The sequence below is a fragment of the Saccostrea cucullata genome, unplaced genomic scaffold, assembly GCF_032062105.1.
Source record: "Saccostrea cucullata isolate Sc308-1 unplaced genomic scaffold, CSIRO_AGI_Scuc_v1 ctg2889, whole genome shotgun sequence".
Classification (NCBI taxonomy): Eukaryota; Metazoa; Mollusca; class Bivalvia; order Ostreida; family Ostreidae; genus Saccostrea; species Saccostrea cuccullata.
The window spans coordinates 1-56,341 of NW_026922272.1; the positions used below are offsets into that span (position 1 = coordinate 1).

Consider the following 56,341-nt stretch of genomic DNA (forward strand, 5'->3'; position numbering starts at 1 on the left):
TCTTTTTGAAAAATTTATCGATGTGTAAACTCTTTGACATTTTACTCACTCGCTTCGCACTTTTATTTAGTTTGTGAGTAAAATGTCAAGAGTTTACACATCGATAAATTTTTCAAAAAGAACGTTTAATTCTTATAATTCCAATATCGAATTTTTAAATATATTTAAATTATTTCTCTTTGAGGCCTCCATACAATCCGTTATTTCTGGACGGCGTAGGAATACATTTTACCGTAAAGGAACGTAATCGAGATGAATTTCGATAGAGTTCAACTAAAATTGTCAAAACAATCGATAAATAAACTTAAAACAACTAATCGAATGTTGTTTAAGTCAACAAATATCGTAATTACGAGTTTACTTCAGAATAGTTCGTCTTTGACCATGGCCATGTTGACATAAACAACAACTCTCATAGGGAAAGTTGCAGACCCACGACGCCTTCAATTTGCACTTGTTTATTCAAATATTGAGGAACAATATAGAAAAATAAATATGAATTTGATGCTAATAGGGCAAGAGTTTGAGGTACGTTTCTTTTCCCTGTCAAAACGATACAGACTGAGCTTATTTCTACGTATGAACGTTGAGACATTCACACTCGTGATCGGACAGTGACATAAACATTTTCACGGCGTCCATCAGTTAGGCAGTCTAGTATGTTGCCAGTTTTGTTTAAGCCCTAATTGAATTTAAAGTTTCTTGTATTCATTATTTAGCCAGAAAAGACCCAGAAATAACTGCTTTCATTGTTTATACGATAACCTAGTAGTGTCATCAAGAAAGTAGTTCTGATTGAAAGAATTTATCGATATGTAAAAATTTTCTGGAACGTGTTCTCGTCCAATCAAAACACAGGAAATCAATAGACAAAATGAAGATTGGAATTATACAGTTATAAAAACGCTTGCCTTTAGTAGTGTTATATAAAGGAAAACATTTGCAAATGTAAATATTCGCTGGTAATTGACTTTTTTATAGCAGCACTTTGTAATTGTTTCCGTCTTTCTTTCTTCATTTATTGCTATTAATCCAGTTTTACTTTTAAAATAAAAATCTAAAATCTCAGTTAGCGCCTTCTGTCTGCCTCCCATTACACATGTGTTAAAACTTTTAAATACAACACTGGATTTACGCCAGTCTAAATATAGATTTTATCGTCAGTGCTATTTCCTATAACGCGTTAAAATGGCAGTGGTTACCTGTTGTTGGTTTTTTAGGGCGCTTGCGCCCGTTAACCAATGTCAGGGTACCAGTCTAATATGGTCCCATGCATGGCGTTTATAGGTCAAAATTGCAGTTGTTTTCCGCAATAAATAACGCTTGCGCCCGTTAACCACATTTGTAACTACTCGGACATTTTCCGAGAGAGAAATAACATTTCGTTTTTATCGTTCACGGAAATGGTCGAGTAGTTACGATTGCCGTTAACCAATTAGTCTGGTCCCCTTCCCACAATTCCGTTCGCGCACTCTCTACATGAGTGGGGTCTGTCAGCCTACACCCGCGACTGTACTCGGCACTGCTGGTACCGGACATCCACGACTGTACCTGTTCACTAATAGTCAGAGCAAAAATTTCCGGATTGATACGCCATCAACGCAGAGTATATGTTATGTAGTTAATATACAAATTATTTTGAATGAAAAATAGGTAATGTATATACTTAATATAGTATATTTCTGATTTTAATCAAAGGCGGGTCCAGGGCCGGCGCGCCGGACATCCCCCCCCCGTTCTGTTTGAATTTTTTGTATGTAAAACTTATATATATGTCTTTTATCCTAAAATCAAGGAAAACACCTCTTATTTGTAAAGTTTGTCAGCTTCATGGGGTTCCTCCCCCGGACCCCCACCAGGGCCTTGCTCTAGAACTAATTGGTGCTTCAGTGCAGCGCCCAGATCACTTACCTTTCTACCTTTTATTGCCCCCCCCCCCCCCGGGGGGAACCGCTACGAAATTGCTGAATTCCCCACTGTGAATTAAATATTCTTTAAGAAAGGCTATGATCGCCAAATGATTAGTAATAAATGACTGAGTGAAGTACATAATTTATATCGAGGAAATTAAGTATAAACTTGCCTTTACCTATCTATTGTATGGATCGCTGATATCTCTAAAAAGTAACATCTAGGCCACACTTTATATCTAGGACTGTACTTGTATCTGTGATTTTTGAAACAGCAACTGCGACTGACATGTGCCGTGCAAACACATTTTTTTCAACAACCGAAATTGATTAACAGCATTCACTATTAAAACCCTGCAAGGGATGTGGTCCTTATAATTCACTGATAGTCTTTGACTTTTAAAACTTCATACGGAGACTTTCCAAGTCATACCAATTTCAAATAGATAATAATGTGTTTTTGAGGAGGGTCTGTGTTTTTTAGGGGGTTGTTCTAAAGTCACATTTACTCTGCAAATTCTAAGGGGTTGGGGGGGGGGGGGGGGGGGCTCAAGATCCGCGCATTTCAAAATATTAATGTTTATAAGATACCGAGACAAACGAGGTCAGCAGTTTTGACTGAAGGATCTTTTTACAGATGTAAAATTATAGCTTTAAGGATTTCAATCCCTAATGGTACCAAATTCTCTACCCTTAAATGTCCGTCAAGTACACAATACTCTGATATTATATTAAAGCATATTGTAGTGGAAAAGGATTGCCCTCGAGAAATTTTCAAAAAGTTGATTAATTTAGCAGCAGTTCATTAACAAAGATTGCATTGAAGTCTATGAGAAAAAGCGTTTTTTCAAAATAAAAATTCAAATAATTTGAATATCAATAAATCCTGTGGTGGAAAGATGCATTGTAATATTAAAAATGGAATGATAATTGAAAACAATTTTCTTTAACCAGCTAAATTTTTTTTTAATTGATTTTTTTTATTAATTAAAAAAGGAGAGATAACTCTGACCAAAATTCAAGGTCATAAATTAGGACACATCCCACTAAACATACTTATAGTAATAAATGGGAATTATGTCTAAATAAACTGAGTATTCAATGCCTACATATCTGTTATGTCTTCAATTTCATTGAATTTCTTCCTATTAGGGATTGAAGACCTTAAATCTGTGATCAGAGATCAATATGAACTAGATATATCATTTCGGGGGAGGGGGGGGGGGGGTGGGGGCATGATTTGAATATCCTATACGTGCTCAATGCTAATGATGAATCATAAACCACGCAAGTAGTGTCAACTAAAACATATAAAATGATTGATAGAATCTTGTGTAACTTAAATCTTGTATATATGTAGGTAGAATAAGGCTCATACATGCGTTTTCAATGTTTTTTTAAAATAAGCATCTCAAATGCACCCCGGGAAAAGCCTCCAATGAATTGAAATGAAACTCCTGTCAAAACTATTATTTAGTTATAAATTTACAAAATACACGATATTTACTAGGCAACAGGTTGCAAAGTTGTAAAGATAAGTTAGAAATAATTTCTTTAAAAAATACATGGACCTACCATTGACCTCTTGCTCGGTCGCTAGGTCGATTACCGGTATGATTGCAGATACCTGAAATATACAGGTATGGTAGCAAAATTATTAAAGTTCATATTATTGGAAATGCGGTGCTTTATAATGACTGTACCTGTGTAGTATACACACTATATTCTACATCACTGACTGTAACTGTGACTTATACTGAGTAAACAACATCCCTGACTGTACATGTGCCTTATAAACAACATCTCTGACTGTACCTGTGCCTTATAAACAACATCTCTGACTGTACCTGGGACTTATAAACTACATCCCTGACTGTACCTGTGCCTTATAAACAACATCCCTGACTGTACCTGTGCCTTAAAAACAACATCTCTGACTGTACCTGTGACTTATAAACAACATCCCTCATTGTACCTGTGTCTTATAAACAACATCCCTGACTGTACCTGTGTAGTATACACACTTCATACTACATCCCTGACTGTACCTGTGACTTATAAACAACATCTCTGACTGTACCTTATAAACAACATCCTCGACTGTACCTGTGTCTTACTAACAACATCCCTGACTGTACATGTGTCTTATAAACAACATCCCTGACTGTACCAATGACTTATAAACAACATCCTCGACTGTACCTGTGTCTTATAAACAACATCCCTGACTGAACCTGTGTCTTATAAACATCATCCCTGACTGTACCCGTGTCTTATAAACAACATCCCTGACTGTACCTATGACTTATAAACAACATCCTCGACTGTACCTGTGTCTTATAAACAACATCCCTTACTGTACCTGTGACTTATAAACAACATCCCCGACTGTACCTCTGTCTTATAAACTACATCCCTCACTGTACCTGTGACTTATTAACAACATCCCTGACTGTACCTGTGTCTTATAAACTACATCCCTGACTGTACCTGTGTAGTATACACACTTTATACTACATTTCTGACTGTACCTGTGACTTATAAGCAACATCTCTGACTGTACCTGTGACTTATAAACAACATCCCTGGCTGTACCTGTGTCTTATAAACAACATCCCTGACTGTACCTGTGTCTTATAAACAACATCCCCGACTGTACCTGTGTCTTATAAACTACATCCCTGACTGTACCTGTGTAGTATACACACTTTATACTACATCCCTGACTGTACCTGTGGCTTATAAACAACATCTCTGACTGTACCTGTGACTTATAAACAACATCCCTGACTGTACCTGTGTCTTATTAACAACATCCCTGACTGTACCTGTGTCTTATAAACAACATCCCTGACTGCACCTGTGTTTTATAAACTACATCCCTGACTGTACCTGTGACTTATAAACAACATCATCGACTGTACCTGTGTCTTATAAACAACATCCCTGACTGTACCTGTGTCTTATAAACAACATCCCCGACTGTACCTGTGTCCTATAAACTACATCCCTGACTGTACCTGTGACTTATAAACAACATCCCCGACTGTACCTGTGTCTTATAAACTACATCCCTGACTGTACCTGTGACTTATAAACAACATCCCTGACTGTACCTGTGTAGTATACACACTTAATACTACATTCCTGACTGTACCTGTGACTTATAAACAACATCCCCGACTGTACCTGTGTCTTATAAACTACATCCCTGACTGTACCTGTGACTTATAAACAACATCCCCGACTGTACCTGTGTCTTATAAACAACATCCCTGACTGTACCTGTGACTTATAAACAACATCCCTGACTGTACCTGTGTCCTATAAACTACATCCCTGACTGTGCCTGTGACTTATAAACAACATCCCCGACTGTACCTGTGTCTTATAAACTACATCCCTGACTGTACCTGTGACTTATAAACAACATCCCTGACTGTACCTGTGTAGTATACACACTTTATACTACATTCCTGACTGTACCTGTGACTTATAAACAACATCCCCGACTGTACCTGTGTCTTATAAACAACATCCCTGACTGTACCTGTGTCTTATAAACAACATCCCCGACTGTACCTGTGTCTTATAAACTACATCCCTGACTGTACCTGTGTAGTATACACACTTTATACTACATCCCTGACTGTACCTGTGACTTATAAACAGCATCCCCGACTGTACCTGTGTCTTATAAACAACATCCCCGACTGTACCTGTGTCCTATAAACTACATTTCTGACTGTACCTGTGACTTATAAACAACATCCCCGACTGTACCTGTGTCTTATAAACTACATCCCTGACTGTACCTGTGACTTATAAACAACATCCCTGACTGTACCTGTGTAGTATACACACTTAATACTACATTCCTGACTGTTCCTGTGACTTATAAACAACATCCCCGACTGTACCTGTGTCTTATAAACTACATCCCTGACTGTACCTGTGACTTATAAACAACATCCTCGACTGTACCTGTGTCTTATAAAGAACATCCCTGACTGTACCTGTGACTTATAAACAACATCCCCGACTGTACCTGTGTCTTATAAACAACATCCCTGACTGTACCTGTGTCCGTGTTTGCCCTGCTCTTATTTTGTATATTTGTTTAATGGACGTTGAGATTGAATACTGTTCGTTATTTCCATATCCTTCTTATAAGACACAGGTACAGTCAGGGATGTTATTTATAAGACACAGGTACAGTCGAGGATGTTGTTTATAAGGCCCAGGTACAGTCAGGGATGTAGTATAAAGTGTGTATACAACACAGGTACAGTCAGATATGTTGTTTATAAGACACAGGTACAGTCGAGGATGTTGTTTATAAGGCCCAAGTACAGTCAGGGATGTAGTTTAAAGTGTGTATACAACACAGGTACAGTCAGAGATGTTGTTTATAAGGCCCAAGTACAGTCAGGGATGTAGTTTAAAGTGTGTATACAACACAGGTACAGTCAGTGATGTTGTTTATAAGGCCCAAGTACAGTCAGGGATGTATTTTAAAGTGTGTATACAACACAGGTACAGTCAGGGATGTTGTTTAAAAGGCTCAAGTACAGTCAGGGATGTATTTTCAAGTGTGTATACAACACAGGTACAGTCAGAGATGTTGTTTATAAGGCACAGGTACAGTCAGGGATTTTATTTATAAGACACAGGTACAGTCAGGAATGTTGTTTATAAGTCACAGGTACAGTCAGGGATGTTGTTTATAAGGCCCAAGTACAGTCAGGGATGTAGTTTAAAGTGTGTATACAACACAGGTACAGTCATGGATGTTGTTTATAGTGACAGGTACAGTCAGGGATGTTGTTTATAAGTCACAGGTACAGTCAGGGATGTTGTTTATAAGGCCCAGATACAGTCAGGGATGTAGTATAAAGTGTGTATACTACACAGGTACAGTCAGGGATGTTGCATATAAGACACAGGTACAGTCAGGGATGTTGTTTATAAACCACAGGTACAGTCAGGGATGTTGTTTATAAGGCCCAGGTACAGTCAGGGATGTAGTATAAAGTGTGTATACTACACAGGTACAGTCAGGGATGTTGTTTATAAGACACAGGTACAGTCAGTGATGTAATATAAAGTGTGTATACTACACAGGTACAGTCAGGGATGTTGTTTATAAGTCATAGGTACAGTCAGGGATGTTGTTTATAAGACACAGGTACAGTCAGGGATGTAGTATAAAGTGTGTATACTACACACTCAGGTACAGTCGGGGATGTTGTTTATAAGACACAGGTACAGTCAGGAATATTGTTTATAAGTGACAGGTACAGTCAGGTATGTAGTATAAAGTGTGTATACCACACAGGTACAGTCAGGGATGTTGTTTATATGACACAGGTACAGTCAGGGATGTTGTTTATAAGGCCCAGGTACAGTCAGGGATGTAGTATAAAGTGTGTATACTACACAGGTACAGTCAGGGATGTTGTTTATAAGTCACAGGTACAGTCAGGGATGTTGTTTATAAGACCCAGGTACAGTCAGGGATGTAGTATAAAGTGTGTATACTACACAGGTACAGTCAGGGATGTTGTTTATAAGACACAGGTACAGTCAGGGATGTTGTTTATAAGACACAGGTACAGTCGGGGTTGTTGTTTATAAGACACAGGTACAGTCAGGGACGTTATTTATAAGTGACAGGTACTGTCAGGGATGTAGTATAAAGTGTGTATACTACACAGGTACAGTTAGGGATGTTGTTTATAAGACACAGGTACAGTCAGGGATGTTGTTTATAAGACACAGGTACAGTCAGATATGTTGTTTATAAGACACAGGTACAGTCAGGGATGTAGTATAAAGTGTGTATACTACACAGGTACAGTCAGGGATGTTGTTTATAAGACACAGGTACAGTCAGGGATGTAGTATAAAGTGTGTATACTACACAGGTACAGTCAGGGATGTTGTTTATAAGTCATAGGTACAGTCAGGGGTGTTGTTTATAAGACACAGGTACAGTCAGGGATGTAGTATAAAGTGTGTATACTACACAGGTACAGTCGAGGATGTTGTTTATAAGACACAGGTACAGTCAGGAATGTTGTTTATAAGTGACAGGTACAGTCAGGTATGTAGTATAAAGTGTGTATACTACACAGGTACAGTCAGGGATGTTTTATACGACACAGGTACAGTCAGGGATGTTGTTTATAAGACACAGGTACAGTCGGGGATGTTGTTTATAAGACACAGGTACAGTCAGGGATGTTGTTTATAAGACACAGGTACAGTCAGGGATGTTGTTTATAAGTCACAGGTACAGTCAGAGATGTTGTTTATAAGACACAGGTACAGTCAGGGATGTAGTATTAAGTGTGTATACTACACAGGTACAGTCAGGGATGTTGTTTATAAGTCATAGGTACAGTCAGGGATGTTGTTTATAAGTGACAGGTACAGTCAGGCATGTAGTATAAAGTGTGTATACTACACAGGTACAGTCAGGGATGTTGTTTATAAGTCACAGGTACAGTCAGGGATGTTGTTTATAAGTGACAGGTACAGTCAGGTATGTAGTATAAAGTGTGTATACTACACAGGTACAGTCAGGGATGTTGTTTATAAATGACAGGTACAGTCAGGGATGTAGTATTTAGTGTGTATACTACACAGGTACAGTCAGGGATGTTGTTTATAAGTCACAGGTACAGTCAGAGATGTTGTTTATAAGTCACAGGTTCAGTCAGGGATGTTGTTTATAAGGTACAGGTGCGATCAGGGATGTAAAATAATTTGTCTATACAAGACAGGTTGACAGTCAGGCATGAATGAGAATTGAGAAACTGTAGGGTTGTCAGGACAGGTACAGTAGTGGAAGTTTCATCACAAGCAATATTAATTTAATAACGATTTCGAAAGTTATAAATATAATTATTTATATAGCACTGCATTTCCTTAAATATGTACAATGGTTTTTCTACGTACCATATACCATGTATTTTCAATCACAACGCGGTTATATATCCTCCAGTCAGGATGTCAATCATTTGTGGTTCCATGCATATTATATATATAATTTTTTTCTCTTTTTAAATTTTTTTTTCTGATTTTCTAGTAACCTATTTTACAACTTGCTACCTGTGTTTAGTAAACTCTGTGTACTTAGTTAGCACATATAAATGAAGATTTTTGACAGGAATTCTTTTTCACTACATTAGACTTCCCGTGTGGCACTTGAAATGTTTGTTAATTATTAACACTTTTAATTAATTAAAACGCATAGATCAGTAAATTCCATCCGCATATACATGATTCGGTTTATAAATGATTCATCATTCCAGCACTGAGAATAAAAGTAGGATAATCATGCCGCCAGCGCTACCACCATCACTCCTTAAAAAAAATTATATACCCAGCTCATATTGATCTCTCATCATATATTTAAAAGCTTTGATTAATACATCTGTAAATTTTTGGATCCTTCCCTCAACACTGTTGACAGCGTTTGTCTAATACATGTATAAACATTAGCGTTTAATCGCGTTTTGATTGAATTCAATCTACATCTATACCGTAGAAAGTCCTCAGAAATTCTTCTCATATTACTAATAATGAGACACACAAAGTATGTAATCTATCATTATTACTGTGCAGCCAGGTGTTGTTAATCAATCGCGGGCATTCGCGGCTAGTTATCATGACGCTTTGGCGATCACAGACCTCCACAACGTAGATCTAATTGAAACCAGAATTTGTTTTCTTTCTTCCATATTAACACATTGATTATTTTCATTCAAAAAGCATCCGTAATATTAAAGAGATATAATTTAAATGTTGGTTTATCCGGAAATTTTTGCTCTGACTATTAGTGAACAGGTACAGTCGTGGATGTCCGGTATGTTACAACGCACTTTGAAAAATTACGCACTTTGAAAAAATTTTTCAAAGTGCGTTAATTTTTGGGACCAGGTTAACGCACTTTGAAAAATTTTTTCAAAGTGCGTTGAATTTGGGACCAAATCAACGCACTTTGAAAAAATTTTTCAAAGTGCGTTAAAACTGTACATCATAATTTTACACCATGTAAACATTTTACGCACATTGAAAAAATTTTCATGAAACAAAAGGAATTAGACTTTTATTTTAAAAATAGACAACAGTATTATCCCCTCGCAACGTATGATGGGATATAGTGATGTGATTATGTGTGTTATTGCAGCCCGGAGGACCGGGCTGCTCTGTACATATAAGTTTAAGTGTTGGTATATGGGGATTGGGGTGGGAGTAGTTATTCAGAATTAAAGGTTTTCTAAACATTGAAAAGATTGTTCATCAGAATGTTCTTTCCATTTATAAATTACGAAATACATAATATATTTACTTCTAGAAAGTGAATCTGTAAAAATATATCTGTTTTCCATTTTTAATACATAAAGTTGCTTTTCATTTACTATTGAAAAACGACAGGTCCCTTTTTTTAGAACATCGAATTTTACTTCTCGCATAAAAACGTAATCTGCACAGTTCGTGTTTTATATTCTAAAATTGAAAAATAATACATTTTTTAATATAAATGATGTTTGTGTCCAACTTCAATTTATTTTCATGCAGCCAACATTTACTTGAGGAATTGATGAAGTTTAAAATAGTATCGTTTTTGTTTGATTTTTATCCGACATTAAGTTTTCAAAATATTCGCGACTTCGTCTCCATCAATTAGACGCATGTTTTTCCACACATATCGAAGCGGTATGATGATCAAAACTTTTTCATTGTTTACTTTATATATTTCCCGGGCGACAATTGATGGTTACATCAATGTTTTCTTGTTACTTTATGTGTATGTTAGTTTTTTCTGTGTGGAATATTGACGTAATTTGTATCGGGATCGATGTTAAATGATTTACTGAACATGCTTTTTTGGGAAGGAATGCTCCGCTTTGCGGTGCCCTTACTTTGATGTGTTTCTTTCTAAAAACTGATGGATTGAAGAAAACCAAGAAACGGAAAACGAAGAAAAGACTGGCTGAATTAAGGTGTATCAGCTCAACTCTTTATCATTCCCACCCAGATATATCTATTTCTATAACTCGTAACTTTAAGTGTCAATGATATTTGAAAAAAAGAGCATTCTAAATACAGTATAAGCACTGTACAAGGAAGTCTGTAGTAAATCGAAATTTTGTTCTTTTAAATCTCAAAGTCTATTTATGTTCATTTTCAGGAAAATCAGAATACTAATTACTAGCTGTAAATTCCATATTTTTCGCGAGTGTTTTTTATCGCGAACTGGCTCTCAAACGTCAAATCGCTAGAATTATAATTCGCGAATGAACGGTTAATGAACAGATTTTACATAGATTTAAGCACCAGAAAAATAAAAGCGAGTAATATTTTTTCGCGAGTGATACTTCTCGCAAAATTACGCAGAAATTAATTTCCCGCTTATAATAAGGAATCCACAGTACCTGTCTGCTTTTCGATGTTAATTTGATACCATATCTGATAATCTCTCTGTTAAACTCCAGGTATTTAAAAACACAAGTTTTGCCAAAATTATAGAGTTATTTCTCTTTGGTATCCCAAATAAGTAAGGTTTTATGAAAATTCATATAAATATCTATAAATTTTTTTTAGAATCATTCCAATATACTATAGTAACGTTTTGAGAATTGACTAAGAGATAGGCGGAAGAACAATGCTATCGTTCGTAGTTCTTTACGACATTGAATGTTGACCTTTTGACCCCAAATTCAAAAGGGTCTTCCTAAGGCCACAGGGATTCTGTTATGTTAAATTTCATTGCAAAAGCTCAAGGGTTGCCGAGATATCGTGTGGAAACGAAAGCGTTACAGAAAGACGGATGGACGGACAGCTAGACGGACGGACTGACAGATAGACCCAAATAAATATCTCCCACTTTTCAAGCGGGGGACAAAAAGTATCAAATCAGGTTCAAATGATAATTTATCATACCTAAGATTTGTAGGAATATTGACTAAGCCATGCAGAATTTTTTTTTCAAAGTGCGTTAATATGGTCGATATTAACGCACTTTGAAAAAAAAATTATTTTTTCAAAGTGCGTTAACCTGGTCCCAAAATTTAACGCACTTTGAAAAAAATTTTCAAAGTGCGTAATTTTTTCAAAGTGCGTTGCCACACCGGTACCAGCAGTGCCGAGTACAGTCGCGGATGTAGGCTGACAGACACTGATGCTCTACATTGTAGATCAAGAATTTCTGTCTGTATGAGTGCTTAAAATGAAGAATATTATTCTATTTTCTAATTAATACTTATGTGTCTGGATGCAAAGATTGATTGCCTTTGAAGTTTCCTTCTTCTACATAATTTAATATTGTAAATCAACTGAAAAACAATGACAACATTCATTGAAAAATCAACGTGATTTGTGAAATAAATATATATATTTTAATATCCAGTCCTAAACTATTCCAAATTAGACATTCAAATCTGTTCAAATATATAAATAGTCATAATTTGGCTAAAAATGGCCTCAGTATAAGTATAATAAAATAAAAAAAAAATGGGATAATTATCCAACATAGCACGACATTAACGCTTGGGGTTAATTAATTAATTACAAGCTACCTAACAGGTAATCGGGGGGAAGGGAAGCCATTCTGTATACCATCCATATCTTATCTGTAGATAAAGGGGCGAAACCACTTGGCGCGATACCACTCGTCGCGAACACGTAATCGGCGCGAAACCACCCTACACCCTCTCTTTCCAACAATGGCAGCCGAAGAAAGCGGTGTTGCAAATCGTACCCATGATTGCAGTCAAATTCTGCAATCCTTAAAATTCCCTCAAAGTTTTCGAAGGGTCTTGTTTGGGTTGATAAAACTTGGCGGCCTTTGTAATGCTATAAAAAGTAATTCGTTTACAGATGCAGAGAGTGATTATGAATTAATCATGGACGTGAACATTCCTTTAAGGCCTTTGGCCATAAACTTTTCCCGTATTTTCGAACCTGGAATACTATTTTTGAAGGACGTCGTCGGAGGAAAGATGGAGGGGAAAATGGATCACGAAAAAAAGGCCCTACAGAAACTGGAAGATTACGTGAAGAAAATGGGTATATTTTATATCGATTGTTTTCTATCAATTTGTGACAGATCGGCCAAAAAGTAATGACACACTGGCCCAGGTAAAAGACACCTCGGCCCAAAGAAAATTTTCGCTTGTATCTATTTATCTATTCATATGTGCATATGTAAATGCAACTTCTTTAATTTTCATGTAACCATAATCTGATAATCTGATAATGTACAGACTGTGGACAAAAGTATCGGAACGATTTACTTTAGTTTACATATCAGTGCAAATGTTCGCGTTATTTATAGCTGGCATTTTCGGTGTAGACACGATTTAATGCTACACCTTGGGTATTTTTAGATTGATGACAACTTCCTGTTTACATTAACTACGTCATTATTTATCGTCTGCAATAAAGTAAGTAAAATCTGGCCCCAAAAATCATGGCCGAGAATCGTCATTATGCATCAGATGGTCTTAAAAAATCCGTTGTTTTATTAGTTCAAAATGGAAATTCTTTTCGAAAAGTTGCAGATATGCTTAAAATGTCTAAAACAACTGTGCACCGAATTTACAGAAATTTTTGTGAACGAGGAACTGTAAAAACTGCCCTGAAAACAGGTAGGAAAAAAAGTTTGAGCGATCGTGACGGGAGAAAAATTTTGCGACAAGTGAAACGTAACAGGAAAACTCCGCTGGCTGATTTGACAGAAACATTCAACAACAATGAAAACAGAAATGTGTCCAAAAAGACAGTGTGGCGTTTTTTAAAGGATCAAAAATATAATCGCTGTGTCTGTAAGAAAAAAATAAGAATATCCCCTGTAAACAGACAGCGGAGAGTAGCGTGGTGTCGTGCAAAATCAACATGGACAGACGATGACTGGAAAAAGGTAATTTTTTCAGACGAGAGTCAAGTTGTTATTGGCAGTGACAATAAAGTTTACATCTGGAGAAAAAGTGATGAGGCATTTAGACCAGAATGCATTTCACCAATTAAAAACAAAAAACTTTCCGTAATGGTTTGGGGTTGCATAACTTATCATGGCGTCGGGACATTAACACGTGTGGAGGGAAACATAAATTCAGATAAATATATTCAAATTATAGATAACAATCTATGGCCAGTGATAGCAAGACACTTTCCGGACAATAATTATATTTTTCAAGATGATAATGCACCAGTTCATCGCTCTAGGGCAACGAAAGCTTTTATGGAAAACAACCGCATCAATACAATGGAGTGGCCAGCGCAAAGCCCCGATATTAACATCATAGAAAATTTATGGTTAAAGATTAAAAGAAGAATAGAACATTCCATGCATGAAATTACTTCTGTGGAACAATTATATAATAAAATATTTTCGATTTGGACAAGTTTTGATTGCGTAACAATTCAAAATTTATATCGCTCTCTCCCCTCAAGAATCGCCGCGGTACGCAGATCCAAAGGATATATCACCAAATATTAAGGTAAGTTTTAATAAATAAGCTTTATTTTTGTCAGGTAAATGCAAAATTGTCTCTTCTTTCAAATTATGTAATTTATTTTTTTAGCTGTTACGTAATATGGTTATTTTGAGCATCCAATCAAACGCGAGTATTTTCCAAATATTATACGACGTCGTAAATCGTTCCGATACTTTTGTCCACAGTCTGTATACTGAAATCACAGGCACTTGTTTCTGTAATAAATTTTTGACAAATAGTATAATAATAACACAAGGTATCTAACTCCGATTTACACCGAGTACCCCCCTCCCTCAGAATCGCGCTCATTTACAATTTCAGAGGAAATGCACGGGTTAACTGTTTATACCTATGTCATCTACGATAATTTATCTACACAACCATATATGGCTTGCTTTTCCTTGTTTTCTTTAATCTCCGTAAACAGCGTCAATAATCCATATAAATACGAAAATCCAATTAATTTTCTCAACGTTTTTCTCTTGATTCAAATTACCGGCCATGTTTACATTCGGAACTCTCTAGATTGTTCCAAGTAAATGCACTATGCGAGTTATCACCCGTGTTTCTTTCTGCTATATTACGAATACACGGAACGAATTCTATTGTTAAACCGGGTCCGTAGGACAATATCATTTTAACGATAGAACATTCTATCTAAAGTATTCGTAACAAGGTTAGCTTTTTAGGTCACCTGAGTAAACTCAGGTGACCTATTGCTATCCGTTTTCGTCCGTCGTCGTCCGCCGTGCGTCATGTGTCAACATTTGAACATTTTCAACTTCTTCTCTGCAACCACTATACCAATTTCAACCAAATTTGGCACAAAGTATCTATGGGTGAAGGGGAACAAAAATTGTGAATTTCATGATCCCTGCCCCCCTGAGGGGTGGGGCCAAAACTACTAAAATTAATGCAATCTTTAAAAATATTCTTCTTTACTCCTGGACATCAAGCAGTCAAACTGTTTGCATGATTGTAATCAGCAATGAGTCCTCTACCAAAATTGTGAAATTCAGGGCCATTCAAAAATTACGCGGACTGTGCTATTATTTACTCTTAAAGACGTCATAGAGTTATGAAATTTCACAGAAATATGTATCTCAAAGATTCCAATAAATTTTGGGCAAAATTCCTGTATTTTAAAAACATTCTACTAAAATTATCGGTATATTGATATCGCTGATGGAGAGGTACGGAGCACGACAAAAAATCTGAAGCAAAAGCATTTGGAATTCAAAATTTAACTCATTTATTTTATATAATTCGCAATATTTTTCGATAATTTTCTCAAATGTATCTTTAAATTGTTCTATTATTGTGTATTTGGATTTCTGGCGTGATATTTGAAGTATTAACAGAAATAAAGTGATTTTCCTCTGATGCGATTCCCGTGAAAACGACTGTGAAAATGACGTTTCGTGAAATGACGGCGCACCACACTTTAGTTAAATTATGTGTAATGCTCGAGATATCGCCAACATAGATCCAAAATATGAATAATAAAACATGTAGTAAACTAGGGTATTCCTGACATTCGTCCACAAATAGCAAATAGGAATTTTAGACCATTAGACCTCTGAAAAATGGCTATACGGGAGGACGGGAACAAGATTATCGACGAAAACTTGATCCGGACTGTAACGAACGTGATTGAGAGTCACCAATATCACACTACATTTCATAAATACCTGCAGTTTTTTGGTTTTAAAACAAAAAAAGAATATTCTTTACTTGTTTATTAGATTAAAAGCTTGACAAGAAATGGTGTTTGGATGTTGAGTAGATAAGATAACTCAAACCGTACAGGTACTCTTGGGAAAATGTTGAAAAAATGAAAGCTCAATCACATATTTTTTTATGATGTCTGTGACGTCGAAGATATTGCTGCTCCGTGACTTAATGATATGTCCTGAATAATCACTAAAAATTGATACCAATTTACAACATTTTGATATGAAATTTTGTGGACCATATAAGTAAAGATTCTTTTATATTATGTGCGACATTTTGCCCGATTATGTCGTCAAATATTTTTTCTGTGCTGCAAGTCCGCGTAATTTTTGAACGGCCCTCGTAGTGCTAGGGCGGGGCTAAATAAGTATATAGTAAAAATGCATTATTTCTTTGAAAATCTTCTTCTGTGCTCCTGGGTATTAAATAAACCAACTAAGTACATAGTTATGATGAGCAAGAGTGCCTCTACCAAGATTGTGAATTTTATGGCCCCAGGGTCAGGGGTTCTGGTGTTAGGGTGGGGCTCTATTGATTATATATATAGTGAAAATACATGATTTCTTTGAAAATCTTCTTCTCTGCCCCTGGGTATTAAATAAACTAACTAAGTGCATGGTTATGATGAGCAAGAGTTCCTTTACCAAAGTTGTGAATTTTATGGCCCCAGGGTTCTGGTGTAAAGGGGAGGGGGGCTCTATTGATTATATAGTGAAAATACATGATTTCTTTGAAAATCTTCTTCTCTGCTCCTAGGTATTAAATAAACTAACTAAGTATGCATAGTTATGATGAGCAAGAGTGCCTCAACCAAAATTATGAATTTTATGGCCCCAGGGTCAAGGGTTCTGGTGTTGGGGGGGGGGGGCTTTATTGATGATATAGTGAAAATACATGAATTCTTTGAAAATTTTATCCTCTGCTCCTAGGTATTAAATAAACTAACTAAAAGCATAGTTATGATGAGCAAGAGTGCCCCAGGGTCAGGGGTTCTAGTGATAGGGCGGGGTTTAATTGATTATATAGTGAAAATACTTTAAATCTTTGAAAATTTTCTTCTCTGTCTCTGGGTATGAAGCAGGCAGATGAACTACCTATATAGTGATGATGAGCAAAGGCCCTAATCTTCCAGAATTGTGAATTTCAAGGCCCCAAGGTCAGGGGGGGGGGCTTTACTTATATACTGAAAATGGATTAATTGTTCGAAATCTGCTCCTTTGTATTTATAAAACATTTATTTATTTTTTGATAGGCAATTTTAAGGGAGCCTTTTTAAAATTTGTGCAATTTGTGGACCTAGGGTCAGGTGTTTATGTCACAGTGTTGATTATTGCTGAATATTATTGATTAGTTGGAATGCATTTTTGTTCCCCTACCTTGTGTATGGGTATTCAGTATTCAGTAAAAGTTTAAGTCGCCTTAACATTTGCAATTCCTTTATTAAGAATCATTAAAAATCTATTAAGAAACGTGGAAGAATCGTCAGTATTGTATAAATCTGGTTTTATTACTGATGAAATAAGCGAAACAGCAGGACACTTGCACTTGTTTCGCTGCCAATGACCAAGTCATCGAATACTCTGTCGGAACTCCTAGATTTTACGCTTCTGTGTATGTAAAAGTCATTTGTTACAAGACTCAAAACAGCTGGACAGCTATCGATGTCGTACAAAAGATGTTGGAGAAGATTTTAGATCTTTTTATTGTCAAATAATTCATTCATGCTGTGAATACAGATGTATTTTTACTGTTATATTGTGGAGTTATTAACTGTCTAAGAAATTACACGTCTAATAGTTCAATCGGCATGCAGTACTGTACATGCAGCAGTGCATAAAAACTTTTTTTAGAAAAAGAATTTAAGATTGAAAATAAATTTTGAAGTGAAAATAAAAAAAAGATTTACAATGAAAAGAGCCTGAAAATCTAAAATAATAAGAGAGAATATTAGTGTTCATAGTGTATACTATGCAAGAAATGAAAAAAAAAATTGATAAACAAGTTTATCAATAAGAGACTTACACAGTGATATTGTTGAATTTTTGGGGTCAGATAATTTTATACTTTGTAATTGGAAAAATATCTTTAAAAAATTGATTTAAAGAATTTTTTTCCTCTTTTTTATTATTTTTAGTATGATGTGAATACAGAAAGATAATATTGGAATGTATATAAAGTATCTATTAATAAGTTATAAACAATGAAATAATTTTATTCTAAAAAGTTTAATGATGATTAAAGTGTGTGACTCGCACCAAGAAGTCTCCCTAAAATCCAAAACTTCTCCCTAAATTTCTCTGAGGGAGAAGTGAAGTCTCCCTAAATTTTTGGTCTAGGTTGGTCCCTGAGGAAATGTCCCATTAAAAAGTCTGTTTGGCGCATTGAATTTTGAAATGTCACATTGACACTGACTTAGAGTGCGCCATTGTCACATTTACTCCCTAGCTTATCCCAATCACTGTTTGAGTGTTGATATTGCTGTTATATGTCTTACTGCGTGACAATCGCTAGTCACATAGTCCGGAATTTCCTCGATCACATGGGCAACTTTGCTTACCAATACAGCGCGAGACTGAATATGCCGAAGCGCGTGTATGTTTCTAGGTGCAGCTTACTAATGTTTAAATGAAATGTCTATTTTTGAAACCAAAATGCTGGTTTTTGTCGAAACTACATAACAAGATACTCTGCACTCATAGTTGTATACATTTTTGTAAAAACATATCCTGGTTCCCCGAACCAGTTTACGAATGCATTTGGCGCGAACTAATAAAATAGTAGTACAGTTTCACTTTCATTTGCAAATGTGTTTTGTTTGGGTTTTTTTTTTTGCGATTAGGTTTGATGGACTTTTATCTTTTAATTAATATTTTACTCTGGATGGAAATTGGGAAATTTACACCTTTCTTTTGGGAAAAAAGGTACCTTTTTTGCATTGGGAACGGGGCCATTGAACGGCCCCAATTTTAGAGAATCGAGAGCCCTGGTCTATGTCATTAATTTTCTTTGAGAACGACAAAGAACAATACAGTCTATAAATAGATCGAGGTCAGTGTACGTGAAAAGCACGCCCTCTGGTTGGAGAATTGTGCAAATCTTTTTCCCAGAATTCCGATTAACGCAAGCGCACTTGCAGTTTCATCCTAACGTAACTAGTCAGCCCGGGGGCTGACTAAAAAAAACAAAATGGCGGCGATGTAAACAAAATTAGGTCACCTTAGTTTCATCAAATTTTTAACTTAATTAAATTTGCAACAACCTTAATATTTCGTAAGACAGCCTTTTGACTTGATTACTGATTTTTACTGATTTAATTCTTCTTGGAAATGACTGGTATAGCCTCTGAATGAATTGAAGCGGGATGTTTTCCCAGGCCTGTCGAACGGCTACTGCAAGGTCATCATTGGTCCTCAAGTTATGAACATTTATATTAAGTTCATGTTTCATTTTTTTCCAGCAATTTTCGATAATATTTAAGTCAGGACTTTGGGCTGGCCATTCAAGTGTTGTTATTCCCTCTCTAGTCACGAAATCTTACACTACTCTTGCTCTGTGCACAGGCGCATTGTCGTCTTGAAATATATACCGATTGTTAGGGAAATGCCTGGCTACAACAGGCCATAAATTGCTATCGATGATTTCAATATATTTTTCGGCATTAATATTACCATCAACAACACATAAAGTACCTACACCGTAAGCTGTTATACATCCCCACACCATCAAATCAAGGCGCCGTCCAGGAGGGGGTGCAACACAAGGGGGGTCCCATTCTTCGCCGTCCTTCCGCCACACATACACGCGTTTTTCTCCATCAATCATCACCTTACATTCATCACTAAATATTAGAGCTGGGTATCGCGGCTGAAAAATCGTATCGCGATATATTGCAATATTCCCTTGCAGAATATTCCTGAGATGTCCTAAGAAATCCTAAGACAATCTTAAGATTTATTCCTCGGATATCTTGAAAAAATCCTAGGATTATTCCTAAGATGTCCTGAGATGTTTTTGGAACAGGAATTCCTGGGATTTCCTTGGACAGTCCCAATTCAGGGGTTCTAGAAAAATCCCAGGAATCAAAACACCAAGACTTCCCAGGATATCCCAGGAAAATCCCAACACTTAAAATGTCCTAGGAAATCAGGAATTCCTAGGATTTCCTAGGATATCCTAGCCTCCTAGGACATCTTTTTTTTTTATAAATCATACATAGCAACAAAGCAGAATTATAAGATCTCTGAAAAAAATTTAATGAATGTATGCATTATAAAAATTCATGGCCACACAGAAAAAATAATACATAAAATAATTTTTAAAAAATGCTGATGGTATCTGATACAACAAATTCTTTACAATTTTACTGCTGTAACATTATAGTGCAGTTATGATTCAACATCATGATTTACACACAAGAGGGGAAACAGATTGTCTTATTTTCAAACTATGTTAATACATTCTGAAGCAGCTCTCATAGAATATTTATGATATACATGTACAATGACAAATATTAATAATAATAAAAAAATATTTAAATCAACAACCTAGTGTAGAGAGTAGGGGTGAGGCCCTCAGGGTTCGTCACTTCTGAAGAATTCTGTACAATAAAAGATTCAGATACCAAACAGAACTAATTCATAACACACACCCCCCTAAAAAAACAAAAACAGTATGCACCTGGTGGCAACAAAGTTTGAAAAAAAAAACCAAAAACATATAGGTCAAAGTCACAAGGTCATTAACCTTGATGTAATTTGAAAGAACTTAATTAGTGGAGTATGGATACTCAATATATAATCTCTACCTCTTATGGTTCAAAAGTAAAAGATTCAATAAGGCTATATTTTAGCATAACGATGACAGTCAAGGTCATTGGTCTTGGTCTCATTTGAAAGTGCAGTAAGCATACCAAATATGAAGTATCTATATCTCTCATGATTCAAAAGTTATGGCAAAAGGTAAATTGGCAATAGACAGATAAACAGACAGGCAAAAACAATATGTGCCCCCGAAAGAGGCCTTGACCTCTGACCATTTCACTTCAAAATATATAAGGGTAATATTTAATTTATAAACAATATTAAATTTTTATTGATGATTAATCATGTTCTGCAGTGGGATCGTCAAAATGAGTTATATAAAATGTCATTGCAATATCTGATGGCTTTTTGGAAATGTTAAGAGAACGAAGTGTTACAGACAGACAGATTGACAAACAGAAAGATAAACAGACCCAAATTAATATCCCCCCTGCACCTCGTCAATCCAATATAAGTCGCCCAGCTTTAGTTGATCACTGATGTATCTTCTTTAGCTGTACATTTTTCTTCTTCATCACCAGTGGCCTAGTTGCAGATCGTGAAGCCTTGTTTGCTTTTTCTTCACTCGACTTTTCACTTGACTTTGCTAAAATAAAATTTTACTTAATGTATTCCATTGTTTAGTCTAAATATGTAATTATTTCTAAGGGATGAAAATTAAACTTGTAAAATTTAGTAGCCAAAGATGCTACATGTACCAAGCTTTCAGATTCTACCAGTCCATAAAAATATGTGTTTGCCCAAGTAAGATGAACCATTCTTCTCAAAAGATTTATTTTATTCACACTTGCATAAGGAATAAGGTATGTTAATCAATTGCATACATGACGTGATTTACAAATGATGTAATAATAATCTTACTGAATAGCCTTTTTGTAGAAAATAAAATTTTAATTCGCAATAGTTAACCGCTTTACCACAGCTGTCGTATGAAGTCAATTTACTTGGCATTAAAATACTGTGAATTAAACTCTCCGTGTGAACAGAACATTAAAATCATACATTAACATTATTTGAACAGCTTACCTTTCTCGGCAATATTCTCCTTGTTGTAATTTGCTTCTTTTCCCTTAGTCCGAGTTAAACAGTCTGCAAAGTTATCAATAAAATTTTTTATAAGATGTGTATATATTTGTTCTTTTGTAATCTAGCTGAAATTAATTTTAATGATGGCTGTCATTGATATTTCTTGCTGATTTTTTCATTTTTCTGTTCTAAATTTTGCGAATATTATCTTATGAGTTCTACGACATCTGCGTCAGTTTTCCCAACTTAATATAAGTTACAGAGATTGAAATGTACCATAAACTTTCATAGACGACTTTCACATTTACAAAAGTTATTCCCCTTTGCGGGGTCAATCCAGGGTCAACCGGCGTAAGACACTGTTTCCCCTCTATTACCTGAATTATGGTTAGAACGGTACCTAGTGAAAATGGCACCTGGTGAAAACGGCACCTGGAATATGCAAAACGGCACTTGGTTAAAATGACACTTAGTTAAAACGGCACTTGGTTAAAACGGCACTTAGAGGAAAAAGTATATAATTGTGTTATGATGTATATTTGACATAAGTTCTTTTTTAATTCAAAATTCAATTTATTGACTTTAGAATTTTTTGTGGCTTCAATTTTGCTTTATCTTCAATCTATTTTTAACTATTGTATGTACGTTTGATCTTCATGGACTAGACTGAATCACAGTATGCCCAAAAACCTTTTACACATATTCAAATCGTTTCTTCTGTTTCAATATTGAAATATTATACAACACATCAATGCACTAAATTATTAAACAATATTTGTGTGTTTAAATACATATTACAAGGAACCACTCGCCACTTACCCCACTGGCCTGTGGCCATGATATCTACACTTCTTCCAGCATTCCCTTTACTGCACTCCTAGCGAAACCAAGATTTTTGGGAAAGAGAACATGGTTTATGTGAAGAATTAGAGTCAATCTTGGGCGTAAGTTGTGCATTTCATTACATTTCACCAGTCTCTCTAAACATTGCCGCTCCTTGAACTCCTATTTTGCGCTTCTCGATGAAGTCTCACGAGAGGATGATACAGGACGGTGTAAAGTTATTTCGTGCCATACCAAGAAAATGCGGTTTGTTTATTCTTTGAAAATAATTTGTGATAAATGTGAATTTACGTTTTTTTTTACAAAAAGAAAATATATTTTAGCGAATATTTTCTGACAAATTAATATTCAAAGCTGAGTTGACAGTAAAATATATTTTATACACCGGGTACTAATTGATCGAAGATCACTTTTTTGTACCACCTCTCGGAAGTTCGCACGAGAGAATGCTGCAGACACGGTGTAGGGGTATTTTGTACACCTTTAAGAAATATCCCGACATTTTCCCGAGAATCTTGTTTAAAAAAAACATGTAAGTTATTATCAGTGACAAACGACCCGCATATTAGAAAAATAAAATATAAATATCCTTGATCAACCAATTCTACTAACAGAAAGTGTTACAGAAGAAAATATTTTCGAAGAACCACGATGATACATTTAGGCCAAGAACAATTTGCATGGAAACCGTCCAAACACAAATATGGCGGATCGTGAAGTTGTAACATTGTCATTGTGCTGTAAACAACGACTTTTCTTCGCATCTACAAGCCTGTCACGATGTCTGTAAGTATCTTATTGCTAAGTGATGAATGAAAATTAGTATATCTGGCGATAAAACCTATAGGGAAAGCGCATTTTTATCGTATTTAATAGTTATGTTACGACTCGAATTTGGTCAAAACCTTTGAAAAGTTTTTTTATCTCTGTTTATGTGGATAAAATTTCCAGGAAACTCTATTAGTTTTACTGCGTATTTTAGATTTTCCTCGTTAAATAAAAGCAATACTCAATATCAAAAACATGAGGAATTATATTCTCAAACTCAATACAACACGATTCTAACCCAACAAAATTTGAAATACCAAGCTTTTTAAGTCAGAAAGTGACGAAAGACGAAAGTATGATGTCACAAACCAAGTCATGCTTCTTGTGTATGCTGTATGTAGTATTTAAATTTGTGTAGTGTTTTCTTTCAATGACTCAATATTTACTTTTCTTTTGTATAGTATCTCTGGCAGTTATGGGTGAATATACAGCGAAATCATACAGATTTGGATGAAGATGTTAAAGATAGTAAAGTCAAAGACAGTTTGATGAACCAAATGACACTGATAAAGAAGAAGATACAAAAAAAAGATACTTCTAGCCAGGCATGTGACTTTGAAGCTAATAGTTTGGTAACCACCTGAGAGATATATAACCTGTATGCAGGTGATGACGGTATAGGAGAGCCATTTCTTATAACGTGCTCTGAGGAAAATATGTTTTATTTTGTCGAAATGAAATGCGAAGTGAAAAATTAAATTGACAGATGAAGAAAATTTACCACTCCATCCTTCTGCATGTATGGTCTTCTGAATTCAAAGCCATTTGAAAACCAACTTTAAGTTAAGAGGAACACTTTATTTTCAGTGAAACATTCTGGAAAATATTACTTCTACATAGAAAGAAAAAGTTGTATTAATACTTGATGTTGTATTGCAAGATGGCCAAGTTTGTATGACCAGTGCTTTCGAAAAAAAAAAACTATGCTTGCACTCAGTTTCCCATGAACGAAGCAATCTAAAGATTAAGTGTAGAATTTAATTCTAATGGATAAAAATCAACTCAGAAATGTGTGATTTGAAAATGGTGAAATATTGTTTGTCTGTAAACAATTTTTTCTTTAAAACATATTACATGTATAACTCCTCCCTGACAGCATCAATATTTCAGAAAGTATTTAATTAAAAAATAGTTCTAGGGTCAGTGTCTTTCTATGTATCAAGTATAATATGTAATGATTGAAAATTATTCATTTTATGATTTTCTTGATATTATACATTAAAACTTTAAAAGTAATAAAATTTCCTGTCATTCTGTTTTAACATTTATTAACATGTACAAGTTTGTAAAGTTTAATTTGTCTTTTTTACAAAAGTCCCAACATTAAGTCAAAAGTCTTAGGAAATGGGATAATCATAAAAATGATTAACTCCTGGCTTTACAATGAAATGTCCTGGCAAGATTTGGATTTGAAATGTTTAACAAAGAAGTCCTGGGAGATCCTAGGATGTCCTGAAATCAAATCCCAGGATTGTTACTCCTAGGATTTCCTCAAATCAGATTGTGAGGAAATCTTAGGAATTCTTAGGACATCTTAGGAATTCCTGAGAAGCATTTTCAAGTCAGGAATAATTTCTGCAAGGGTTATATTTTGTATTGCAATATATCACAATATAAAATTTTTAATAATTTTTTTCTTTTCATCAATGTTAAATGAAAACACAAACTCAAATGACATGTATTCTCGAGTTGATATTGCAACTGCCTGATCGTGTTGTGAGTATGCAAGTGGCAAGCTAAGTTTTTTGTGGCACAACTTTAAGAATCAAGTTGTTTTTCAGATTCTGCTTTAACATGAAGGGCTTTAATCTAACAGTTGTCGTCTTTTTGTCTCTGACAGACATGTATCTGGTTTCCGATCAAACTTCGCGTTGCTTGCCGCCATATTTTACCTTGAAAAGGGCAAATAACTCTTTTTGTAACAATTAATAGCATATCGAACCCGAACCGGTATTCACAAAAAAATACCGCGATACGTATTGTGAAGAATGAAAACGGGATACACCGGTTAACCGGTAATATCGCACAGCACTACTAAATATTATATTATTCCAAAACCCATCGACAGTTTCGTGTCTGTATTGTTTACACCAATTAACTCGCTTTTTCTTGTTGACATCACGAATCCGAAGTTTTTTCTTTACAAGCCTCCTCCGATATCCCCCTTTTCTAAAAATTCTTTTCACGGTACTTTCTGACAGTTTACTAGCTCCATTTTCATTGGTAACATTTGTTAATTCTGTCAAAGTCCTTCGACGATTATTTTTCACAAGTCGAATAAGTTGCTTTTCCCCTTGGACACTACACTTACGTGGTCTGCCACTTCGATCCTTGTTTTTTGTATTTCCACATCTTTGTTGACGCTTTAAAAAACTGCATATTGTAGATATAGGTCTTCCTGTTATCTCTGATATTTCCTTTAACTTTATATTAGCTTTAGACAAAGATAGAATACTTTCTTTCTCGGACGCACACAGTTCAAATCCTTTCCTACGCATTTGTTTTGAAATTGGAAACAAAACATTTGCAGACGACAAAATACGTCATAACAAAGCCACGTGATATGTCATGTGCTTGTGTATATTTGTACGTAGTAAGAGGGCTAACTCTAATTTGTGCATCAAGAACGACGCTGAAATGGGAAGCGAACCGCTGCAGTGAAACAGTAGGCTGCCATTTTTTACAAATACTTATGACCCGAGACTGTATAGTTAGACATGAGAATTAACCATAACTAACCACAAGTAATAGCTTTCCAAAAAGCTTGCCTGCCTAAACAAAATTATTCAGTGGAAGCATGCATGTTCAATTAAGCTAACTTATCAGAAATGAATTTTAATTTTCGCTGCTGATCATAAATTTATAAATGGAACGGGCAAATTTAAGACGAAATGTTAGTCGTTTCTTCATTCTAGAACATGTACATATATATCAGTTGAAATTCATTTATTTTATTAATTCATTTTTTTTAGGAATGCACACATATCATATAGGTGCACGTAAGCTTGAAAGCTAGAGAGTAAATAGTCATTTTTTCAAATTGTATTTGTTATATTAATTGCAAAATCAACTGAAAGGAATTTTTTTAAACTTCCAACCTTATGAAATATGAGAGTGTATACAAACACGTATTGTTTTTGAATGTGTGTGGGCAGCTCATCCAAATCATCTTGACAAGCAATTAAAAAAGGGTGAATTCTCAAATTCACGAAAAAAACCCTAAATGTAACTTTAATTCAATTAGAACTCCTTATTTGCAGTTTCATTATTGCATTCTCCCCCAAAAGTGGCGGTGGGGGGGGGCAAATCCATGATATTTCCATTTATCTATTTATAAAGTTAAGAAAATTGCCAGTTTTCAAAAAAGAGGGGAGGGGGAAACAGCCTCCCTCACCCAACCCCCGATGGTACATGCCTGTTATGTAAACACATGGTGTGCTCTGGGGTATTTGCATGATCCCAACGGACTCGTCAACTAATCGGCGCGCAAAAACTATGAATGAACATTTAGGCGCGAAATCCTGCTTTACCGTGCACGCAACGAATGAACTCATCCATTAATATTGGCAGAGATCCGGGGAGGGGGGGGGGGGGAAGGGGGGGGGGGGTTGGAGTTGGATGCATTTTTTGACATTTGTTTTGTAACAGCTACATACATGTATATTATACTTTGGATCAGATGTTTTTGGAAGAAATCTATCGAATTAAGAAACACACTTGATTAGTAATTGTTAAATGTAGTAATGTACATTTAGTAAGACATGCGAGTTATGTTCCCTTTTCAAGATTAATGAAATCGCCCAACTGAACGAAAATCGGGTCACACCCCACTTTGGCGATTTAGTTCATCCAGTAAACATTCCAGCTGTATAAATATATATTAGTTTTAATCCAAACTGATGACTCTCTTGTTATAATGATAATCCAACACCAATTATTACTTACATTGTACCGTATAAGACAATATGTTACAACTTGTTGCGATGACCCCTCCCCCTATTTCACCGTGCAAATATGGTGGAATGTTCATCTATTTTTAAATCAGGATTACACACATGCTCTGAATGTTGACCGTCCCTTTTACTGGAAAACTCTTGCTTGCTGTTGTTATTACATGCCATAAAACATTTTCATCAATTGTGAATGTAAATGCTGACATCTTAAACATGCATCGGTTAATCTTTTTTTGTGAAATATCATGATATTGCTTGTCCCATTGTCTGCAATGTTTCGGAGATTGCAACTTTTAAACCTTAGATATACCTTACTGCATGATGTCTGGCAATAAATAAATTCCTTACTGTATATAAGTAATTTGTAAATTACACTCTTTCGATTAATTAAGGTAATGGTCCATAGCCCACTAACGTGCGAGTACCCATTGTTGCCGAGTACCCATTATTGCAGATTGTTATAAAAACAGCAAGATTTCCGCTATCTATTCGTCGATTTTAGCTACAAACCAAAATGAATAAACTAGAGGTACTCGAAGAATATTTACCTCCATATGTTATGATATTTGACAAAAATAAGCAAGATACCATTTCTACTTCACAATTTTTAAGAAAGCTTGCTTGTAAGACGCCATTTTGTTTGCAACCTGAGGCAGATCAAAGATTTATCCACATGCACCTGCCGTGTAAATCAGAGGCGTTGCTCTTAACTTTCACCCACATTATTTCTTTTACTGGACACACTAAGACTTATTTTTAAAAAGCTTATAATAAATAAACAATGCATTTCTTAAATATTTAATCATTTCTCCCGAGACATGTGAAACACATGTTCCTCCGTTTGAGTGAATGTGGCAGCAGGGACATCAAAAAGAATATTGCTTACAATATGATTGAATTGCGTTTATGATATAATTTTTTATGTTATATTCTTACATTTTATCTTATATTGCTAGATTCTTTTAAAGTTTTGACCTTTTTACTGATTGATTACTGGAAAATAGCGAAAAGATATGAGCGGCAATAATGGGTACTCGAACTTCCTGTAAATCGAAGGTCATGGACAGGGTTTATTTTTAGCCAGAAGTAAGTTGATATTTATGAGAAAAAATTAAAAATTATTTCTCAAATTAATTAAATGAACAGTGCAGAGATTTGCCTAGAAATTTTTACTTGACAGCTTACATGAAGAGAGTAATAGAGGAAACTTGTGTATTTTCCAGCAATAATGGTTACTCGCACGTTAGATAAATAAAATGCATACAGAATTTTTTCATATTTTTCAAACAAGTAGCTGAGGATATGTTCTTATCAAATATTACTCTGTCTGCTGGTCCATCGGTATTATAAAAGCTAGGATGGTTGCTAAATATAGAACCAATTGCATAAAATGGTGTTCTTTTCATACATAAAGAATATGAGCCTAAGCCTGAAATTTGACTCTCACAAAATTTTCAAAGAGAATAAAGCTCTTCTAATTTCATTTACGTACAGAATTCTCTGAAATATTGATATTATATACCCCTTAACGCCCTTAATCAATTCGAAATAAAATTACCCAAAGGACCGGCCTTTTCGGGATCACAATGGGCGTAATTTTGGTAAAAATCATTAAACTATATATTTATACCCCCGCAAACAAAGTTTGGGGGGGGTTTATTGGTTTCACCCTGTCTGTCTGTCCATCTGTCTGTAGACGCAACTTTGTCCCCCCCTATAGAATTTTTTACTACTGCATGGAACAGTCTGAAAATTTGTACATATGTTGATTACCATCTGAAGATGTGCACCTGCAATTTTCTTAAAGATCAGACAAGATTTAATGATTTTATGACAGTTTTCATTTTCCTTATTCTAAATATTGTACACTGATGTTGAAAAGTAAGGGAGGTAATCCTTACAGATTTTACTAATTAATAGTATTAAGGTGCTGTGGGACATCTGTCGATATGTATGCGGATTAAAGTACTATATAATTGAAAAACTTTCACCGGTTTAGAATTTTCAAATTTTACAATATTTAACCAAAAAATAGCTTTTAAAAATATTTGAAAAGGTAAAAATTGTAAAACCCCCAGCAGGATTCGAACTCATGACTTACGGGTTCGTAGTAAACCCTCTAACCCACTGCGCTATGGAGTTAGGTAACCTTTTTTGTAAATAAACTACTTGTATAATTACACTATATTTTATTGTTTATTTCGATAAACAATACGTCACAACATGGAAATGTCCCATACCACCTTAAAACACTTTAAAATATAAAAGGAATCATTCTTTGAGATTATGAGGTGATAATTTTGGTCGGGGCGTGATCAAATCCAATAAAGCCCAAAGGGCTTTATGATAGATTTGATTACGCTCAGACCGAAATTATCACCTCATAATATTCAAAGAATGATTCCTTATTACTTATATTTATATAATTTTAAACCATCTTACAATTCAATATTTAAATATAAATAAGCAAACCCTGCTGGCGCCTCAATTTGGCTTTATGAGTTATATATATATAGTACAAAATCGACACGTAGTGTTATCACAGGCAAAGACACAGGAAAATGTAAATATATTTATATAAATACATCCAGATGGAGGTTTTTTGTCTTTATGTCTTAACTAAATTTATTTTTTATAAGTATTCTATCAACTGACAATGCAAAATTTTTGTTTGCCAATGATAAATTCTTAGGAGCTAATAAGAACATCAAAGACAAGTGTGGCTGAATTCATTTGTCTCAAGGGGGGGTGGGGCATTATCTGAGCCATGGTTTAGATGGAGCTTGTATATTTAGGGAAAATTGATAATCTGTAAAATAGGCGGTGGTTTTGGGGCTATTAAAACTGTTTCATGTAAACAAAAAGTTTCTATCATTATAAGGAAATAAATAATGCATGTATTATTATTAATAAAGAAGTTAACTATTTTTAGAAGTTGTTTAAATTTACTTGTAAAGTAAATTGATGAAGTGACCCTATAGGGCATTAATTTAAGACTTAACGTTAAAAACTAGGGTCCCAGGCGGGGTGAAAGTTTAACACTGAAATATACATAGTAAAAAAATTTGAAAATCTTTTTCTCAAAAACCACTGTACCAGAAATGTCAATGTATTTAAAAAAGCTTGTTTATATAGTGAAGATCCTAGATTTTAAAAACTGTGACCCCCGGACAAAAACTGGGGCCCCAGGCGGGGTTCAAAGTTTAACATAGAAATACATACTTAGGAAAAATGTTTTAAAATCTTCTTCTCGAGAACTAAAATGCTACAATATGTGAGATTACTATGCATGCAGCCTTGGATAATGTACATTCAGTACTTTTAAAATAGTTACCCCTTAAGAATGCTTGGGACCCAAGACGGGTCCAAAGTTTAACATAGAAGGAAAATATTTAAAAATCTTCTACTTGAGAACTACAATGCTTCAGTTTGTGAGATTACTTTGCAAGCATCCTTAAATAATGTAGATTCTAAATTATACTGGGACCCCAAGAGGGGTGCAAAGTTTAACATAGGAATATATTTGAAAAATGTTTAAAAATTTTCTTCTCAAGAACTACAATGCTAACAGTTTGTTAGCCTCTTGTGTAAATAGTTGACATAATTTCTTCATGCAATGATATTTCTTATAGAGGTAGGCAATATAGATACCAGTTTATTTATAGTTGACAACTATATCGTGATACATGATGTATTACATTTATATATTGTGATACATATCATATCATGAGGTAGCTGGCGATACTCAAGCTTTTATTATTACCTTAATTGTATGAAGAGCTTGTTAAAAGAATATTTATTTAACTCTTTTAGGACTATGGAAGAGTTACAAGACTTTTATAGAATTTTTTATTTTTTGTGTGTAGAGATAATAACACTAAAATGGCAGTGACTATCCTGCCGTCTAAAATAATATATAATCAATTAAATTTTGACTGTCAATGTTAACAATCTCAGACACCTTTAGATCCATGAAATGCTAAAGTGACCTGTTGCATTTTTGAAAAATAAAACTTGTGGGAGTATTAGTCCATTATGGAAATTTCTAGTTTTTCATCAATCAAAGTTTACTCTGATGATTTCTATTTTAGACTATCATGCAAGATGTCTCAGGAAGGTACTTTTTGAGAAGGAACAACTTTCAGGGAAAGATGTTGGTGAAACAGAAGTAGCTGTGGCTTTGGCAGAGCATTTACTAGGAAAACTAGCTCCAGGAGATTCTTATGTAGTTGATGGGAAAGCCAAGGGAAAAAAACCGTGTGCCTGTGGATGCAATGAGATGCCAAAGTACAGATATACAGGAATAGGTATGGTAATACTTATAATATGCTATTAAATGAAGTATACATTGTACACTACTGACATTATACTGTTACTGTGCTTTTATGAGGTTGATCCAGATACATCTCTTCAACTTCACCCAAAAAACCCAAAGTCAATTTTCGCTCATTTTGCTATATATCAGTTGTTAGGTCATGTGACCTATTGGTCTTTGTCCTTCATCATGTGTCTTGGGTGTGCGTCGTCGGTTGTGCGTTAACAATTTTACATTTTGAACTACCTAAAAACTACTAAGCCATTTGTTACCATTTTTTATGTGAAGCATCTCAATGGTAAGAGGAATCAAAATTGTGAATCTACCACCTTGGGGTGCCATAGGTGGGGCCAAATTTAAAAAAAAAGCAAAATTTGTATGCTGAGCTTAGATTGATCTTTAAAATAATTGCATTTGTTTTAATGTCCCACTCTTCAATGTTCTTGTATCAAGAATTTCTTGAGAAGTATATCATTGAAATCTGTAGACAAAACACACTTAAAAGATACAAAGATAATGGGAGGTCAGTGTTATCCCTCTGAGGTATGGCCAATTTGATTTGACCTTTTTGCACTTATAATGCGATTTCAGCTTGATTAGGATTTGTGTCAGTATTTTTGATTATGCAAACTTTTTTCTTGAAATATTGTTTTTAATTATGCACAATGGTCACTGACTGAATAGAGGGATTATGAAAAAAAATTGTATGAAGCTGCATAAATTTTTGTGTGACTTTTTTGCACTTAAAATAGACCATTTTTATGATAGTTACAATTTGATTGGTATATGGCTTCAAAGGTAAAATTCTCACAAAATTTGGCTTAAAAAAATTCAGACATTTTCTATATATTTGCTTGATGTTATGCTAAACGTCTATCACTCTCTCAAAATTTAGTTTTGTACAAGTCACACAAGACCTATAGAACATGTCACAAACCTATCAAATGTTAAAAATGTGAATAATGATTAAAGTATAATAAAAAGAAATGTATATTGAAAATTCATAAAATTGCTTGTTTCTGTCATTTTCGACTAAAAAAACCTTCCGCACTAAAAAATAGTTTCCCAAAAACTTGTTTGTTTTTTTAATTCAAATGAATTTTCTTTATGAATGTTGTGTAATTATGAAATGATAATCTTTCTGTCAGGTTTAAAGAAATTAAATACATTAATAAGTTAATCATATTTCTTTAAAATACAATGAACAGCTGCACAATAAAATCAAAATGTGAGGAGTGGGATACCAGAAGGACATTAAGATTAACAGTAGGAGGAGGGTTGTTGGGGGATATTGAACATGCATTTTTACTTACGGTAATTGCTGTTTGTCACCCATTAACAATTTAAACTTCATCCTGAAAAGTGCATGATAATTTGTCTCTTGGCAATATTGAATTGATATGTGTTCTATTTTAGGAAATTTACTTTACTTTAAAAAATCTTCTTTCTCTATACACCCACACATCTGTAAGAAAAAACTGAAATGATACTATAATGTATCGTGTAAAATATGCACTTGTGTATAATACGCACCCCCAAAGTTGACTCCAAAAAAAGCAAAAAAAGAGCAGGTCCTATGTATAACGCGCACCATAAAAATGGCGAAATCAATGGCCGCCATTTCCCCAAAAACTATTGATGTTTCATGATAATTTTATAATCTATGCATAATTTCTTTAATCTTGTGATCGGAACATAGCACAGCAATGAAAATTAAATTGAAAATTGACCACGTGCCATGTCAACAGGTGGCTGCTTACGCAATGGCGAATACACTGGCGATATTTAAACTTGTTTGATGCAAGAAATAGTGTTGAGAGGGGATAAATATTTCAATACATGGAAATAAAGCTAAGAATAAGGTATTTTTGATGCAGTTAATTTAGTATACACTCATACAACATGCATAACACGCTATATCGGCAGTCACTACTCCCATGGTATCAAGAATCACGGCTTGAAAAAATGGGGTAAAATTTTAGTCCTATGTAGAACACGCACCCCCCACTTTTGATCAAATTTTGGCTGAAAAAAGTGTGTGTTATACATTGACATTAAGGACAGATGATACAAACAAATTTTTTCTTTGAAAAAGATAAAATATCATGTCACAAGTTTAGAAAAGTGGATAATTCTTAGAATATTTTCTCCTAAGAATTGGAAAATGAAACAGAATAGGAAAATTTTAGTAATATTTCAATAAAAAAACAAATAAAGACAAATCACATTCAGTAAAGGTTTACAGGTGAAAACAAATTTCAGAATAAGTTACCTTTGTGCTAAAAGTGTAGCATAAACGTTAGAAAAATATACCGTACCAAGCCAGGTGAATTTTAAGAGGAGGAACAAAATGACAAAAAATTAGCAATATCACATAGGCTGATTTTAACAAATTAGCTTTTCCTAATAAAATTCACCTGGCTTGGTAATTGGTATATTTTTCTTCAGTTTATATTACACTTTAAGCACCAAGATAACATATTCTGAAATTTGTTATCACCTGTAAACCTTTACTGAAATTGATTTGTCTATATTTGTTTTTTCATTGAAATATTACTAATATTTTCCAAGTGTTTTTCATATTCCAGTTCTTAGGAGAACAAAATCGAAGAACCATCCACTTTTCTAAGCTTGTGACATAATATTTAATCTTTTTCAAAGAAAAAATTTGTTTGTATCATCTGTCCTTAAGGTAATTATGTAGACCAGGAAGTCCTCTACCAGAATTGTGATTTTCATGTCCCCCTGGGAAGGGGTTTTAACTCAAGGGTTGGGCCAAAATTATAATATATTGTTAAATTAATCCATATAATGGGTGTGGGTGGGCTGTATATTTTGTTGAAAATTTTAATTATTTTATTCAGCTCTTGAATTTTAATGAAAGAAATGAGCACATATTTAAAAAAGAAAATGAATAAGCTGTGTATCAAAATTGTCCCATCTTCTATAGAAACATACATTTCAAGCAAATTCCCATAGGGTCCTATGTTAAAAATTAACAAACTTTAAGATGACCCCTAAGACAAATAGTGTGGTAAATGTCTTAATTTTTTATCTTAAAAAAATAATTAGATCGGTAAAAATTCATGTAAAAAATTTCATTCAAAAATCTAGGGCAGAACAAATTAGACCCGGCCTCGTTAATCTAGCAATGCTAAAAAGTGAATTCAATTTTCACTTCATTATGACTATGGCTTGTTGCACAAGCCTTTCCCTTGAATCACTGGGTGATGGGAATTAAGTTCTTATTAGCTGTGCAGTAGTTTCACTAACTTTTTACAATGTGTTGTATAATATTTAGAATTTTTGTATACTGTAAATTCCTTATATTATGCGAGTTCTTAATATTTTGTATCAAATCGCGAGAATATAAAATCATGAACGTGGAACATTTCTCTATTATTTCCTATTGTTATCAACTCTCAGAAAATAATTGTGAGGTTTTAAAATCTGCGAGGGATGCTTCTCACGATTTTACGTCGATATAAATTCCTCGCGTTTAATTAAGAATTTACAGTATAAGTACATTTTCTTTTCAATAAAATATAGCATTTTAATAAGATATGTTTAAATTTACACACTGTGTTGTGTACTTTGTAGGTCATGAAGACGTTTGGTATGGGTTTATTGATATTTTGTTTTTATCTCATACTGGGATTTCAGAAAGCATTGCAACTGTATCAGAGTCACTTTCATCATCTACATCTCCTTTGGATTCAGAAACACCAACAAAAAGGCCTAAAACAGAAGGTACCTTTTGCTACTCTGGGAGTTTCTTTGTCCTAGCAAATAAGATTTTTATCTTACCTGAACTGAAGGTTCAAGTGAGCTTTTCTGATTACCGGTTGTCCATTGTCCATCCATCTGTCTGCCCGTCTGTAAACTTTTCACAATTTTAAATTCTTCTCTTTAACACATGTAAAACAACTGGGCCAAATTTAACCAAACTTGGTACAAAGCATCCTTATATGGAAAGCAGATTTTAAAGTTTTAAGATAAAGGGCACAACTTTTTTAAAGGGGAGATAATTGCAAAAGAGTGAAAATAAAATGCATATTTTAAAAAATCTTCTTCTCAAGAACCACTGCACCAGAAATGCCAATATTTACACCAAAGCTTGTATATATACTATAAACAGGGTTGTTTTCACCCTGTTTTATTTTCGCCCTTCATCAATTGCAAATAGTTTTGCCCTGTCTTAAATTTGCCTAGAAAAAGTTGAAAGAGAAATTATTTGAGACATTGAGTCCTAAATACACACGTTGGCAACGAGGATAAAAGCGGCAAAAACAAAACGAGATCAAATATTTCCCTGTATAAAGGAAAGAAGATTCTAAATTGTTAAAATTGTGACCCTTGGACTAAAACTGGGGCCCCATGTGCAGTTCAATGTTTGACATAAAAATATCGCTAAAATGTTTGAAAATCTTTTTCTCAAGAACTAAAATGCTCGAATAGGTGAGATAACTATGCAAGCATTCTCCTATAATGTAGACTAGATTTTGACCTGTGCATGCACGGGTTGACATTGCATATAATATCGGACATTCACAAAATAGATACATCGACACAGAGTTGACATTTACATAACCAAGCTTTAAGCCTATAATAATGCTATTAATTTCACAACACTCTGCTTAGTTAAAATAGTCTAACTCTGTCTTGGGACAGGCCTTCACCACAGTTAAAATGCCTCCCACATATATATCCGTATATATACCCGTAATGTAGCAAAAAATTGCAAAATCGCTCCGAAACGATTTTGGAGAAAATAAATGAAGCTGCATTGAAAATAACAGTCAAATTATTCATAACAAGCCATTTCGATGCTGTAAAGACCCTTTCATCTAAAAATTTAATTCATATTAATGAAGAACGTTTTTACTCGCTTCAAATTTACACACCATGTTGACATTCAGAACTCTCAGTACTTTTCATAGTTATTGCACTGTGTTAAAGGTATCTCCCTCTTTGATGAACAGAATAAAAAGCAAATTTTCAATGAAAATTTACACGTATTAGTAATTATATCGTTTCTGAGTTTATCCATGCAAATGTGATATTGTGAAAACCGTGACAAACTAAAGAGCCTCCTTTGATTTAGCGTGAATGTAATGCGCAAGATTGTAAAATTCCAAAAATCCAGATGATTTCCAGATTTTTTAAAGGAATTTTCTTTGATTATTAATTAGCGAAGCTTGATTGAGAAAAAATAAAAACAAATTGGTAATATTCAAGTACCAATGATGTTTAAAATTCATAAAACAAAAAACAGTACTCTTCCAATTTCTCGGTATTGAAGCCCTAAAATTTGAGTCTATTATTTTAATATAGTAGTATAGATTCTGAATTGTTAGTATCGTGAAATTGTAATAATACCAGATTGTTAAATGCACTTAATTATCCCGTTACGCAACTTGTTGTGAAGGGGATATAGCATCGCTGCTGTGCGTGTGTGTTTTCTTCAGCTTGGAAGCAAGATTTAAAAGAAAACCCTTGTACGGATATTTATCAAACTTCGTACACGCTAAGGAATGCTCTGCTTAGTGGTTCCCTTGTTATGTATTGCACATTTTATAAGGGGGCTGGATGATGTTATCCATTGAAATCAGGCTTTAAAACAACCATGGGTTTTAAAATACATGTAGTACCGGTACTCAGATTTAAAAAAAATAGAGTAAAACAAATGTTTGTAAACAATACCCCTTCCCACGAGAAACAAGAAAAGCTTTGGTATGAATTTGTTAAATTTGTATTAAAAAAGGAAATCTGTTTGATTCTCTGGTGGAAAGGGGGGGGGGGTTAAAACATTTTCTATTGATTTCTGTATGGTTAAATGCAAGTGTTGCCAAAATTAAAGAGTTAAGGTACAGTTTCTGGGAATTGGATTTTTCTCCACATCATTTTATAACTAGTAAAATGGCAGCTTTCATATTCAATAGTGCATTTTTCAATTTTCGTGCAATGTTCTGTTATATTTTTCTTGTAGCAGTCTGATTCAACTTTCTCCATACACATATTTGTAATCGGGGCAAATCTGTAATGATTAGATCTAGACTACTTAGAATTATTATAGCACATTATTTAGTTGATTTTTTGATCATCTTATTTCTCTTGTTTTAGGGCTATATTAGGTGATTTTTTTTTTTTTTTACTTTTTAAAATCCTTTTTCAGTGTTGTATTATACTTAAATGGCAATTTAGGCCTTTAAATCTCATGTTTCCTCTAACAGGAGTTGCAAATTTTCTTAATAAGCATGTCTAAATTAGTTCATTGTTATAACGTTTTCATATCATTGTGTCATTTTTTTAGTCCCCTACCGGTTTTCACCGTAGGGGACTATAGCTTTCCTCTGCGTCCGTCAGTCCATCTGTCTGTCTGTCCGTCCATCCGACTTCAGTTTTCCACACTTTTTTTTCTTTATGCATTTGAGGAATAATATGAAATTTGCTGAACAGCTTCAAAATGTCAAACTACAGATCAAGTTTACACTTTTGTAGCATCTGGTTGACTTATTTTCGAGAAAATTATTTTTTTATATTCCAATTTTTTAATGTTCGGGTTCGTTATCGGGCTCGGTGTGTATCAAATAAACGAGGCAAGTATGTTGTCAGTAATAATACCGTGCATTTTTTGGACCATTCCTTTCATTGTTTCTAACAAACAAATAAGTTCTACAAGAAGCCCATGGGCCTTATAGGTCAACTGAGCATTATGCAACAACTTTCCAGTGATTTAATTTGATTCATGTTTTAAGCCAGATGCTATGGCGTTCACAATTTTGAAAGAGACACCATTGATCATCATAATAATACACTTAGCAGTTGCTTAGTTTGTTTACTTAATACCTATAGGCAGGGTGGGGGAACAAAAAATGCATTTCAAGTAAACAGTAATATTCAGCAATAATCAGTAATGCCCCTATCACACATGAACCCCTGACCCTTAGGCCTAGATCCACACATTGCACAATTTTTGAAAAGGCACCCTTGCTTTTCAAAAATATTTGATTAATACCAAGGAGCAGATCTCAAACAATTCATCCAGTTTCAGTATATAAGTACACCCCCCCCCCCCTATGGTACCCCTGAACCTGGGGCCTTGAAATTCACAATTCTGGAAGATTAGGGTCCTTGCTCATCATAACTACATAGGTAGTTCATCTGCTTAATACCCAAGAGCAGAGAAGAAAATTTTCTCAGATTTAATTTATTTTCACTATATAATCAATAGAGCCCCGCCCTATCACTAGAACCCCTGACCCTAGGGCCATAAAATCAAAATTTTGGAAGAGGTATTCTTGCTCATCATAACTATGTACTTAGTGTATTTAATTCCTAGGAGCAGAAAAGAAATTTTTTTAAAGAATTCATGTATTTTCATTATATAATCAATAGAGCCCCGACCTAACACCCGAACCCTGACCCTGGGGCCATAAAATTCACAATTTTGGTAGAGGCACTCTTGCTCATCATAACTATGCACTTAGTTAGTTTATTTAATACCCAGGAGCAGAGAAGAAGATTTTCAAAGAATTCATGAATTTTCACTATATAATCAGTAGAGCCCCGCCCTAACACCAGAACCCCTGACCCTAGGGCCATAAAACTCACAATTTTGGTAGAGGCACTCTTGCTCATCATAACTATGTCCTTAGTTAGTTTATTTAATACCCAGGAGCAGAGAAGAAGATTTTCAAAGAAATAATGCATTTTCACTATATACTTATTTAGCCCCGCCCTAGCTATAGAACCCCTGACCCCAGGGCCATGAATTTCACAATTTTGGTAGAGGACTCAATGCTGATTACAATCATGCAAACAGTTTGACTGCTTGATGTCCAGGAGTAAAGAAGAAGATTTTTAAAGATTGCATTAATTTTAGTGGTTTTTGCCCCACCCCCCAGGCCCTAGGGGGGCAGGGACCATGAAATTCACAATTTTTGTCCCCCTTTACCCATAGATGCTTTGTGCCAAATTTGGTCGAAATTGGTTCAGTGGTTGCAGAGAAGAAGCTGAAATTGTTCAAATGTTGACAGACAATGCACAACGCACAATGCACGACGACGGACGAAAACAGATAGCAATAGGTCACCTGAGTTTACTCAGGTGACCTAATAAAATAGTGTCAAGCATTGTGTTGTTAATTTAATCGACAGGGTTTTATGTATTATTATATAAATAGTGCCTGTTTGGGAGGGTAACAGTTGAAATTGACACCCCGAGGGGTGTCAATTTCAACTGTTATCCTCCCAAACAGGCACTATTTATTTTGTTATACTGAATGTCTTAATTTTAAAGAAAACACCACTGCTTTGATAGGAATCACGTGAATTCTAAGGCTAACCGTACGCGCATGTAACAATTCGTAATGTTACCCGTTGCTAAGTGCATTGCTAACGCTGAGGGTAATAGAACAGATTATGAACTGCGTCTAAACCAATCAGATTTCAGTTTTTAATATGAGAGTATAACAATACAATATAGTTCATTATCGGGTTGGTCTGTTGAGACGCTACAAACCGGTGGGGGACGTGTATTACTTATGCAATACTCTCATAATGCTTGTTTTCATTAAAATCAACATTTTGTGTGTTTTTTACAGATGAAGATTCTCCTGGTTCAGAAGTTAAACTCCGAAATGCAAAAGATTATGAAGACCAGGCCATTGCACAAACAATCGTATTTTCATTGCTTCAGAGACAAAATCACCCATCTTTTCAGAGCCATTTAATACCAAATATCGTAATAACTCCAACTGAATTTCGAGTTTATATGTATGATGCAGTGAATGACATTCTTCTCAGTAGCTTATCGCTAAAAATATTTGATCCTCAGTGTGAGAGCTTACAGATTGAATCAGTTATAATTCTATGGATGGTTCTTCACTATCGTATTTTTTGTGCAGGAATCAAAGTTAATGAACTCAGAGAGGAGTTTAAAAAAATTGATATCCAGGCAAATTTCAGAAAAATACCGGTATCAAAATTGACATATATTCTAAATCATTAAAGGAGAATATAAGACGTTTTCCTGAAGGAAAAAAGAAAACTCCAATAACTTATGACACATACTGGTGTGCAAAAGAATTGAGGTAAACAAAGTGTCATATTATTTCAAATATTGAATTCAAGCTGTATTATATATGCTATGGCTTAAACAAAAACATAATATATCAGCTTGGGGCCTTTATTTTAGGTTTTTAGCTCACCGAGACGAAGTCAGGGGGAGCTTATGCTATACCCTTGGCATCGACGTTGGCGTCCGGACCTGGTTAAAGTTTTTAGCTCACCTGAGCCAAAGGCTCAAGTGAGCTTTTCTGATCACATTTTGTCCGTCTGTCTGTCTGTCTGTAAACTTTTCACATTTTCGACGTCTTCTCAAGAACCACTGGGCCAATTTTGACCAAACTTGGTACAAAGCATCCTTGGGTGAAGGGGAATTTAAATTGTTAAAGGAAGGGACATATCCCCTCGCAAGGGGAGATAATCAAGAAAAGAGAAAAATAGGGTTGGGTCATTAAAAAATCTTCTTCTCAAGAACCACTGGGCAAGTAAAGCTGAAACTTATGTGGAAGCATCCTAGGGTTGTGTAGATTCTAAATTGTTAAAATCATGACCCCCGGGGGAAGGGCGGGGCAACAATGGGGAATCAAAGTTTTATATAGAAATATATAGGAAAAATCTTTGAAAATCTTCTTCTCAAGAACCACTGGGCCAGAAAAGCTGAAACTTATGTGGAAGCATCCTGGTATAGTGTACATTCTAAATTGTTCACATCATGACCCCCGGGAGAAGGGCGGGGCCACAATGGGGAATCCAAGTTTTACATAGAAATATATAGGAAAAATCTTTGAAAATCTTTTTCTCAAGAACCACTGAGCCAGAAAAGCTGAAACTTATGTGGAAGCATCCTGGTATAATGTAGATTCTAAATTGTTCAAATCATGACCCCCGGGGGAAGGGCGGGGCCACAATGGGGAATCAAAGTTTTATATAGAAATATATATAGGAAAAATCTTTGAAAATCTTCTTCTCAAGAACCACTGGGCCAGAAAAGCTGAAACTTATGTGGAAGCATCCTGGTATAATGTACATTCTAAATTGTTCACATCATGACCCCCGGGAGAAGGGCGGGGCCACATTGGGGAATCCAAGTTTTACATAGATATATATAGGAAAAATCTTTGAAAATCTTCTTCTCAAGAACCACTGGGCCAAAAAAGCTGAAACATATGTGCCCATGGAAGGATCATGGGGTAGTGTAGATTTCAAAATGTCTAAATTATGATCAGTGGGGTAGGGTGGGGATGCATTATGTATAACAAGGGGGAAATCTGGTAAAGAACAGAATGGTCAAAGCTTCTCAGGTGAGCGATGTGGCCCATGGGCCTCTTGTTGTTGCAGGTCCTGTATCTAAGCTATTACTTGTCCTAGTGTTGTCACGATGATCGATTTATAATCGATGATTGGTTGGAAAGGCTGTCGATTTTAGACAATCGATTGAAAATTTTAACAATCGATTAATCGGTATATTTCAGCACATATCTTTTTTTTTTTTTTTACAGTTTTCTCACTTTTATTTCAAGAACAGACTCTTGTTATCAAAATATATAGATGGTATGTCTTATGATACTGATACACCAGACAGGCTTGAGTGCTGAATCTGAGCTATAGGTTTCGGATGCTGGAGGAGGGTAAGGTTTTTGGAGTTTTTGTTGCTGGTGCCGTTTGATAGCAATATCTAAATTACTGCAGGTCCGTACTTCATCAAACTTGCATTGATGGTGTGTCTTATGATACTGATGCACCAGACAGGCTTGGGTGCTGAATCAGAGCTATAGGCTACAGATGCTGAAGGAGGTTAAGGTTTTTAGAGCTTGTTAAAGTTTTTGTTGCAGGTGCCCTGTGATGATTATACGCCCGTCTTAAGACGGGACGTATTATGTTATAGGCTTCATGTCTGTCCGTCTGTCTGTCTGTCTGTCTGTCTGTCTGTCTGTCCGTCTGTTAGCTTTTCTCGTGTCCGGCTTATAACTTGAATACTATAAGGCCTAGAGTTATCAAACTTTGTCAGCTGATACATCTTGGGTAGAAGGTGTGTCGCGCACAAAAAGTAGGTCGCTCTGACCTATAATTAAAAAGTTATAGCCAAATATTAAAAATCCTGTCCGGTTCATAACTAGAAAACTATTAGACTTAGAATCATCAAACTTGGCCAGTTTATGCATCTTAGGTAGAAGGTGTGTCGCGACCTATTTCAAGGTCACTGTGACCTTTAATTTAAGTGGAATTTTTAAAAAAAATGTCTTTTTTTCTATTCATTTACACATTCAAAAAAATGTAAAACTATTGCACTAACCTTATTAGAAAAATGTTAAATTAAGAAAATACTTATTTTTTTAGCATATATACTTGACAGCAATCTATAACAAATGTAATGTGTGTTAGAGAAATTCCACCACTCCCATGAGTCTAATTATCAAGCACTGGTCAAGAAGAATTTTGATAACAGAAAATTGCATGTCAAGTTAGAGAGAGAAATTAATGAGTTTTGTGTGAGGAGTAGCTGTAAGAGCATTGGTGCTATCTATATCCCTTGAGTATTGGGCCAAATGGGTAAGACTTTTGGATTAAAAATAGCTCTTCTTGGATAGCCAAAGTTTTAAAATGAATTTGATGAGAAGTAATTAAAACTAATTTGATATTGCATATTAAACTATTACATAATATTGTGAACTTAAAAATTAATTTTATGGGGGTAGGGGTTGAATCTGCATGTCCATGTGAATTGCATATTAACAATTAACTGTCTGACATTAAATCTAAAAAAAAAAAAATCATTGATGTTTTATACGTTTTAAAAATGTTTTATGGTAGATAGTGCAGATCCAATAATCTTTTGGGAGTAATGAGTAGACAAGCATCCAGTTAAAGATTAATTAATGTGTTCAATGTAGGAAGGCTAGCTGCATGTCTCTTTTATTACTTCAGAGCATGCTCTTAATTGTCTCCTTCGGGAATTAGACAGAAGAACTGTTGGTCAGTTTATATTTGATGGCCAGCCTTTTATTTCCAAAATTAATTAGGTATAGATTAAGTTGTGAAGATTAATTTGATATTGTTTAACATGATAGGCATTTGGCAAGGTATAGAAATCTATGAATGATGCAATATTTGTTATAATTAATGCCTACACCACATGAGATGGATAAACAATTTTTTTAAGGTGTGTAAAAATCATTGAAATCTTAAAATCAAGGTTGATATGATTTTCCTGCACTTTTAACTGTTTAAGATACATTTTAATTGTAATTTTTTGACGGGCGTATCATGCTGTGGCGTGGCACTTTATTATATACTGACACGCAAAAGAAACGCAACAAGCAGTACTCAACAAATGTTTGATTTTTTCATGTAATGATTTCCAAAAAAAGATACAGTAAAGCTAAAAACACTTTTCAGAACATGAGAGATTTGATAAAAACCGATTAATTCGATTAATCACTAAAATGTTAAATGTGTATCTTTTAATTTACTAAGTAACTTATCACTGTTAAAACACCCCCCTCCCAGCCATTAAATTACAAAGTGCAAGACTGCCATAAAAACCAATTGCAACTTAATTTTTACGGTACAATAGGTTAATCAATATCGAGATTTGAGCAAAGGAATTATTCTTTGCCATTTTTAAATGCCTGTTTTTCAGATGATTAGGTCGAATTTTCTCTAACTTAGCACATTGTAGTAACTCTTGGACTTCCGGTCCAAGGTCTTTCATTTATGCAAATGATACATAAGACCCCGTTGAAACGTGATACAGTGTATTTTTGCATCATCAACTCTCCATCATCTTTACCTTGGGATTTTCCAGTTAGAGCAATGGAAATGCGTACTTAAGCCATTTTCGAGAAGCCTTAGCATCGTTACGGGAAACGAAAGGAGATTTTATTTATTGAAATATTGCTGCATTACTTAAGATGAACTGTACAAACCCTTAAAACTCCACGATATTACCAGATGTTTTGTTAAACATGCAATTTTTTATTTTTGTTAAGCAGACTGACACTTGACTTCCGGTTATGGTACGAAAATCGTTCAACCGTTAAATTACCGATATTTACCAAATTGAAGATATCCATAATTTTAAGATATAAAATTCTTAACTTTACATAATTATTTTCCCCTAAAGTAGGGTGTTGCGTTTCTTTTGCGTGTCAGTATATCTTAGTTACAACTTGTACTACCTTCACCAGACTTCCATGGATGGTGCATCTTATGATACTGATGCACCAGTGAGGCTTGAATGCTGAGTCTGAGCCATAGGTATAGGATGCTGGAGGAGGTTAAGGTTTTTAGAGCTGGTTAAAGTTTTTGAAACAGGTGCCCTCTGATGATTATATCTTAGTTATTACTTTTCCTAACTTCACCAGACTTCCATGGATGGTGCGTCTTATGATACTGATGCACCTGACAGGCTTGAATGCTGAGTCTGAGCCATAGGTTTCAGATGCTGGATATGGTTAAGTTTTTTGGAACAGGTCACATGTTTAATAGATAATAGTACTATTTCAAACTTGCATAGTTGATTAAACTGTAATATGAATGAATCACAGAGGAAGCTTCATGCAGATGCAGATCTTGATACCCATTATCAAGGATGCTAAAAAAATATATCTTAGTTATTAAAGGTCCTAACTTCACCAAACTTGAATGGATGGCATCTTATGATACAGATGCACCTGACAGGCATGGATGTTGAATCTGAGCCAAAGGTTGTGGATGCTGGAGCAGGTTAAGGTTTTAATTGCTAGTGCCCTCTGATGATGATATCTTAGTTATTACTGGTCTGAACTTCACCAAACTTGCATGGAGATGCGTCTTATGTATACTGATGCACCTGACAGGCTTGAATGCTGAATCTGAGCCATAGGTTTCGGATGCTAGATGAGGTTTAGGTTTTAGCTCACCTGAGCCGAAGGCTCAAGTGAGCTTTTCTGATCACATTTTGTACGTCGTCCGTCCGTCTGTCTGTCCATCTGTCTGTCCGTCTGTAAACTTTTCACATTTTCGACTTCTTCTCAAGAACCACTGGGCCAATTTTGACCAACCTTGGTACAAAGCATCCTTGGGTGAAGGGGAATTTGAATTGTTAAAATGAAGGGACATATCCCCTCGCAAGTGGAGATAATCAAGAAAAGACAAAAATAGGGTGGGGTCATTAAAAAATCTTCTCAAGAACCACTGGGCCAGTAAAGCTGAAACTTAGGTGGAAGCATCTTGGGATAGTGTGTAGATTCTAAATTGTTCAAATCATGACCCCCAGGGGAAGGGCGGGGCCACAATGGGGAATCAAAGTTTTATATAGAAATATATAGGAAAAATCTTTGAAAATCTTCTTCTCAAGAACCACTGGGCCAGAAAAGCTGAAACTTATGTGGAAGCATCCTGGTATAATGTAGATTCTAAATTGTTCAAATAATGACCCCCGGGGGAAGGGTGGGGCCACAATGGGGAATCAAAGTTTTATATAGAAATATATAGGAAAAATCTTTGAAAATCTTCTTCTCAAGAACCACTGGGCCAGAAAAGCTGAAACTTGTATGGAAGCATCCTGGTATAGTGTAAATTCTAAATTGTTCAAATCATGAATGCTGAATCTTAGCCATAGGTTTCGGATGCTAGATGAGGTTTAGTTTTTAGCTCACCTGAGCCGAAGGCTCAAGTGAGCTTTTCTGATCACATTTTGTCCGTCGTCCGTCCGTCTGTCTGTCCATCCGTCTGTCCGTCTGTAAACTTTTCACATTTTCGACTTCTTCTCAAGAACCACTGGGCCAATTTTGACCAACCTTGGTACAAAGCATCCTTGGGTGAAGGGGAATTTAAATTGTTAAAATGAAGGGACATATCCCCTCGCAAGTGGAGATAATCAAGTTTTAAAGACAAAAATAGGGTGGGGTCATTAAAAAATCTTCTCAAGAACTACTGGGCCAGTAAAGCTGAAACTTAGGTGGAAGCATCTTGGGATAGTGTGTAGATTCTAAATTGTTCAAATCATGACCCCCGGGGGAAGGGCGGGGCCACAATGGGGAATCAAAGTTTTATAGAAATATATAGGAAAAATCTTTGAAAATCTTCTTCTCAAGAACCACTGGGCCAGAAAAGCTGAAACTTATGTGGAAGCATCCTGGTATAATGTAGATTCTAAATTGTTCAAATAATGACCCCCAGGGGGAAGGGTGGGGCCACAATGGGGAATCAAAGTTTTATATAGAAATATATAGGAAAAATCTTTGAAAATCTTCTTCTCAAGAACCACTGAGCCAGAAAAGCTGAAACTTGTATGGAAGCATCCTGGTATAGTGTAAATTCTAAATTGTTCAAATCATGAACCCCGGGGGAAGGGTGGGGCCACAATGGAGAATCAAAGTTTTATATAGAAATATATAGGAAAAATCTTTGAAAATCTTCTTCTCAAGAACCACTGGGCCAGAAAAGCTGAAACTTATGTGGAAGCATCCTGGTATAGTGTAGAATCTAAGTTGTTCAAATCATGAACCCCGGGGGAAGGGCGGGGCCACAATGGGGTATCAAAGTTTTATATAGAAATATATAGGAAAAATCTTTGAAAATCTTCTTCTCAAGAACCACTGGGCCAGAAAAAGTGAAGCTTATGTGGAAGCATTCTGGGGTAGTATAAATTCTAAATTGTAGGAATCATGACCCCCGGGGGAAAGGCGGGGCCATTATAGGGAATCAAAGTTTTACATAGAAATATATAGGAAAAATCTTTGAAAATCATTTCTCAGGAACCACTGGGCCAAAAAAGCTGAAACATATGTGCCCATGGAAGGATCGTAGGGTAAGTGTAGATTTCAAAATGTCTAAATTATGATCAGTGGGGTAGGGTGGGGATGCATTATGTATAACAAGGGTGAAATCTGGTAAAGAACAGAATGGTCGAAGCTTCTCAGGTGAGCGATGTGGCCCATGGGCCTCCTGTTTGTCATTGTATTGCAATATACCGAAATATCGATATTTTTGCCCAGCCTTACTGTAAGGGTCCATTCATTATGCATGTGTTTGTTATTATAACTGTGTGTTACTGTACATGCATTTTATAAAAATAAAGAATTGACAGCATTCTAGTGCCATAATTTTTTTCTTGCCAGTTTATATGATACAGTATTAGCGGGTACATCAATTCTTGTTTGCCTTCATATAATGTTAAGTCTTTATTGTTTTTTTTTTTTCAGACAATGATTCTGATGATTCTGACATGGATGACGATGACGATGAATGGGATGATTAAACGGATGATTTCATCAAAATGATACAAAGACTGAGCTTCTTCCTTTTATATATGATAATAATTATATGAATGATAACCAGTACTATTGACAAAAATAATATAAATTAGCACTCACAAAGATTATATTAATTACATGTAAATATAATTCATATTTTCATATATTAGTATTTTGGTGGTTATGTAAAGTGGTAAATATTTGGAAAAAAAAGTGTAAGAAAATATAGTGATCTACAGTACTTTACATATATAAAGACTTTTAAACACAAAGTTTTTTAATACAATTCATATACCTGGTAAGGTAATGTTCATCATAATTAGTAATTTTCTTTTCTTTAATGTACATATGTATTTGTTTTTTTTGTTTTGATTATATTTGTGGGATTTATGGATTTTTATTTGAATCATTCGAAAAACCATTCATCTTTACTGACATCTTATTGTATAAGTCTAGCTTATTCATGTAATTGTAAGTCCAACTTTCAGTATTACATCTGTTGCAGTGTTTTCATGTTATTGAATTCCTTACCTGATTTTGTAACCCCGAATATTAGTATTCTTGTGATTAAAGTTCTACTGTACGAGTTTTTTGTGTTGTCTTTTTTTGTGTTGTCAATACAAATTTTGGTTAAATACTTGAGAACATTAGAGAATAATCCTATAGTGAACAAGTGATACACTGTAGTTTTTTTTAATGTTGCCTTGTTTTTATGAGATCTATACTTGGTATTTCTTAGTATGACAACAAATTTTAGGAATAATTATATACATTTGAAAAATATGAGAAAAAATAGTGCTTAAAAGGCATTTAGTAAGGCAATAATCAAGCATATTGCCAAAATATTTTTTTAGCTCACCTGAGGCGAAGGCTCAAGTGAGCTTTTCTGATCAAAATTTGTCCGTTGTCTGTCGTCGTTGCAGTCGTTGGCGTTGTCGCCGTTGTAAACTTTTCACATTTTCATCTTCTTCTCAAGAACCACTGGGCCAATTTCAACTAAACTTGCCACAAAGCATCCTTGGGTGAAGGGGATTCAAGTTTGTTCAAATGAAGGGCCACACCCTTTTCCAAGGGGAGATAATCATAAATTTGAGAAAAATTAATGGCATTTTTAAAAAAATCTTCCCAAGAACCACTGGGCCAGGAAAGTATGAAACTTATGTGGAATCATCCTTGGGTAGCGTAGATTCAAGTTTGTTCAAATCATGACCCCGGGGGTAGGGTGGGGCCAAAATGGCCGATCAAAGTTTAACATAGAAGTATATAGGAAAATTCTTTACAAATCTTAATTCTCAAGAACCACTGGGCCAGGAAAGATGAAACTCATGTGGAACCATCCTTGGATAGTGTAGATTCAAGTTTGTTCAAATCATGACCCCTGGGGGTAGGATGGGGCCAAAATGGCTGATCAAAGTTTTACATAGGAATATATAAGAAAAATCTTTTTAAAATCTTCTTCTCAACAACCATTGGGCTAGGAAAGATGAAACTCAAGTGAAATAAGCCTCAGGTAGTGTAGATTCAAATTTGTTCAATCCATGACCCCCTGGGGTAGGGTGGGGCCAAAATGGCCGATCAAAGTTTTACATAGGAATATATATGGAAAACTTTAAGATCTTCTTTTCAAGTACTTTAAAGCCATGATTAGAGATATTTATATGGAATCATCCTCAGATAGTTTAGATTCTAGTTTGTTCAAATTATGACCCCTGGGGGTAGGGTGGGGCTAAAATTGGAGATCCAAGTTTTACATTAAAATATATTTAAAAGTCTTCTTATCAAGAATAGCAAAGCCATGATTAGTAGTACTAGTATTTATGTTGAAGCATTCTCATGTAGTGTAGAATTAAATTTGTTCAAATCATAACCCCAAAGGGTAGGGTGGGGCCACTATGGTAGATCAAATAAAGGAAAAAAATCCCAACAGAAAAGCTATGTTTAGTCATATTGGCGTGTAAGCATCCTCATGTATTGAAGATTTAAATTTGTTCAAATCATAGCCCTTTATGATAGGGAGGGAAACAATGGGGAATCAAATTAATTCTAAATAATTGTTACAAAATAATATATAGGAACAAAATGTTTAAAAAAGAAATCTTTTTATCAATAACAGCAAAGTCATATGCTGTAGTGATATGAAGGCATTCTCAAATAGTATTAAAATTGACCCCCCCACCCCCACCCCCCCCCCCCTCACCTCGGTAAACTTTCGGTTCTGATCGGATAATGTGTTTTTCCTAACCGATGTGCTCAGGTGAGCGATGTGGCCCCTGGGCCTCTTGTTTTGGAACAGGTCACATTTTTATAGATGATAGCTTTCATAGTTGATTTAACTATATTATAAATGAAACGCAGAAGTTGCTGCAGATCTCCATTATGCAGAGCCTGATCTCCATTATCAAGGATGATACAATATAATATAATATAACATTTTTGAATAGAATATCTCCTATCTGAAAAACTCGGAAAAACCTGCTCGCCGGAAACAGTTATGTCACTAGATAGATGTGTTTGATGATAAATGAAACAACATAATTCGTATGATATTTTAGATTTTAAATTTTCCTTTAATTTTATGGTATGAAACAATATTGTTTAATATGATGTCACCCTCTGCCTTACAATATAATATAATATCAATGTAATATTATAAATGTAATATTATAAAAAGTTAGATGATACGATATGATATTGTATCAATTTTTTTGATACTCAATGTAAAAAAATATTTTGAACCCATAAAATGTGTAAGCCGGATCTATATAATCCCTGAAAGTTTGACAGTAATATTTCTTGCCGTTCTTATAAGTAGACAAAACGTCATTTTGAATTAAGAACCAAAGACAAACTTTCCAATTTTATCTCTGGTTAATAAAATTTATTTTCAACACACCATATCTGAAAAATCTTGGTATTATATGATATATGTTGTAGATATGATAGGATGCGATATTTAATTTTATGTTATTGTATTGATTAACATATGATTATCATACAATTTTTTAAACAGATGATATACTAAGAAATTGCTTGCACGTCAAATAAAAGAGAAGAAAGAAACAGTAGAATCATCGTATTCATCTATACAGACCTTAATTAGTCAAAACATAGGTAATCACAGATTACAAAGCTCACCGAGACGAGACATCACCCTTATGAGACTTCACCTTTATGAGACCACCTTTATCATCATACTTTATGATCTTGGATATTCATGGATTCTGTTTTGACACAATAATGAAGTAAAATTGAATAAAAAATCCGTGATTTTTATTCATTGAATGACTTTTTAGCTCACCTGAGCCGAAGGCTCAAGTGAGCTTTTCTGATCACATTTTGTCCGGCGTCCGTCTGTCCGTCCGTCTGTCTGTCTGTCTGTCCGTAAACTTTTCACATTTTCGACTACTTCTCAAGAACCGCTGGGCCAATTTCAACCAAACTTGCCAGAAAGCATCCTTGGGTAAAGGGGATTCAAGTTTGTTCAAATAAAGGGCCACGCCCTTTTCCAAGGGGAGATAATTATGAATTAGAGAAAAATTAATGGCATTTTTAAAAAATCTTCTTCTCAAAAACCACTGGGCCAGGAAAGATGAAACTCATGTGGAATCATCCTCAGGTAGTGTAGATTCAAGTTATTTCAAATCATGACCCCCGGGGCTAGGGTGGGGCCAAAATGGCCGACCCAAGTTTTACATAGAAATATATAGGAAAAATCTTTAAAAATCTTCTTCTCAAGAACCACTGGGCCAGGAAAAATGAAACTCATGTGGAATCATCCTCAGGTAGTGTAGATTCAAGTTTATTCAAATCATGACCCCTGGGGCTAGGGTGGGGCCAAAATGGCCGACCAAAGTTTTACATAGAAATATATAAGAAAAATCTTTAAAAATCTTCTTCTCAAGAACCACTGGGCCAGGAAAGATGAAACTCATGTGGAATCGGCTTGTCCTCGAAACTTCTCCGGAACGAATTAAGAATAATTGACTCAAGATTTTCAGTGAAAGTAAGGGAAGGTTTACTTAGTTGCAAGCAGGTGTCTGTCTGTCCGTCTGTAAACTTTTCACATTTTCGACTTCTTCTCAAGAACCGCTGGGCCAATTTTGACCAAACTTTGTACAAAGCATCCTTGGGTGAAGGGGAATTTAAATTGTTAAAATGAAGGGCCAAGTCCCCTCACAAGGGGAGATAATCAAGAAAAGACAAAAATAGGGTGGGGTCATTAAGAAATTTTCTTCTCAAGAACCATTGGGCCAGAAAAGCTGAAACTTATGTGTAAGCATCCTGGGGTAGTGTAGATTCTAAATTGTTCAAATCATGACCCCCGGGGGTAGGGCGGGGCCACAATGGGGAATCCAAGTTTTACATAGAAATATATAGGAAAAATCTTTGAAAATCTTCTTCTCAGGAACCACTGGGCCCTGAGAGCTGAAACTTATGTGGAAGCATCCTGGTATAATGTAGATTCTAAATTGTTCAAATCATGACCCCAGGGGTAGGGCAGGGCCACAATGGGGAATCCAAGTTTTACATAGAAATATATAGGAAAAATCGTTGAAAATCTTCTTCTCGAGAACCACTTGGCCAGAAAAGATAAAACTTATGTGGTAGCATCATTGGGTAGTATAGATTCTAAATTGTTCAAATCATGACCCCCGGGGGTAGGGCTGGGCCACAATGGGGAATCAAAGTTTCACATAGAAATATATAGGAAAAATCTTTGAAAATCTTCTTCTCAAGAACCACTGGGCCCTTAGAGCTGAAACTTATGTGGAAGCATCCTGGGGTAGTGTAGATTCTAAATTGTTCAATTCATGCCCCCCAGGGGTAGGGCGGGGCCACAATGGGGAATCCAAGTTTTACATTGAAAAAAATCTTTAAAAATCTACTTCTGAAGAACCATTGAGCTTGAAAAACTGAAACTTATGTGGAAGCATCCTGGGGTAGAGTAGATTCTAAATTGTTCAATTCATGACCCCCATGGGTAGGGCGGGGCCACAATGGGGAATCCAAGTTTTACATAGAAATATATCAGAAAAATAGTTGAAAATCTTCTCGAGAACCACTGGGCCAGAAAAGCTGAAACTTATGTGGTAGCATCCTGGGGTAGTAAAGATTCTAAATTGTTTAAATCATGACCCCCTGGGGTAGGACGGGTCCACAATGAGGAATCAAGGTTTTATATAGAAATATATAGGGAAAATCTTTGAAAATCTTCTTCTCGAGAACCACTAGGCCAGAAAAGCTGAAACTTATGTGAAAGCATCCTGGGGTGGTGTAGATTCTAAATTGTTCAATTCATGACCCCCAGGGGTAGGGCGGGGCCACAATGGGGAATCAAGGTTTTATATAGAAATATATAGGAAAAATCTTTGAAAATCTTCTTCTCGAGAACCACTAGGCCAGAAAAGCTGAAACTTATGTGAAAGCATCCTGGGGTAGTGTAGATTCTAAATTGTTCAATTCATGACCCCCAGGGGTAGGGCGGGGCCACAATGGGGAATCCACCATGGGTCTCTTGTTATCGAAAATGACTAATGATATGAACTGGAGACTTATTGGAGACGATAGTGCATGACTTTCTGGTTTGTAGAATCACCTTTTCGTGGGTCGTCAATACTTCCGGTCGTTACGAGATGCAAATTTAAAAAATTGTATTTTCTAACTTTTTTTGTTCATTTATTTTTGGTTTGTTAATAGATACCTTTCTTATAATGCTTACTATATAATTTGTTTGAATATTAATGAATCTAAACTCTAGATATCTGAATCGGGTTCAAAATGGCGGCTCTCTCTGTCAACACCGACATTTCGCAATAGGGGTTTATGGAGGCAGACGAGCGTTTGCTTAAACGAAAGTAACACAAGGAAAAATGAAATGTAAAAGTATTGAGAATTTGTAATACATCAAAGACGCAAAGTTGTTCAAAATGTCAAGCTTTATCTAATGGGGTCGTGAAAATACGTCCGGCGTCGTCACTTCCGGCCAAACCGGAAGTAGTCGGAAACACGTATTTTTGCCGTTCTAGACAAGTTTTTGGATAATATATGTCTCTGGTAGCATGAAAATTAATTTTCCGTCCGTCGTCGTCACTTCCGGTCAAACCGGGAGTAGCCAAGAATAGCTTATTTTGAAGGTTTTGATGCAAAATTGAAATTGTAAAATCACTGGAGACAACTTAGCTCATTGCTTTCTTGTGTTGATGTAACTTCCGGAACTTCCGGTCAAAACCGGACGAAAGACCTACTCGTTGTTTTGCAACGACCTTTGCTCTAGTTATTATTAGGGCCCCGCAAGGATTTGCAGGTGCCCTATAGTAATCACTCTGTCCGTCCGTCTGTCTGTCTGTCTGTCCGTCTGTCCGTCTGTCACTCTTCCGTCCACAAATTTTCTGTTTTTTTTTTCTAATAACTTTTTTTATGGTTGCCCAATCAAGTTCAAATTTGGTATGGTAGTTCAATAGGCAGAAATACATATTTCGATGCTAAGTTTGGTTCTCTATGTCTTCTGGTTTGGAGCTGGGGTGGTGGGGTAGATTCCTTAACTATGCATAAGAATGAACGGGCAACTTTTTTATGGTTGCCCAATCAAGTATAAATTTGGTACGGTAGTTCAGTTGGCAGAAATACTTATTTTGATGCTAAGTTTGGTTCTCTGTGTTCCATGGTTTTGAGCTGGGGTGGTGGGGTAGATTCCTTAACTTTATATAAGAATGCATTGGCAAAGAGAGATAACTGCTGAAGATGTTCCCATTGTAAACTGAATGCTGCTAGGAGTCCCCTGGGATTAATTAGCTTTCCTCCTGAAGAAAATCCAGAGCATTATCTTTATCTGTCACATCAAGATTAATTACCACCTCCGTCTGCAAATGAAGTTTGTTTTCAAGTTAAATCAATTTGGAATGCTATGAACACTTTGAAATGTAGATTTAAATATAAATTTTTATTATATATTTTTGTTTGATAGTTATGATTTCATTGAATTCTGAAAAAAAGAAATAGATTAAAGAAGATTTTTTGATTTACTTTTTTTTCACTTTTTTCACTTTTTTTTAATATATTAATTCAAGAATATTATTAATTTTTAATGTACATGTAGTTGTATAAAAACCCCATTCGATCATTAATACTGAAGAAGTTCTTATTGTAAATTTAGAAGAAAATGATGAGAGAGGTACAATTAATCCCTTGGGATTAATTATCTAGCCTGCTGCAGAAAATTTAGTAGGATTTTCTTTATCTGTCACTTTAAGATTAATGAAAATCCTTGTCTTCAAACTTCACTGCTGTTTGTTTGAAGTTAAGGTCAAGCCTTCATGATATTTGCATTCATTGAAGGCTGACATTTTATATAACACAAGCTTCATAATTGTTTAAATCAATGTTAAGTTGTTCTTTACTGCCTAATGTTAATACAAGGATATTATTTTCAGGTTTTTGAATATTCAGGAATTATCTTGAAATTTCAAGAATACAGTTGCTGTTGCTTATTCTTCGTACATTTATTAATCATTCTGTAAGCTGCACCCTTTTAATTCTACCCCATGGCGGGGCCCTTGCTGACTGGTCAGTTTTCTAGTTATTATTATTAGCTCTACTGGTCAGAGACCAGAAGAGCTTATGCGATAGTAATGCGTCCGGCGTCCGTCCGTCTGTCTGTCTGTCTGTCTGTCTGTCTGTCTGTCTGTCTGTCTGTCTGTAAACAATTTTTCAAAATGCTACTCCTCCTACAGTTTTGATCTGATTTCAATATAACTTGGCATATAAGTAGATTACACTAATATACATAATTCTGTATATCGGTTTTTGATTTCGACGAACGGTGTTGGCGTTGTTACTAAAAATGGAAATTTCTTTGAAATTCTTTCGAAATGCTACTCCTCCTACAGTTTTGGTCTGATTTCAATATAACTTGGCACACAAGTATACTACACTAAGATACATAATTCTGTGTATCGGTTTTTGATTTCGACGAACGGTGTTGGCGTTGTTACTAAAATAGAAATTTCTTTGAAATTCTTTCAGATTGCTACTCCTCCTACAGTTTTGGTCTGATTTCAATATAACTTGGCACACAAGTAGACTACACTTAGATACATA

At 35.1% G+C, this 56,341-nt stretch overlaps 1 pseudogene; it reads left to right on the forward strand.

Annotated features, from left to right (window-relative positions):
• Positions 1-12,638: 12,638 nt before the first annotated feature.
• Positions 12,639-48,832, forward strand: LOC134261508 (uncharacterized; annotated as a pseudogene).
• The last annotated feature ends 7,509 nt before the right edge of the window (positions 48,833-56,341 follow it).